Source organism: Anabrus simplex, chromosome 3 (genome assembly GCF_040414725.1).
Source record: "Anabrus simplex isolate iqAnaSimp1 chromosome 3, ASM4041472v1, whole genome shotgun sequence".
NCBI lineage: Eukaryota > Metazoa > Arthropoda > Insecta > Orthoptera > Tettigoniidae > Anabrus > Anabrus simplex.
In genome coordinates this window covers 176,294,058-176,366,146 of record NC_090267.1, presented here as the reverse complement: position 1 = coordinate 176,366,146, position 72,089 = coordinate 176,294,058, and positions in this window count along the sequence as shown.

The window sequence follows — 72,089 nt, the reverse complement described above, 5'->3', positions numbered from 1 at the left end:
GGAAGTGAAACATGGACGATAACTAGCTCAGAAAGAATGAGAATGGAAGCCTTTGAAATGTGGCGTTACAGAAGAATGCTGAAGGTGAAATGGGTAGATAGAAACACGAATGAAGAGATACTGAATCGAATTGGTGAGAGGAGATCGATTTGGCTAAATTTGACCAGAAGAAGGGATAGAATTTATAGGGCACATCTTAAGACACCCAGGTCTTGTACAGTTGGTTTTTGAGGGAAGTGTAGTGGTAAGAACGGTAGGGGTAGAACCAAGGTACGAATATGTCAATCATATTAGAACAGATATAGGTTGTAGTAGTTATGTAGAAATGAAAACGTTTGCACATGATAGGGTGGTATGGAGAGCTATATCAAACCATTCTATGGACTGATGACTCATAGAATCACCACCACCTAAAAATCTGGGCCCTACTGATAGATTTAGATTGTTAATAGAAAATACAAATTATATGATAAGGAAAATACCTATTTTCTATTTTTCTATTAAGTTGCCGGTGGCAACGCAGACTCCACAAACCTGCTTCAAAAATGGCTTAATAAATTCTTGATCATACAACCTTGTATCACATTTTTCATTGGCGAACGATACAATTTACTGGAGAGAAATCTTAACGATTTTCCCATCTGTTGCCTGTGGACTCCATGGCCATACCTCCTAAGATATTCTGATTTATATTTGCATAGAAATGTATCTCTTGAGCTGAAACAACTTGTGAACAACTTGAGAACAGACATAGCAACATTTGTGCATTGAGAGACTCATTGAAGAACGACTGTATTATTCATGCCTCACGGAGATATGGCAACTTGCAAATTCTCTTCAACTTTCATCACACACTTAATGTCTTTGGCACTCTCAATTGGAATAATGAACTCCATCCGTCATTACAATACTTCAAATTCCACACCACATAATAATCTATGTAAATAAAGTTAATTGGATCACTAATGGCCATACCATTTCTCTTTTCATTGCAAGAAGTAATTTAGCTCCGAAAGTAAATAATAGCCACAAGCTCATTAAATACTTTAGAAATTTTATTTCGTGTATAATTAAAGTTGAAGAGTTGATCAACGTTCACGAAAGCTGTCAAGATTTTTTTTTAGAAAATAGGTAGAATAGTTTCTCTCTAGAATAAAATATGTTTGTATGAGGAGGTTTGAAACATCGTATTGAGTTTTGTTTGAGTAGTATAGGGAATTTAGATCAATGATATCATATTTACACAGAGTCTGTTATAATTGATTAACTTACAAAACATATGTGAATACATCATTAGTTTTGTATATTTGTTCACCATCATAGCTATGAATGAAATGTATTACATCCAACGATGATCGAATCCTTCCGAAGTCTTTCTCTCTCTCCATTCAATACCGAATGCATGCAAATAAATACTAGAGTACAGACTTCTCATTTACAAAGATCATCTTATGCAATATTACGTGGAATCCTCAGCCCGAAGGCTAGCCGGATCCCAACAGCTTCAACAGCTTCACTGTCAGCTACTGGACAGCCGATGTGTCACTGAGGAGATGTACTGGAGAAATGAGAAGTGAGGTAGTTACCATTTATCCTTGAACCAATGCGATCTTTAGTCGAGTTGCCGGTTTTTCACTGTGCCATGGCTGAGCGTTTGGATGATACAATAACCACTCGACCGATATGGTTCGCCCAGTGATGCCATGTTCTCAGCTAGTCTGCGATAAGCTTCCGTATAGCGTATAGCGTGATTGCTTCTTATATAACAGTAACTGATCGATTTAGTACATTTCAAGGCTTCTGAATTGTGTTGAACAGGTATAGTTTCTTGAATTCATTTTCTCCGAAATTTTTAAGTTTCCTGAGTCTGATTTCCAAAGAGCGAACCAAAATATCATCACATGCTACAAAATTTGTCTGTAGGCTGAGCGGGAGCATTTTCAACATCATATGAAGATAAAGTTGGAATTCAAGAGAACAAATTGGGGCAAATATACATTTAATGGGAATCTGCTTCATTGGCAACAGCCCTACATTGAGATCACTGATGATTGGTTGACTGATTTAATATTCACCTTAGGTTACAGTGTGAGATCAATGGAGCCCATGAGTAGGATGTGACGTCCTTTCACACTTGTATTCATTAGGCTGAGTACACTAAATTTCATCTTTCTTAGTAACAGATAAGAAATAAGGAATAGAACCCTGGATAACATCTAATTGACAACTTCATCTAATCACTAACGACTAGAGACCGGATCTGTATGCACTAAAATGTTCAACATATGCATTACAAATTGAAAAGTATAAGAATAAAACAATTTTATTCACTCAATTTGCATATGCACATACACAGCAGAAAGAACCATCACAATAGATAACCACAAGTTTTTCAATGTTTTCTGGAGGCGAATTACGTCTATTGTCTGCAAAATAAGTTTATAGGCCGAGAATGACCTTTCTACATCAACTGAAGTGATGAGACAAAATGCACACACTGGCACCGAAAGCTCCGAATATTCTTCTGGCAAAGGCACCCTGATTCTGCTCAAGTAGGTGTACTGACTGATTGTTTGAATCTTCTTTAGTCCTCGGATATTTTCGTTTACACATATTTTTTTAAGAATGATTGTAGAACTGGATTGTTTAATTTATTCCACAGAATATATATATATATATATCGTCGCTGCCGGGACAAAACCTCCTATGTGAAATATTTTAACTTAGAACTTTGGCCGGTAAGGTTCTGTCATCTAAGGTGCAATATTGTGTGAATATTGCCAAGGCATTCTCGTTCTTCATTATATATGTGCTGCGGGTCAGTATGTCTCCAAAAATATTATCACATAGGAGGTTTTGTCCCGACAACGACGATATATTTTTTTCTTGCTATTTGCTTTACGTCGCACCGACACAGAGAGATGTTATGGTGACGATGGGACAGGGAAGGGCTAGGAGTGGGAAGGAAGCGGCCGTGGCCTTAGTTAAGGTACAGCCCCAGCATTTGCCTGTTGTGTAAATGGGAAACCACGGAAACCACCTTCAGGGCTGAGGACAATGGGGTTCGAACCTACTATCTCCCGAATACTGGATACTGGCCGCACTTAAGCGACTGAAGCTATCGAGCTCGGTCCACAGAATTTTGCTGCATATTAAACCCTTATAAAGATCGACTGAAAATGTGTTAAATGGAGACTTCGGTTTTACATGCGTAACAAGTAGTTGTAGTTTGTTGTTCTTCTTTCCCTCCTTTGCCGCAATATGTGCAGTCGTTCTTGCATATTGTTTATTTTGAAATTTCTTTTCACATTTCACTTCTTTCGAGTATACTTGACAAGGCAACGCTATCAGTTGAATAATCACTATTCCCTGACACCCACTGATTTAATAGATTCTTTCTGCTGCTCTTCTCTTTAGGCATTTTCAGTAAAGGATATACAGACTAAGAGTAAAGTAACCCAATAACTGAAGAACCTCCTCATAAAACTAACCCCGGACTACTAACAGCGCAGATGGTGAAAGCAATGTCCCATCCCATCTCCTTCTTGAAATAGCCAGGCAGCGCGCTTCAGTAAAATGCCATTATCTCGTTTTCTGTTACCCAGAAATTTGCTTACAAGGGATATACAACACGCAGGTGAAACAAATTTTGTTCGAGATGTTTTAATTTTACATAATTTGAAATGTATATGCTGAAATAAGCTGTTATGTTTAGAATATGCAATAAATACAATAAACCCACAAAAAATGCATTTACATAAGCGTATATGCATTTTCGAAAAGTCCGGTCCCTACTAATATATATATAATACCAGATGTATCCAATAAAAATATTTAGTTTTGTATAAGATATTCTGGTTGTCCGGCTCCTTTCTTGAATAATCGGTATAGTTCAGTAGCTCTCAGTTTCTCTTTCTGGCCGTACCAAAAATGATAACAACGCCTGGTTTCTTCCTCTAGCTCGGGAGCTGAGATTTTCATTCGTAATAATAATAATAATAATGTTATTTGCTTTACGTCCCACTAACTACTTTTTCGGTTTCCAGAGACGCCGAGGTGCCAGAATTTTGTCCCGCAGGAGTTCGTTTAAGTACCAGCAAATCTACCGACGCATTTGAGCACCTTTAAATACCACCGGCCTGAGGCAGGATCGAACCTGCCAAGTTGGGGTCAGAAGGCCAGCGTCTCAACAGTCTGAGCCATTCAGCCCGGCTTTCACATTCGTGTTAGTGTACATATTCGAATACATAAAACACATCACACAAATTACCACAGAAACGCGCAATAATGAATACATCCCTGCACATAGGGATAGCGTCAGGAAAGACATCTGGACGTAAAACCGAACTTAATCCTTACATAATCTCTAGTAGGGATTACGTGAAAAAATGTCCCCGAAGGAGAAGGTGAGATTCTAGTTCATCCTTCAGCATTTATTAAACATGGCAACTACGTGTAACTTTTAAACATTAAGATCCACAGCGCGTGCAGATAATCCCTTCGCAGCAGCATCTCCCTGCAAAGGAAAGCCGTCTGCCGATATAGCCGCCGAGTGGGTGGGGACGGTGGGAGAGATTTAAGTCGTGAGGGACACCTCACAGAGGGAAAACAATATACATGAATGTTATACTTAGGAACTCCCCATTGCTGTGCAGGAACTGCACAGTAACAAGCTAAGTCAGAAAAAACAGTTTTGAACACTGGCATTGTATTATGGATACAGCTTAAATTTTTTAAGAGTAGGCCAAGTTTCCTTAATGCAAATTTATTTTCCAAAAGTCCAAATTATGTAATAGATATTGTCCAAAATGATGGTACACTTACCTCGCTATTACAGTCTACGGCAATCTACAAAGTCAGCCACACCACAAACAGCATTTTCTTCGTAAATTATAAAGGCCGATATTATCTTCGTACGTATGTGTATTATAAGCGTAGAATAAATATAATTTTATTAGTTGAATATCAGTTTTTCAATTATTTCATGTATTGTGAACATTTTAAATTTTCAAAAGAATATATACAGTCGTAAGAAATTCAATTTTGCTTTACATCACACCGATACAAGTAGGTCTGATGGTGACAATAGGATAGGAAAAGTCTAGGATTGGGAAGAAAATGGCCGTGGACTTAGTTGAGGTACATCCCCAACATTTTCTGAGTGTTAAAATGGGAAGCCACAGAAAACCATCTTCAGGGTTTCCGACAGTGGGGTTCGAACCCGCTATCTCCAGGATGGAAGCTCATAGCTGCGTGCCCGTTACCGCACGACCAACTAGCCCAGTATATCCATAAGATGCAGAGGTACTGAAAATACACAAACTTCAGTGTTTTGGATTTTAACTGAACACTATTTCATTGTCTCTCACATGTTTTTCATACACAACTTCATATTCATTGTCTCCCCGATGGAATCTGTATCTTTTCTCTTTCTCCAAGATTTTGGACTAGTACTGATAGTTCTTCTCACTGACGTATTGGATGAGTTTTTGCTCGTCCCCTTTTGTTTCCGGCACTGTTACCTATGACTGGTAGTCTCTGCTGAGTACTAATGGATATATGTGTGGTTCATGAAGGTGTTATAAGAACGTCAGTGTCCTTCCGCTTGTACGTTAAATTTTCTCCCTTAGAAGTCAACAACCAATTTGGCTGCACAGCTTTTCCTTTTAGGGGTGCCTCGTTGAACGTGAGTACTTCTCCACCATACAATATGTCAAAGTCTATATACACCACCGCCGTCTTTAGACGTGATATACACTGGTCTGGCCATGCTCCCAGAATTATTTGTGGCAGCGGCCATTTTGGGACCAAAGCTCTCTACTTGATGTCGTCTGCGTGTTATCCAATGCAATGAGATTATAGTTATAGTTGGTTATTGTGTCGCTCTTGATTGTAAAAGTCATTCATCTAAAGGGACTAAATTATTTAGATTCACGAAACATAAGAATATGGGGCGGGGGGTGGAATGGGTGCAGAAATGCCGACGTCATATATGGCAGCCAACAGAACATTCAGAGCTGTGTGAGGTTAGAATAAGTTTTTCTAGCAAAAATGTAATAATCACCAAGTTAATTCTATTTGCATTTTGTAAAAAGCTTGTATATCAAAGTAATTTTTACTGACCATATCTTGATTATAATGTATTCCTGCTGCTTCGTTCTGAGGAATGTCAGTTCGTAGTAGAGAGAGCAGATGGAAAGAATGCCATCCGTACACTCTTCGACATTTCTAATCCTCCAAATCTTTCTCGTGTGTCAGGCAGGTCCCGAACTAAAGAGGGCTGCCTTCAGTGTTGCAAATTTATAAGGCATGGTAATTCACTGTAATAATCTTCTTTACTTCATCCGTTTACCCTCCAGGATTGGTTTCTTCCCTCGGACTCAGCGAGGGATCTTACCACTACCGTCTCAAGGGCAGTCTCCTGAAGCGTGAGACTTTGAGTCGGGGGAATACAACTGGGAGGAGGACCAGGACCTCGCCCATGTGGCCTCACCTGCTATGCTGAACAGAGGCCTTGTAGTCTATGGGAAGATTGGAAGGGATAGACAAGGAAGAGGGAAGGAAGTGGCTGTGGCCCTAAGACCATCGCAGCATTTGCCTGGAGGAAAGTGGTAAACCCCGGAAAACTACCTCGAGGATGACTACGGTGGGAATCGAACACCCCGCTCTTCTCAATTGACCTTCCAGGGCTGAGTGGACCCCATTCCAGCACTCGCACCACTTCTCAAATTTCGTGGCAGAGTCGGGAATCGAACCCAGGCTTCCGGGTTTGCAGCTAATCACACTAACCACTACACCACAGACGTTGACAATAATTGTGCAAATTCATGTAAATCAATGACCTCTCAGATTCGTTTCCATTTAGACACGGTTTTCTTGATAAGAGTAAAGTAAAATTTGCATAACTCATTCAGTTATTATTATTATTATTATTATTATTATTATGATGATTATTATTATTATTATGATTATTATTATTATTATTATTATTATTATTATTATTATTATTATTATTATTATTATTATTATTATTGTTACCGAGTTTTTGCGGTAGTTAGAGGTGAAAGAAGGTGCGGGTGTGAACGGGTCTCAAGCTACGAAATTAGAGTTCATGTAAAATTAACAAGGTTATATTTTCTTTTCAAAATAAGGAAATAACAAGCATGGCAGGTACAGAGTAGCAAGTCAACAAAATGTAGTTACACAATTTACTGGATTTGGGCTTCGCGCCCCGACTTCACAATGCTTGGGCAATCAGCCCAACCTTACTTCAAAATAAGTTTTAACAGAGGGGCAGGAAACCCCATTCATGCTCAGGAGCACTTGCTCCAAATTACACAGAAAAGCCTCCTCGAGGCATACAACACTCAATTTTCAAGAAAGAGCTACTCGCTCTAAAAACTTTAAGCCTCTGAAAGGCCACACCAAACTCCACCTTCAAGTTGTCCTCTCAGGACATAGACACAGGGGTAAAATACCCAACCTACTGAGGTCTATTAAATGAGAAAAGATTAATTACATGACCTCTAAAATAACAATTTGAGAGGAGGCGAACTTGCGCTCCTAATACTCTTTGTTTAAAACCTACTTGGCACTAGGCCGTTAATACAAGGGCTAATCCCATACTAAAGAGGTGACTTAAGAAAGAAACCACTTACATTACGTTAAAGAAGAATAGGTTGAGAAAAATAAGTTCACCTCAAAGCAATATGAGTGGGAGCTCGAGAGGGTTAAGCACTCTCTATCCCGATATGTAGTTTAAGGATAGAATAGATACCAAAGGTCTTTACATTTTAAGGAAGGTTACATTATGGAAAAACTTCGGACCCGCCCCGAGAGTTAAACTGCTGAGCTAGCAAAGAAAGAAGTTATTAATCGGCCATTACCTTGTTGTTGACCGCTGCCGAAGAAAGAGGCGCTTCCCGCCCCCTGCTATGTACTTTACACACTAAAAGATGGAACAGAAGTGGCGCAGAGACCCAAAAATCAGCAGTTTATATACTCTCGCGGAAAGTTCGAGGCGTTTTAGGAAGGAAAACACCCGCCCACAATCACTTTATTGGTTAGGGATAAGCAGCATATTCAAGTTGGGGGAAGATACATCAGATTGGTCAGAAATTAATTAAAGAAATTCGGGATTGGCTAAATACAAAACAAGGAGAAAGAGAGGGGTATACAGCCAACTTAAACAATAACAGAAAGAAATTTAACAAGAAATAAACTTTTGAAATAAAAATTTCTCCAAAAAATAGTTCTTTCACATCGCACTAGGATGCACCATTGTAGTTCTTCAGTAGTGTCCTCTAGAAGAGAAAGTTCACACTTCTTACTACAAGCAAAACAAAAATACGTCGAAAATGACACAGTTCAAAAACTCCAAAATTTCCACGTAGTGACATCTTCTGAGAAACTTAAAAATTAATACCGTCAATAAAGTTCAGACTTCCTCCAGCAGAGGAGTTTCAACTGGCGCAAATTTTAAATTAGCGGCGTGGAGGTGTACCGCCCGGTACAGACCTCCCCCCCCCCCCCAAAGTTCCTCCAGGGGTGACACATGAAATTTGTTTGAAAGCAAGGTCCAAGTTTTGATGTTGATATGGAGATTAATTGCAGAAGTATTTATAAGATTTTCTTAATTTGTTTGATTCAGTTTCAAAATTTTTGTAGTTACTGGTGAAGTAAAGTCTTTATGTTTGTAGAAGTTGAATTCAGAAGGAAAACTTTAGTTTTTAAAGTTGAGGAAAATTTTCTAAGTCCACCAAATATTGCCGTAGAATACCCAAGAAAAGGTAGTAAAGTTGAACTGGAATGTCCATATAGCTGGATATGTACTTCAAACGTTGATGATTTTAACGGCCAGACCAGCCGCCACTGCCTGCGTTCAGAGAAGGCCACCCGGGCCACTCAAGTACCCTGAGATACCGCTCGCCCGCACTATGAGGGGAGCAGAGGTGTTGAAGCACGCCGCGCCCGCGGTGAACAAATACAGGCTGCGGGCCAGTAGCAGGTCGTGCGCCGCACATCAGCCTTGGCCGGGAGGAGAGCTCCGGCTCGCCGTGCACATGTCGTCCTCGCTGGGATCGAGGGGGCCCTTCCTCTACCCCAGTCGCGGCACAGTGCCGCGCGGCTGCGGGGGCACTGAAACATTAAAGTTAGGCGGCAGAATTTCTGTTGGACCAGAATAATTGTAGGGTACATTCATTGTGGAGAGGTTGAGGGGCCAGCAGCGTGCAGCAATTCATTTCAGAAGCGAGCCACTGTGTGTAGTGGAGCAGGAGACGGGAGCGTGGTAATGGCCGTGGTAAGGATAGGATGGCAGTTTAACCGTGCGGGGAAGGTTTACAAAAAACTTACATATGAAACAAAATATTATAGAAGGGGCAGAATGCCTTAAAAGTGAAACTCAAAAAAATATAACCTTCATATTCCTTTTAAATTATATGAAGCAAGTTAACACAAAATTTACACTGGTTTCACCTGTGACAGGTGAACCCTAAATATCCTCTCGGTGGCTGGATTACTCAATAACAACGTAACCGGCGTAAGGAAATCGAGAATGACACACGGCCCATGAAATCTGGGGGCAAGCTTGCCCGCGGGAACAAAATTCTTGACCATTACCTGGTCACCTACTTTCAAATGGGTGGGTCTCCGTCCACGATCATACCTTTCCCTAACCTTTTCATGAGACACTTTAAGATTGGCTTTAGCCTTCTTCCAAAGATCTTTAATGTTATCCGGATCTATTGTCTCAGGTAGAATGTCACTCAGAGACCAGAGGTTAGAGAGCGGCGTGTTGGGAACGAACTTGAACATCAAAGAGGCTGGAGTAAATTTATGTGATTCATGAACCGCCGAATTCAAGGCAAAAGCTAACCAATGCAGGAACGTGTCCCACCTGGAATGATCTTCATGATGATAGGCAATAAGCGCGGACCTGAGATTACGGTTAACCCGTTCAGCCAGAGATGGTTGAGGGTAATAAGCAGAAGTAGTTACATGAGAGATGGACAAGTCAAAACAGAATTTACGAAAAAGATTTGATGTAAACGCCTTAGCATTATCAGACACAATATATTGGCACGGACCAAAAGAAGCAAAAATAGAATTTAAGCAAGTAATGGTGGACTGAGCGGTAGCCAGCTTAGTCGGAAATAACCAGGAAAATCTTGTAAAACCATCTACGCATACAAAGATGAACTTCTTGGCATTTCCCTTCGACTGGGGGAAGGGTCCTACATAATCAATATACAGGCGTTCCATGGGGCGCGACGCTTGATGAGAAGACAAAAGGCCTACCTTGGTGGACATGGTTGGTTTACTAAGCAAACAGGATTTACAAGCCTTTACTAGTTCACGGATGTCACCGTCCATACCCTTCCAGATGAACATTTCACGAATTTTCTCACGAGTTTTAAAGATTCCAAGATGCCCCCCTAATGGGGTCTCATGATAGTACTAGAAGATCATAGGCACAAGAACAGCTGGAACGACAACCTTCATCATCTTATCATGCCTCGAAGGGCAACATAGAACACCATTCCTCAGAACATAAGGGACAACATGTTCCCCAGAAGAAAGGGTTTCCATTATCGGAGCCAGAGTCGGATCTTCACGGTGGTATTTCTCGATATCCCTAAAGAGCATGGGAGCATCTGTTAAGATGGCATTAACATCAGATAGTATGGACTCGGGAGGTGATGAACTGTCGACCGGTTCATGGGTCTCGAGGTCGTTGGAAAACATACGGCTGAATCCATCAGCGACAACATTTTCGGTACCTCGGATATGCCTAACATCGAATTGGAAGGCAGAAATACGGATGGCCCAACGGGCTATACGACCAGTACGACGCGGCCTACCTAAGACCCATCTTAAGGCTTGAATATCTGTCTCCAGGTCGAATTTGACATGTTTCAGATAGAGACGGAACTTTTCTAAGGCGAATAAAACTGCCAAACCTTCGAGCTCATAGATGGAATACTTGGCTTCTTGAGCCGACAAGGTCCTAGATGCATAGGCGATGGGTCGCCTCCCTAGTTCAGTCTCTTGAAGAAGGACTGCAGCTACTGCTGACGACGACGCGTCGGTTTGGACGCTGAATTTCTTAGAGAAATCAGGCATAGCAAGGACAGGGGCATTACAGAGAGCTAATTTAAGATCTTCAAAAGCGGCTTGTTGAGAAGGTCCCCACTCGAATTTGATGCCTTTCCTACGAAGAAGTTTCAAGGGCGCCGCTCTATTAGCGAAGTTAGGAATAAACTTCCTGAAGAAATTCACCGTACCAATGAACCTGGCGATACCTTTGATGTCCTTGGGAGGTTTAAAATCACGGATGGCCTGTGTTCTAGAATGATCGACTGCAACACCATCAGGTGACACAATATGCCCTAGGAATGACATAGAGGGTAGCAAAGACAACCTTGGACAACTTGACAGTTAACCCAGCCTTACGAAGGCGATCGAGAACTTCTCGCAGATGATCTAGATGTTCTTCAAAGGTCTCCGAAAATACGACGACATCATCCAAGTAGTGATACAAATACTCAAATTTGATGTCGGAGAAGACCCTATCTATCAGCCTAGTGAGTACAGCTGCTCCCGTGGGGAGCCCGAAAGGCACGCGGTTGTATTCGTATAAATTCCAGTCCGTGGCAAACGCTGTAAGATGTTTAGACTCTTCCGCAAAGGGAATTTGATTGTAGGCTTGATTCAAATCCAAGATGGTGAAGAACTTGGCCTTACGGAACCATGAAAAACAAGAATGAAGGTCGGGAAGGGGCACAGATTGTAACACCACCTTCCGATTGAGAGCCCTATAATCAATGACAGGCCTGAAGCCCCCTTGGGGTTTCGGGACTAGAAAAATAGGTGACGAATACGCCGACTTAGAGGGCCTAATAATACCATCCTTCAACATCTGATCGATGATTCCTTTCAGAGCCTTCATTTTAGGTGGAGATAGCCTATAAGGTGGAAAACGGACAGGAATCGAATCCGTGACCTCAATTTTGTATTCGATAAGGTTAGTAACACCAAGAGTATCAGAGAACACCTCTGGAAACGACTGACACAACTTACGAATACTATCAGCCTGCTCCTCAGGTAGATGTCTAAGGTCTAACAACATCTCATCCTGGGTAGGCGAAATAGATGAACATGCTACAGAATTACACTTTAACAAGGGAATTTTACAATTGGAAGCAAATTTGAATGTGCACGACTTACTCTGAAGATCGAACACAAGACCAGTGTGAGAAATGAAGTCAGCTCCCAATATGATGGGGCAAGACAGGTGCTTAGCCACAAACAATTTGATTTTCCATGTAAATTAAAAAATACGAATTTTGACATTTACAGAACCTAGGATTTCCAATGGAGATGAATTAGCCGAAACATATTGAACAGGAGAAGAGACATAGTCAGGTAGTTTACAAACAGATTGCAATTTTGAATACCATTGGTCCGAAATAATTGAACAAATACTGCCTGAATCTAATAGAGCTGTTATAGGCTCGTTATTTAACTCAATCTTAAGGAAAGGAACAGGTGCGGGGGTATCCGCCGCAATCCGAAGACATTCTTTGGGGCATTCAAAAGATAGATTTGCAGATTGAACATTCCCTGAATTTACGACCTGTTTGCCAGGGGCTGAGCCTCGGGAAGATGGATTAGTCGACTCAGCCGAAGCCACTAGTCACTTTTGATTGTTGTTGGAAGTTGCACCGGAAGTTGAGCAGGAGGGGGTGCTATTTGAATTTGGGCAATTCTTGGCGATATGTGAGAAAGCCCCACATTTAAAACAGCCTTGTGATGAACCAGCTCCATTATTTGCCCTACTAGATTTGATCAATGGACACTTGTTCCGCAGATGGTCAGGCGACCCGCAAGCGTAACATTTACGAGGAGTGACTGATCGGCGAGGTGGAGGCCGAGTATTACTAAAGGAAGGTGGGGGTTCTTTCGCGACACGCAAGGAATCGGCGTATCTAACCCCTTCCGCTGAAACGGCCAATGCTTCAAGTTCCGAGAAGGTTTGCGGGCACGCCGCGAAACACAAATATGACCTATAGGATGGTGAAATTCCTTCTACAATAGCCTGTGCAATCTGGTCTTCAGGAAAATGAAGAGCAAACACCCTAGTATAGAATTTAATATCTTGGATGAAGTCTGCCAAGTTTTCATCCAAACGCTGTACACGATAATAGTACTTCTGAATAAGGGAGGACCTGGCCCTAGCCGGGATGAAGTTAGCTAGCAAGTGGGCGTGGAAATCCTCAATAGATGATTGCTCGGCAATGGCTCTTACTATTTTGTCTGAGAGAATGCCAATTGCATAAGGATAGATGATTTGCAAAATCTGACATGGGGAAAGAGAAAACACAAGGGCATGATCCTGAAATTCAACTAAAAATCTTAAAAATGAAATTACGTCACTGGTGGTATTAACGGAAAACTTAGAGATACCTCTGAGCAACATTGCCAATGGATGAGGCAAGCTGCTAAACCCGGGTGACATAGTAGGTAAAGGTTTCAGTGGCAAGGAAGTTAATTCCGAACGTATATTATTCAACGATGCACGGCGTTCAGACTCGTTGTCCAATGGGGCAGAGATAGTTTGAGCAGCAACGGTTATCCTATTGACTTCTCCCTTAGGAGGCTCTTCCTCGCTACCTACATTCATCGTGGTGGGTTGATCAATTTTGGGAGGAACTTCCCCAGTTAACAATTGAGTGACCTTGCTAGATAATTCAGAAATACTCTCAAGCAACGTACTAGCTTCCATCCTCTGAACGTCATTCAACTTCAGAGACAACAGATCGTTAACCCTATTTGAAAAATGATATAGCCTGGCTTGCACACGCTTAATTTGATTAGGAGAAGGATCATTTTCGTCAAAAAAAACTAACTACCGATGCTAGCCCAGTAGTATTCTCGGTTATCGTGGAAAGAGAGTCATCAATTTCTTTCTCTCCCAAGTTGGGGATGGAAATAGGCAGATCAAGGGACTCTCTAAGCTTGTTGGTGTCTATCGCAACCGTGCCTCCAGATTGCACATTTCTGATAGTTAACTCATAGATCAACTCCTCCTTGCGCAAATAGTTAAGATGGAGAACATCGCGAGGGCCGGGCATGATGACAGAACAATTTTGAAACAGGAAAGATCAAAATTTCCAGCAACTGAGAAAATTGTTAGTGTTTGAATCAAAGCAATGTTTAGCCGTCAAAAGGGGCTAAATTGAGACCCATTCAACCACGCTCTGCTACCACTTATTACCGAGTTTTTGCGGTAGTTAGAGGTGAAAGAAGGTGCGGGTGTGAACGGGTCTCAAGCTACGAAATTAGAGTTCATGTAAAATTAACAAGGTTATATTTTCTTTTCAAAATAAGGAAATAACAAGCATGGCAGGTACAGAGTAGCAAGTCAACAAAATATAGTTACACAATTTACTGGATTTGGGCTTCGCGCCCCGACTTCACAATGCTTGGGCAGTCAGCCCAACCTTACTTCAAAATAAGTTTTAACAGAGGGGCAGGAAACCCCATTCATGCTCAGGAGCACTTGCTCCAAATTACACAGAAAAGCCTCCTCGAGGCATACAACACTCAATTTTCAAGAAAGAGCTACTCGCTCTCAAACTTTAAGCCTCTGAAAGGCCACACCAAACTCCACCTTCAAGTTGTCCTCTCAGGACATAGACACAGGGGTAAAATACCCAACCTACTGAGGTCTATTAAGTGAGAAAAGATTAATTACATGACCTCTAAAATAACAATTTGAGAGGAGGCGAACTTGCGCTCCTAATACTCTTTGTTTAAAACCTACTTGGCACTAGGCCGTTAATACAAGGGCTAATCCCATACTAAAGAGGTGACTTAAGAAAGAAACCACTTACATTACGTTAAAGAAGAATAGGTTGAGAAAAATAAGTTCACCTCAAAGCAATATGAGTGGGAGCTCGAGAGGGTTAAGCACTCTCTATCCCGATATGTAGTTTAAGGATAGAATAGATACCAAAGGTCTTTACATTTTAAGGAAGGTTACATTATGGAAAAACTTCGGACCCGCCCCGAGAGTTAAACTGCTGAGCTAGCAAAGAAAGAAGTTATTAATCGGCCATTACCTTGTTGTTGACCGCTGCCGAAGAAAGAGGCGCTACCCGCCCCCTGCTATGTACTTTACACACTGAGAGATGGTACAGAAGTGGCGCGGAGACCCTAAAATCAGCAGTTTATATACTCTCGCGGAAAGTTCGAGGCGTTTTAGGAAGGAAAACACCCGCCCACAATCACTTTATTGGGTAGGGTACAGCAACATATTCAAGTTGGGGGAAGATACATCAGATTGGTCAGAAATTAATTAAAGAAATTCGGGATTGGCTAAATACAAAACAAGGAGAAAGAGAGGGGTATACAGCCAACTTAAACAATAACAGAAAGAAATTTAACAAGAAATAAACTTTTGAAATAAAAATTTCTCCAAAAAATAGTTCTTTCACATCGCACTAGGATGCACCATTGTAGTTCTTCAGTAGTGTCCTCTAGAAGAGAAAGTTCACACTTCTTACTACAAGCAAAACAAAAATACGTCGAAAATGACATAGTTCAAAAACTCCAAAATTTCCACGTAGTGACATCTTCTGAGAAACTTAAAAATTAATACCGTCAATAAAGTTCAGACTTCCTCCAGCAGAGGAGTTTCAACTGGCGCAAATTTTAAATTAGCGGCGTGGAGGTGTACCGCCCGGTACAATTATTATTATATAAAGTTTATATTACTCTATTATAACAATAAACTCACGTCCTCATTCCGAGGTGGTGCAGCTCCATTTTCAAGCAGACCCCTAATGGAGGTGTGCTTTATATACCATTTCAACGACAAACAAGCCCTCCTGCCATTCTTAAATTTCTGGCAGTGCCAGGAATCTAACCCGGCCGCGAGAACGAGTTTTGTGATATTTTCATGTTTTCCTGTTACTGGGAATGTAGCTAAACTGCTGGCTGTAATATTTATTGTAATACATTTTTTTAGGCCACCGAACGGGCTATCAACTGATGTAGTTTCCTATGAGCAGTTTACGGCCAGATTCCATACCGTTTAATTTTGGCTCCTGCTGCGTGTCTATACGCCATTATTTAATTTTAATTGTATTTTATTTTAAACGTCTACATTTTTTTTACCAGTTTTTACTTTGTTTATGCTCAGGTGCCCTAAATTAGGTCTAGTAGCTCAAAAAATATTAATAATAATATGTTTTATTTATTCTGGCAAAGTTAGGGATATACTCCCTTTCTTACACTTAACCAGACTTAACCTAGAACACTCAATAATAACAACTGATGACCATAATATGATGATATTAACAAAAATAAGAGTAATAGTATTAGTAAAAGTAACCACACTTTAAAAAAATCATATCACCTGTATAATGCACATCGTGCGTAGAGTACAATAAAAATATATGGATAATGAGTACTGTACTACTTAAGAGAACGTTTAGAAAATGTATACATTCCTACTGTACACCGAAATATCATCTTCAATTGAAAGGTGAAGAGAAGGATTAGTAAGAAGAAGCAGAAGACGAAGAAGAAGAAAAACTTATTGGACAGGAAAAGGGAAATAATGATGAAGGGGCAGTAGGAGGAGGTGTTTTCAGGTCATAATTTGATGATTCATGCATGTTTACCTGGTATTTCGACACAGGCATGTTTAAAAGCTGAGCTGCTGGACATGCTTCTGACGTCCACTGGTAAGAGATTGTATTGTCGGGCTGCGGTAACGGTGAACGATTTCGTGTAGCATGCTGGTTTGTGTACAGCAAGGGATAAACACATGGTGCTGCAGGATCGGGTATTTTTGTTATGGTCTGTGGAGAGGAGCTTCATGCGATCACGGAGATAGGCTGGTTGAGAACTTTTAAGAATATTGTGCAAAAAGCAAAGAGTATGAAGTGTGCGTCGTTCTTGCAGGTGAAGCCACCCGAGCCGTATGTAAGACGGTGTGACATGGTCAGCGTAAAGAAGTCGACAGATAAATCTTACATAAGCATTCTGAGCACACTCTAATTTCCTTCCCCAATCTACTCCTAGGTTGTTGTAAACTCTATCGCAATAATAAAAATGAGGTACCGCATGTGATTCAACAAGAATTTTCTTAATTTAGAAGGGAAAGTGAATTTGAATTTACTGAGACAGTGTAGCGTTCCGTATATTTTTCTACACACAAATGTACTTTGGGCAGACCTGGACAGATGTTCATAAAATACTATACCAAGATTTCTTACATTTTGGCTATACTGTATGGGAGTACCACTTACGGACAACCGTGGTAACGCTGTTCGATTAAGTTTGCGAAGTAATTTAGGGTAACCGATAATTATTGCCTGAGATTTTGATGGGTTTAAATTTAATCCGTGATTTTTGGCCCATATATCTGAGGTGATCAAGTCTTCATTCAGGTGAAGTGTTTCTGAGTGTAGGTTTTCGGGTTTGCTGTGTACGGTATTTTTGGTACTTTTGTCATATAGTCTGGTTTCAATTCCATTGCAACTGTTCACAATTTATGAAATCCGAGTTCTTATAGATGGCAAAATAGATATCTTATCATTATATCACAATTCGCAGGTTATAAGAAAGCTATTAATAACATGTAGTCCGAGACAAATAAAGCTAATTTTAACAGCTTTTGTGTTCTTAAATACACTTTTAAAATTCGAAACTCACCTATATGCAGCATGGAAATGCTGTAGGGATCGCTCACAATGAGTCTTAAAATGGCGGTTCCATAAGTAACATTCGTGTCCTGACCTATGAATACAGACCTTGACCATGTAGATGACACTAACGCCATTTAGCGCTGTTTTCTAGAATTATCTACAAGCATGCATACAGTAAATATCTTTACACTACTGACTGTTACTATATATCAGTGTTCTCGTTTGTGCAACAACAGGGCAGGTGTACTTAACTTGATTCTCTTTCTTTTATTGAGGTGTGCACACAACCAAGGTAAGTTGACTTGCGTTGATATCGCAGAGATCCCTTCATTCTATTGGCGTCGATTAAATTTCTAGTCTGAAAGCCACGAACCAATTCCGAGACGGAGGTAGTAGAGCTGAGAAAAGTTTAGAAGGTATTGCCTGAAGAGACACTTGGGGTAGTTTGTGGAGGGAGGTGATAAAGGGGAGAAACGAGCTTTACAGCCAGAATGAGCTTTAACGTAGTAAGTACAGAGTAATCACAAGTCATACTTTATTTACCTCCGTTATACGGCCTAACAATTAGTTTTAAGAAATGCTGTGAAACGGCGCATAAATGACTAGTAATTTCCACAGAAACATAGCTTCTTTATCAATTCAGTCTACAGATTCATATATTATTTCAAAACGGGACCTCGAAGGAGAAAGTTAAAAATGTCAATCACGTTGAAATTTTGAAATTCTTACAAAAAACAACAATTCTTCTTTTTCATTGTTGTTCTTCTTCCTACGCTTTATCTCTACCTGTGTGGAGTTGTGGGTGCGATTTGTGTAGTGTACTCACCCAAAAGGAGAATGAGCGCATGGTATTCATCGCATTTAATATTTACCAGTTTTAATTTAATTGTAATTGAATCGGTCATTTGGAAAAAGAGGCATATGTCCACAAAAGTTTTTTCAGGAGAGACAAAAACTGAATAAATGGTGAAAGAATGGAACTACCAAAGCTGCATTTTGGGAATATATATAACTAGAAAAAGGGCCTTTTATTCCCATAATACGCATTTCAGATTCCATTCCTAAAGGCCAAAATGATCGACGTTTTCTTGAGGTGTTCACTTTTCCAAGTGAATTGAATTTTCTTAGAAATTGAATACACATTTTTCATTCCTATCTTTTTACTTTTGTTATTAATTATATTTCATCCTTACAATTTCTCTTTTCAATCAACCTGTAGCATTTAACAATCAGAAAATTACTAAAAGATCCCACATTGCACATAAATCGTTTTGATAAACAAAATCAGTAATACCGTTCATTACATCTTATTAGATACTAGCAAATGTAGCCGTGCTTCGCTACGGTATTACATACTGTATACGGATATCGAAGTAAATTACTGTACATGCAGTAAATAAGATTTTTTGAAATTGCATGTCTCTTAGCGCTATCTGACAAACAGCATGGGCAGGTAAAGTGTGAGTGGCGGAGTTGTGATGATAACGGCAGGCTCACTTGCCTACTGCCATTCACAATCGAGTTTGGAAATTTATATTATAATGGCAGGCCCCATTGCCTACTGCGCCGTCACAATCGACTTGGGGAGTTTTCTTTGCAATGGCTGGCCCCATTTCCTACTTCCAGATGGATTGCAGTGGAGGAGATTTTATTATAATAGCAGGCAACTTTCTCACTGCCAGTCAAAATTTTGTTGTGCTGTTATCATTATAATGAGAGGCCCCTCTTCAGTTGCACCGTGTTGTTGAGTTTCCACAAAATAGCAGGCCACTATGTCTAATGCCAGTCATATTTTAGATGGGTAAATTTGTTCATAATGGCGGGTACACTTGCCTACAGCCGAACACAATTGGGTAGGGGAGTGTTGATCAAAATTGCATGCTCCCTTCCCTTCTGCAAGTCAAATCGAGAAGGGAATTATTCATTACACTGGTAGTCCCTCCTTACTAATTCGAGTTACACAGGAGTTGGAGAAGGACCCCGTGCCTACTGCCAGTCAAAGTCGATGAGGGAAGTACTGATTACAATAGCAGACACACGTTTTCTCGATCGCTACAAATCGACATGACTATCGACATCAATGAATATATATAGATCAACAAATTTAATTATGGCAATTTTATTTGCGGGAGGAGGAATTCATTTATTTGTATCATTTTGGAAATTCATAGTTACTTAATGATTTATAAGACCAGTAGTTTAATAGATTCAAGGATTGATAATTTAAGATAGGCTGAAGTGAATCCAGCGTTGGTAGTTGCATGTGTAGTGATAGTACTGTAAGTGCCAGTATCCAGTAATCGGGAGATAGTGGGTTCGAGCCCCACTGTCGACAGCCCTGAAGATGGTTTTCCGCGGTTTCCCATTTTCACACCAGGCAAATGCCGGGGCTGTACCTTAATTAAGGCCACGGCCGCTTCTTTCCAATTCCTAGGCCTTTCCTATCCCATCGTCGCCATAAGACATATCTGTGTCGGTGCGACGTAAAGCAAATAGCAAAAAAAAAGTACTGTAAGTTGAAGTACGTGAGAAGTAACAGAATTCAAAGAGATGCTCATGGGACTGATACCCCAATTCTTCCCCTGAAATATTTAGCTAGGGATTGTTTCAATTCAAGTTGGGTCGCTTTAATAATTTTGATTATGGTTTAATTATGAGTTAATTACCAAGTGACAATTTAATTATGAGTGAATTACCGTGTGATAATTTAATGTTTTTTTCGTTCTTTTCATTGATCTGCATTTAGGACAGTCACCCAGGTGGCAGATTCCGTATCAGTTGTTGATCTAGTCTTCCCTTAAATAATTTCAAAGAATTTTGAAATTTCTCAAACGTCTCCCTTGGTAAATTATTTCAATTCTAACTCCTCTTCCTATAAACGAATATTTGTCCCAATTTATCCTCTTGAATTCTAACTTCATCTTCATATTGCGATCTTTCCTTTCAAAAAAATCACTCAAACTTATTTGTCTACTAATGGCATTCCACACCATCTCTCCACTGACAGCTCCGAACACACTGCTTAGTCGTCGAGCAGCTTTTCTCCTTTCTCCGAAGCCTTCCCAGCCAAAACCTTGGTAACGCTACTCTTTTTCCAGAAACCACCCAGAACAAATAAAGCTGCTTTTCTTTGGATTTTTACAGTTCTCAAATCAAGTAAACCTGGTGAAGATCCCATACGCTGGAACCACACTCTAATTGCGCTCCTACTAGAGACATATATGCCCTATTCTTTACATGCATAATGAAAATTGAAATGAAATGCCGGGAGTGTCCGAGGACATGTTCGGCTCACCAGATGCAGGTCTTTCTATTTGACTCCCGTAGGCGACCTGAGCGTCATGATGAGGATGAAATGCTGAAGACAACACGTACACCCAGCCCCAGAGAAATTAACCAATGATGGTTAAAATTCCCGACCCTGCCGGGAATCGAACCCGGGACCTCTGTGGCCGAAGCACAACACGCTAACCATTTAGCCATGACGCCGGACATAATGAAAATTAAATTAATAAACATACTATAAAAACAAACAAAGAAGATAATCAATCCAGAGAACCCAACCAGAAAGATAACAATGGCTCAAATAGCAGCCCAGTTTTTTATGTGGGAGTCCTTAAGGACAGTGGGTTGTCTGGTCCAATGAGACACTCCACAGAAGAAGGCCTTGAAGAGACGGCCGTGCGAAGGTTTCTATGTAGCCATGGTGGCCGCCGCCGTTCAAACACCGCGATTGAAAAATTTGATAAGATGAAGGCGGAAATCCGCAAACTGAAGGAAGATATTGACGCCAAGATGTCTTCAAGATGGACATTGTAATAGCCGTAAGATCTTCACGGGCTGTTGTGGCAATGCTTCCCGTTTCCGTTTTCTCGCGAAGACGGATCAATATAGCAGGAGAACTATTGTGAGAATTTTCGGCATCCCTGAAAGTGCGAACAAGAACTGCGATGAACTAGGGCTCAACGTGTGCAAACCAGCAGGCGCTGATGTGAAACAATGACATTGATGTATCATAGAGTAGGACCTCGATCTCCAGGGAAAACACGACCCATTCTAGTGAAATTTGTGTCTTATCGCTCATGAAAGGACGTCTTCGCGAGAAAACGGAAACGGAAAGCATCACCACAACAACAGCCCGTGAACAATGTCCATCTTGAAGACAGCAATCCAGCGATTTGGACTTACAAACACTTGGACTGATTCTGGAGACATCGGAATCAAGAAGCGTAACGGGATGAAATTAAGTGTGGCATATGCTATGGCATATGCTAAGTTTTTGTTCCGGTACTCTTTTTTCTGTTCCGGTACTCTTTTTTCATGTTCCGGTACTTTTTTCTGTTCCGGTACTCTTTTTATGATGTTATGATTGAATGATGAATTAATTACCGTGTGGTGATTTCATTATGATTTAATGATGAATTAATTACCGTGTGATGATTTAATTGTGATTTAATTATGAGTTAATTACTGTGTGTTGATTTAATATGATTTAATTACCAGGGGATGACTTAAGTTCGATCTCATTACCGCGTGTGCCAGAATTACTGCATGTGTGTGAGGAGGATCTTGTAAGGAAGTCAGTGGACAGCTTAAACCATTAATAATAATAAAAATAATAATGATAAAGATAATAATTATTATACGAATATTAGTATTATAAACCGGTGTCTTGTGAGTTTGGAGGAAAGTGTGGCGTTCGAAGTCACAGGTTCGGCCGCGTACGAATATGTGTGGAGGTAAGGTTTTTTTAATTTTGAAGTCAGCACGATTTGAAGTTTGAACTCACGGTGTGAGGCGTTGTAATCACACACATAGGGAATTATGAATGAGCAATTGACCTCAGTATTATAGAAAGTGTACTGCGGTACTATGTGTCATTGAAGGGACGGCTTGTTACGTCCGTAAGAGGCGAGGCTATTGACCACCCACAGCAAGGGTGAGAGTCGGCCTTGAACCACATGTTTTTTATGTGTGTCCGTCTCGAGTGAAAGAACTTTGGGCCGAGAGAAGCAGTGCCTGACAGAATATTGCTAGTGCGAACCATGTGCTTGGAATTATGTAACACGTCTGATTAGTGCATTTTGCTAATAAGCGACGCAGTAACTGGTACTTAATATTTTGTTCTATTATTATCATTTATATGAGTTTAAATTAGCTAGGGTTTTCAGCGCCACCTGCGGCATTGGGGTCATCAGATCAGTCCTGGGCGGGCGCACCGTTATTCAAGAGTGGTGGGATGAAGGATGTGTATCTCACCTGATTCTTATATATAAAATGTGTGACTATTTTATAATGCTCTGTGTAATATGTAGTGATTATAATTAGCGTCGGCGAATTGTATTCAAGTGAGGGTTCGGTTCAAACCCGGGTGTTTGATCATTTTCTGTATAATTTATCTTCAGGTATTCCGTTGGGAAATAACTTGTGTGTTATAGAATAGGCGTCACTCAGGCTTGTCGCATGAGTGTAGACTTTACTTGCCCAGTAATATGGGATAGCATCAGTGTTTATGATAAATGTTTCCGTTCACGTTACGTCATGGCATACTGCATCGCGATAGATAGTACTCGAACCTATCACACAAGACCAGAGTTTTATTAAACAATTCACAACGGAATGTAGAATCAATTATGCATCTCATATGTAAAATATGTTTCATTTCAATAATCATCAGGATTCAATAAATCGACTGAATTATTTTAAACTTTATACGGATGTGTTCTCATTCTAGTTAGGTAAGTCCCGTCTTCTCCTGCCCTGTATGCCGCTAAGTTCATTTAAGATATGCGCCTATTTGTTTTAACCCGTTTACGACCCTGTAGGTTTTTCCGCCGGACCCCTTTTAGGGTAGGGGGAGGGTGCAATATATCCAGTAGTTTACAAGTTATAAGAACCCAGACAAACAGACAAGAAAACAGACAAACAGACACCAAACCTAAAAAATAGGCAGATGGTCATTATTACCCCTGAAACGGATAACTGTACGGAAATTTCGCCAAATAGTCAATGTACAGACACACGGTCGTTACGATTTTATTTATGTAGATGACAGATAAGCAAAGGAATGTTTGTAATACCTTAATTAAGGCCACGGACACTTCCTTCTCACTCCTAGCCCTTTCCTGCCCCATTGTCGCCATAAGACCTATCTGTGTCGGTGCGACGTAAAGCAACTTGCAAAATAAAAAATAAAAAAAAGGAAAAGAATCATGAAATTTCGCTCGCGTGTAGCCGTTGGTCATGTCAATGTACGTGTCTAATTTGATCACTCTATCTTTCCGATACGTATGTGAAACAGTAAAATATACGTGTATAAAGCAACACATTTACGTACAGTGCAGAAATACAGCCAAATCTAACATACTGTATAAGAGAGAGAGAGATGACAAAATGTCATAGGACCAAAGTTGTAGATCACTCCAAATTGAACGAAGATTGTGCCATCTGTTTTTTGATAAGGCACCGTTTGGCCACGAAATACCTCGAAATGAAGGTCTCCACCGTCATTAAAATTGCTCCCATATTTAGATATTCTTCGGGGATAAAAAGTGAAAATTTTACAGATTTTGTAAGTTTTCCGACGGTTACGGGCTAAAACAAATAATTTTTTTCCAAATTTCAAATGTCTAGCTCATCTGGCAGATTGGGCCGCAATCTTGATTTTGGGGCAGGGGTTGAAAATTAGGAATTTCAGGAAACTAAGGCTAAATAAGTCCGTTGGGACTTGTGCTGAGTAACCATCCATTAATGTTTTTTCCCTTATTAATCGTCCTATCGAAATGATGTACATGAGAAACACGTTTTAGAAATTGATTTCCATTCAGGATGGTATATTTCCATTAATTTTTGGTGTGCATATTTTGTGGGAGTGCAAAATAATTGTTTCGGTTTCAGATAAACCCCCAGTAAATGTGGGTATTCAGAAATAAGATTCACCCTAAAACATACCCAAGGACAGATGTATTCTAAATATCAAGTTTGGTAGAAATATATCCAGTAGTTTTCAAGTTATAAGAACTCAGACAAGGAAACAGATAGACACCAAAGTTAAAAAAAATATGCAGATCGTCATTATTACACCTGAAACGGATAACAGGAGGGAATTTTCACCAAAATAGTCAATGTACAGACACACGGTTGTTACGATTTTATTTATATAGATTTTATTTTTCATTAAATTTGATATTGATAACTAACCTTGTAACTATTATCATGAACAAATTACAGTCACTGAATGTACATTAAGAATTAAAAACGAGAACTTTTAATAGCTTCTCTGTAAGAGGATCAGAATGATTGTTCTGCAGTACTTCCTAACAGTTGTTCACAATGCCATGGTAGAAACTAATTTGTTCATAACCAATACGCTGTATCAATTTCTTTATGTTGTTATATTAATGGAAAGTTTTCTGTTAGAGGCTTGAAAGTCGAGTAGTGTCGGTAAAGCGGGATGAATTCCAGTCGGCTTAGCAAAGTAAATATTTCTGAAATTTCAGGGAGTCTGGAGATCCACTTAGACACTGTTAGAACTCCGGCTGCTGCACAATCATATTGAAATCCATTGTAGACAGATATCAGGAAATATATTTTGTCCTTTCTAGCTATGTTCCTTCCAAAAGAAGTAATTGATTACACTGTTTTCTTCGCGTGGATAAAGGCGTCTTCATTTCAACTACATGTTATGAGAAAGCATGCATTTGGAAAATATGTGGATATGTGCCCTTTTCCAAATGACCGATTCAATTAATCTCAAACGATAATTCGTCTCCCAAGTAGACACAAACCCTGTGGATACCCGCTACAAAAACTGTATCTACAAGTTCAATTGTTTCTGAGAAAAGAGTGCATGCAAGGAAAACGATACCATGTGGGGTTGGCTCAAATTTACTACCGGATACCCTCTTGACGCCAACCCTCCATGCAGGAAGATATTCTTCTATAGCAGTTGACAGTATGCTGTAATACACATAAATGCCAAGGTATGCATTAACGCAGCACAATATCTCTATCACCGAACTAGAGGAATTAATTACCCGGCGGGGAATCGAAAGCAGGTCTCTCGGAACCGAAGGATATTGTCCTGACCATTCATCGAAGGAACTGAATTTTTACGAAGCAAATCTCAAGTACAGTATTAATCTCATAGGCTTGAAACATATGAGGCCATTGATTTATAATAAAATATATACCGTTAAATTCAAGATGTGTTTTTTGTCCATTTAATGTATTTCATTTACTGAAATATTAACTCTGCTCTATATGCAGTAGACGAGGTTGAAGTCACACGAGTTAGACAATGACAACCTGTTTAACAATTAGTTATTTGCAGATAGCACATCGCTTTTGTAACTTCTGATACACGCACAACGGTTGAGGAGAAGCCTTCAAGGTATGTTATTTTAACATCAAAAAATAATTTAGTGACCTCGCACGACATTATAATAACTGCTGGGTTACACTTCGGAAGCCTTGATGACACCAATCTGAGAGAGAGGTAACCCGATACTAGTGTCACACGGTAACCTTCTCACTACTGTACAAATATCGACACCCGTCCTGCTCTTTTTATTTCAACATAATAATAATACTAATAATAATTGTACCGGGAGGTACACCTCCACTCCGCTAATTTAAAATGTGCGCCAGTTGAAACTCCTCTGCTGGAGGAAGTCTGAACTTTATCTACGCTATTAATTCTTTACCTTCTCAGAAGATGTCACCACGTGGAAAATTTTGAGTTTTTGAACTGTGTCATTTTTGATGTGTTTTTGTTTCGCTTGAAGTAAGAAGTGTGAACTTTCTCTTCTAGAGGACACTACTGAAGATCAACAATAGTGCACCCTAGTGCGGAGTCAAAGAACTATTTTGTTGGAGAAATTTTTATTTCAAATGTTTGTTTCTTGCTAAATTTCTTTCTGTTATTGTTTAAGTTGGCTGTATACCCCTCTTTTCCCCCTTGTTTTAGATTTATCCAATCCCGAATTTCTTTTAGTAATTTCCGACCAATCCGATGTATCTTCCCCCATCTTGGATATGTTTCTGTACCCTAGCCAATAAAGTAATTGTGGGCGGGTGTTTTCATTCCCCTAACGCCTAGAAACTTCCGCGAGAGGATTTAAACTGCTGATTTTAGGGTCTCCGGGCCACTTCTGTTCCATCTTTCAGTGTATAAAGTACATAGCAGGAGGCGTGAAGCGCCTCTTTCCTCGGCAGCGGTCATCAATAAGGTAATGGCCGATTAATAAATTCTTTCTTTGCTAGCTCAGCAGTTTAACTCTCGGGGCGGGTGCGAAGCGTTCCACCATGTAACCTTTTCCTAAAATGTAACAATCTTTCTTCTATTCTCTTTTAAGCTACCTTCTGGGATAGAGAGTGCTAACCCTCTCGAGCTCCCACTCTTATTGTTTTGAGGTGAACTTATTTTCTCAACCTATTCTTCGTTAATGTAAAACAAATTGCTCTTTTCTAAAGTCACCTCGGTAGTATGGGATTAGCCCTTGCATTAGTGGCCTAGAGCCAGATTAGGTTTTTTTAAAAACAAGTGTATTAGGAGTGCAAGATCGCCTCCTCTCAAATTGTTATTTTAGAGGTCATGTAATTGCCCCTTTTCATTTAATAGACCTCAGTAGGTTGGGTATGGTACCCCTGTGTCTATGTCCAGTGAGGACAACTGGAAGGTGGAGTTTGGTGTGGCCTGGGAGAGGCTTAAATTTTGAGAGCGAGTGGCTCTTTTGAAAATTAAGTGTTGTATGCCTCGTGGAGGCTTTTCTGTGTAATTTGGAGCAAGGGCTCCTAGGTATGAATGGGGTTTTCTGCCCCTCTGTTAAAACTCGTGTTTGGGGTAAAACTGAGCTGATTGCCCAAGCTGTGTAAAATCAGGGCGCGAAGCCCAATTCCTGTAAATATTGTAACTACCCTTTTTGACTTGCTACTTTGTACCTGCCATGCTTGTTATTTCTTGTTTTTGAAAATAAAATATAACCTTGTTAAATTTTAAATTAATTTTGCTTTCGTAGCTGGAGACCTATTCACACCCGCACCTTCTTTCACCTCTACCTACCACGGAAAAACTCCGTAACAAGTGGTAGCAGAGCGTGGTTGAATGGGTCTCAATTTAGCCCCTTTTGACGGCTAAACATTGTTTGTTCCGAACTCTAACTATTTTCCCAGTTGCTGGAATTTTTTGAGTTTTTCAAAATTGTTCTGTCACCATGCCCGGCCCTCGCGATGTTCTCCATCTTAACTATTTGCGCAAGGAGGAGTTGATCTATGAATTGACTATTAGAAATGTACAATCTGGAGGCACGGTTGCAGTAGACACAAACAAGCTTAGAGAGTCCCTAGATTTGCCCATTTCCATCCCCAATTTGGGAGAGAAAGAAATTGACGACTCTCTTTCCACGATCACGGAAAATATTACTGGGCTAGCTTCTGTAGTTAGTTTTTTTGATGAAAATGATCCTTCTCCTAATCAAATTAAGCGTGTGCAAGCTAGGCTATATCATTTTTCGAATAGGGTTAACGATCTGTTGTCTCTAAAGTTGAATGACGTTCAGAAGAAGGAAGCTAGTACGCTGCTTGAAAATATGTCTGAATTATCTAGCAAGGTCACTCAATTGTTAACAGGGGAGGTTCCTCCCAAAAGCGATCTACCCACCACAGTGAATGCTGGTAGTGAGGAAGCGCCTCCCAAGGGAGAAGTTAATAGGATAACCGTTGCTGCTCAAACTATCCCTGCCCCATTGGACAACGAATCTGAACGTCGTGCATCATTGAGTAACATCCGTTCTGAATTAACTTCCTTGCCATTGAAACCTTTACCTACTATGTCACCCGGGTTTAGCAGCTTGCCTCATCCATTGGCAATGTTGCTCAGAGGTATCTCTAAGTTTTCCGTTAATACCACCAGTGATGTAATTTCTTTTTTAAGATTTCTAGTTGAATTTCAGGATCATGCCCTTGTGTTTTCTCTTTCTCCATGTCAAATTTTGCAAATTATCTATCCATATGCTATCGGTATTCTCTCAGATAAAATCGTAAGAGCCATTGCCGAGCAATCATCTATTGAGGATTTCCATGCCCATTTGCTAGCTAACTTCATCCCGGCTAGGGCCAGGTCCTCCCTTATTCAGAAGTACTATTACCGTGTACAACGCTTGGATGAAAACTTGGCTGATTCCATACACGACATTAAGTTTTATACTAGGGTGTTTGCTCTTCATTTCCCTGAGGATCAGATTGTACAAGCTATTGTGGAAGGGATTTCACCACCCTACAGGTCATATTTGTGTTTCGCGGCGTGCCCGCAAACTTTCTCTGAACTTGAAGCATTGGCCGTCTCAGCGGAAGGAGTTAGATACGCCGATTCTTTGCGTGTTGCGAAAGAACCCCCGCCTTCCTTTAGTAATACTCGGCCTCCACCTCGCCGACCAGTCAATCCCCGTAAATGTTATGCTTGCGGGTCGCCTGACCATCTGCGCAACAAGTGTCCACTGATCAAGTCAAGTGGGACAAGGAATGGAGCCGGGTCATCACAAGGCTGTTTTAAATGTGGGGCTTTCTCACATATCGCCAAGAATTGTCCCAATTCGAATAGCACCCCCTCCTGCTCAACTTCTGGTGCAAATTCCACCTATGCCAATAATAAAAAGTGACTAGTGGCTTCGGCTGAGTCGACTAATCCATCTTCCCGAGACTCAGCCCCTGGTAAACAGGTTGTAAATTCAGGGAACGAGCAATTTTCAAATTCATCTTTTGAAGGTCCCAAAGAGTGTCTTAGGATTGCGGCGGATTCCCCCGCACCGGTCCCCTTTCTCAAAATTGAGCTAAATAACGAGCCTATAACAGCTCTCTTAGATTCAGGTAGTGTTTGTTCTATTATTTCGGCTGATTGGTATTCAAAATTGAAATCTGTTTGTAAGCTTCGTAACTATTGTTTTTCGGCGATCCAATACGTTTCGGCTAATTCCTCTCCATTAGAAATTCTCGGTTCCTTATATGTCAAAATTCGTATTTTTCAATTCACATGGATAGTTAAATTGTTTGTGGCCAAGCATTTGTCTTGCCCCATTATATTGGGAGCGGATTTTATTTCTCACACTGGTCTTGTGCTCGATCTTCAGAGTAGGTCTTGCACTTTCAAATTTGCCTCTAATTGTAATATCCCTCTATTAAAGTGCAATTCTGCATCATGTTCTTCTATATCACCTACCCAGGATGAGATGTTGTTAGACCTTAGAAATCTACCTGAGGAGCAGGCTGATAGTATTCGCAAATTGTGTCAGTCGTTTCCCGAGGTGTTCTCTGATACTCTGGGTGTTACTGATCTTATTGAATACAAAATTGAGGTCACGGATTCGATTCCTGTCCGTTTTCCACCTTATAGGCTATCTCCACCTAAAATGAAGGCTCTAAAAGAAATCATCGATCAGATGTTGAAGGACGGTATTATTAGGCCCTCTAAGTCAGCGTATTCTTCGCCTATTTTTTTAGTCCCGAAACCCCAAGGGGGCTTCAGGCCTGTCATTGATTACAGGGCTCTCAATCGGAAGGTGGTGTTACAATCTGTGCCCCTTCCCGACCTTCATTCTTGTTTTTCATGGTTTCGTAAGGCCAAGTTCTTTACTATCTTGGACTTGAATCAGGCCTATAATCAAATTCCCCTGGCCGAAGAGTCTAAACATCTTACAGCGTTTGCCACGGACTGGAATTTATACGAATACAACCGCGTGCCTTTCGGGCTCCCCACGGGAGCAGCTGTACTCACTAGGCTACTAGATAGGGTCTTCTCCGACATCAAATTTGAGTACTTATATCACTACTTGGACGATGTCGTCGTATTTTCAGAGACTTTTGAAGAACATCTAGATCTTCTGCGAGAAGTTCTCGATCGCCTTCGTAAGGCTGGGTTAACTGTTAAGTTGTCCAAGGTTGCCTTTGCTAAGCCCTCTATGTCTTTCCTAGGGCATATTGTGTCACCGGATGGTGTAGCAGTCGATCATTCTAGAACACAGGCCATCCGTGATTTTAAACCTCCCAAGGACATTAAAGGTATCGCCAGGTTCATTGGTATGGTGAATTTCTTCAGGAAGTTTATTCCTAACTTCGCTAATAGAGCGGCGCCCTTAAACCTTCTTCGTAGGAAAGGCATCAAATTCGAGTGGGGACCTTCTCAACAAGCCGCTTTTGAAGACCTTAAATTAGCTCTTTGTAATGCCCCTGTACTTGCTATGCCTGATTTCTCGAAGAAATTCATTGTCCAAACCGACGCATCGTCGTCAGCGGTAGCTGCAGTCTTTCTTCAAGAGACTGAACTAGGGAGGCGCCCCATCGCCTATGCGTCTAGGACATTGTCGACTCAAGAAGCCAAGTATTCCATCTATGAGTTCCACGGTTTGGCAGTCTTATTCGCCTTAGAGAAGTTCCGTCTCTATCTGGAACATGTCAAATTCGACCTGGAGACAGATAATCAAGCCTTAAGCTGGGTCTTAGGTAGGCCGCGTCGTACTGGTCGTATAGCCCGCTGGGCCATCCGTATTTCTGCCTTCCAGTTTGATGTTAGACATATCAGAGGTACCGAAAATGTTGTTGCTGATGGACTCAGCCGTATGTGTTCTAACGACGTCGAGACCCACGAACCGGTCGACAATTCATCACCTTCCGAGTCCATACTATCTAAGGTTAATGCCATCCTAACAGATGCTCCCATGCTCTTTAGGGATATCGAGAAATACCAACGTGAAGATCCGACGCTGGCTCCGATAATGGAAACCCTTTCTTCTGGGGAACATGTTGTCCCTTATGTTCTGAGGAATGGTGTTCTATGTTGCCCTCCGAGGCATGATAAGATGATGAAAGTTGTCGTTCTAGCTGTTCTTGTACCTATGATCTTCAAGTATTATCATGAGACCCCATTAGGAGGGCATCTTGGAATCTTTAAAACTCGTGAAAAGATTCGTGAAATGTTCATCTGGAAAGGTATGGACGGTGAAATCCGTGAACTAGTAAAGGCTTGTAAATCCTGTTTGCTTAGTAAACCGACCATGTCCACCAAGGTAGGCCTCTTGTCTTCTCAGCAAGCGTCGCGCCCCATGGAACGCCTGTATATTGATTATGTAGGACCATTCCCCCAGTCAAAGGGTAATGCCAACAAGTTCATCCTTGTGTGTGTAGATGGTTTTACAAGATTTTCTTGGTTATTTCCGACTAAGCTGGCTACCGCTCAGTCTACCATTACTTGCCTAAATTCTATTTTTGCTTCTTTTGGTCCGTGCCAATATATTGTATCTGATAATGCGAAGGCTTTTACATCTAACTTATTTCGTAAATTCTGTTTTGACTTATCCATCTCTCATGTAACTACTTCTGCTTATTACCCTCAACCATCTCTGGCTGAACGGGTTAATCGTAATCTCAGGTCCGCACTTATTGCCTATCATCATGAAGATCATTCCAGGTGGGACACGTCCCTGCATTGGTTAGCTTTTGCTTTGAATTCGGCGGTTCATGAATCTCATAAGTTCACTCCAGCTTCCTTGATGTTCAAGTTTGTTCCCAACACGCCGCTCTCTAACCTTTGGTCTCTGAGTGACATTCTACCCGAGACAATAGATCCGGATAATATTAAAGATCTTTGGAAGAAGGCTAAAGCCAATCTTAAGGTATCTCATGAAAAGGTTAGAGAAAAGTATGATCGTGGACGGAGACCCACCACTTTGAAGGTAGGTGACCAGGTGATGGTCAAGAATTTTGTTCCCGCGGGCAAGCTTGCCCCCAGATTTCATGGGCCATGCATCATTCTCGATTTTCTTACGCCGGTTACATTGTTAGTAAGCAATCCAGCCACCGAGAGGATATTTAGGGTTCACCTGTCCCAGGTGAAACCGGTGTAAATTTTGTGTCAACTTGCTTCATATAATTTGATAGGAATATGAAGGTTATATTTTTTTTTTTTTGAGTTCCACTCTTAAGGCATTCTGCTCCTTCTATTTTATTTTATATGTAAGCATTTCTGTGAAACCTCCCCCGATTTGTTAAACTGCCATCCTGTCCTTGCCACGGCCATTACCACGCTCCCGTCTCCTGCTCCACTACACACAGTGGCTGGCTTAGATGAAATGCCATGGATATCTGCACGCCGCTGGCCCCTCAATCTCTCTACATGCCTGTGCCCTCAAAAGAAACATGATGGTCCAACACAATTCTGCCGCCTAGCTTAAATGTTTCAGTGCCCCCGCAGCCGCGCGGCGCTGTGCCGCGGCTGGGTTCGAGGACGGGCCCCCTCGGCCCCAGCGAGGACGACATGTGCACGGCGAGCCGGAGCTCTCCTCCCGGCCTAGGCTGATGTGCGGCGCACGTCCTGCTACTTGCCCGCAGCCTGTATTCCTTCACCGCGGGCGCGGCGTGTTTCAACACCACTGCTCCCCTCATAGTGCGGGCGAGCGGTATCTCAGGGTACTTGAGGGGTCCGAGCGGCCTCCTTTGGACGCAAGCTGCAACGGCCGGTCTGGCCATCCAACTTCATCAACCTCAACTACATGGACAGTTACGATAAGCAATGACTACACTCGGGAATTCAACAGCAATATTTGGTGGACATTGCAAAATTTTTCATCACTTTTAAGTATTAAAAGTCTATCTTCGGAATTCTACTTCTACAAACTTAAAAACTTTACTTCATCTGCAACAACAAAATTTTGAAACTAAATCAAACCAAATTAAGAAAATCTTATAAATTTTTTTTGGCAATTAATCTCCATATCTACATCAAAACTTGGACCTTGTTTTCAAACAATTTCATGTGTCACCCCGGGAGGAACTTTTGGGGGGGGAGGTCTGTACCGGGAGGTACACCTCCACTCCGCTAATTTAAAATGTGCGCCAGTTGAAACTCCTCTGCTGGAGGAAGTCTGAACTTTATCTACGCTATTAATTCTTTACCTTCTCAGAAGATGTCACCACGTGGAAAATTTTGAGTTTTTGAACTGTGTCATTTTTGATGTGTTTTTGTTTCGCTTGAAGTAAGAAGTGTGAACTTTCTCTTCTAGAGGACACTACTGAAGATCAACAATAGTGCACCCTAGTGCGGAGTCAAAGAACTATTTTGTTGGAGAAATTTTTATTTCAAATGTTTGTTTCTTGCTAAATTTCTTTCTGTTATTGTTTAAGTTGGCTGTATACCCCTCTTTTCCCCCTTGTTTTAGATTTATCCAATCCCGAATTTCTTTTAGTAATTTCCGACCAATCCGATGTATCTTCCCCCATCTTGGATATGTTTCTGTACCCTAGCCAATAAAGTAATTGTGGGCGGGTGTTTTCATTCCCCTAACGCCTAGAAACTTCCGCGAGAGGATTTAAACTGCTGATTTTAGGGTCTCCGGGCCACTTCTGTTCCATCTTTCAGTGTATAAAGTACATAGCAGGAGGCGTGAAGCGCCTCTTTCCTCGGCAGCGGTCATCAATAAGGTAATGGCCGATTAATAAATTCTTTCTTTGCTAGCTCAGCAGTTTAACTCTCGGGGCGGGTGCGAAGCGTTCCACCATGTAACCTTTTCCTAAAATGTAACAATCTTTCTTCTATTCTCTTTTAAGCTACCTTCTGGGATAGAGAGTGCTAACCCTCTCGAGCTCCCACTCTTATTGTTTTGAGGTGAACTTATTTTCTCAACCTATTCTTCGTTAATGTAAAACAAATTGCTCTTTTCTAAAGTCACCTCGGTAGTATGGGATTAGCCCTTGCATTAGTGGCCTAGAGCCAGATTAGGTTTTTTTAAAAACAAGTGTATTAGGAGTGCAAGATCGCCTCCTCTCAAATTGTTATTTTAGAGGTCATGTAATTGCCCCTTTTCATTTAATAGACCTCAGTAGGTTGGGTATGGTACCCCTGTGTCTATGTCCAGTGAGGACAACTGGAAGGTGGAGTTTGGTGTGGCCTGGGAGAGGCTTAAATTTTGAGAGCGAGTGGCTCTTTTGAAAATTAAGTGTTGTATGCCTCGTGGAGGCTTTTCTGTGTAATTTGGAGCAAGGGCTCCTAGGTATGAATGGGGTTTTCTGCCCCTCTGTTAAAACTCGTGTTTGGGGTAAAACTGAGCTGATTGCCCAAGCTGTGTAAAATCAGGGCGCGAAGCCCAATTCCTGTAAATATTGTAACTACCCTTTTTGACTTGCTACTTTGTACCTGCCATGCTTGTTATTTCTTGTTTTTGAAAAGAAAATATAACCTTGTTAAATTTTAAATTAATTTTGCTTTCGTAGCTGGAGACCTATTCACACCCGCACCTTCTTTCACCTCTACCTACCACGGAAAAACTCCGTAACAATAATAATAATAATAATATTGATTTACGTCCCGGTAACTACCTTGACGGTTTTCTATGACACGGAGGTGCCGAAATTTTGTCAGTAAATCTACCGACACGAGGCTGACGTCTTTCAGTACTTCCAAATACCATCGGATTGCTCTAGGATCAAATCTGCCAAGTTGGGGGCAGAAGGCGAGTGCTTCAACCGCCTGAGCCACTCAGCCCGGCTCTACATAATAACAGCTACAGAAGATTAGTTGAAACTTCGAAATTCTTACAGTGCCAAGGAGGTTTTTATATACTGAAATAATTCTACTATAATATAGGAGTTGACGTCGGCCGTGAAAACCTATTATAGTATTCAGAGCAACATTGTTTGTAATTATTCTTTCTCCACCTCATCTTTGGTCTTAACGGTTGAAAGTGGTCAAATTTGAGGGGTGTTGGTACTATCACAGTATTTCTTATGCAGTCGGTCGCTGTGATGAATTGGATTAATGGGTTTGTAGGCCTGGCAGTCTGAGCTATAATATGACGTTCTGGCTCTGTAAAGAAAGATAAACCGCTCCTAAAATGCAAGCTGTTGACTGTTGATTTCGTGTTCATACCTACAGGAAGGGCATCCGGCTAATATATAAAATAACTTAGTGACTGAAAAAATGTCCAAGGTAGGTTTGGAATTATTTTTTATTAAAATATGTTAAACTTTCCCACGGGGAACCAGCAGATCAAAACATAATAATATTCGTAATTCATGAGGAAATTAATTTTTAAAATGATAGAATCGCACTATTTCTTAGCAATACTCCTTTTGGAGTTTGCCATATTTGATAAGTGAATTAAGTTTTTAAAGGGCTATGTCAAATTATGCACATTTTCAGGAATATTCAAAATACTGTTAAAAACTTAGCTATATAAAATAAACAACATTAGGTGTATCCACACTTCAAATGCCAGCTATAAACAGATATCGTAAAAACTGTGTCAAGCTGAAGTAAATAACAGGTTCTTTATTTCATTTCAAAGCATCATAACTAACACCATTTTAAAAATATTACCAGTGACTTAAACCATAAATACAGAGCATAACTGAAAGTAATTGAATTTTATTTCACTTCATTCCAGCCGATGACTCACCAAACTACCGCTGTTCATCCCGAAAGCCTCGAGATTGCGAGGTGATGCGTGGTCAGCGTTAACGAATTTCTTGGCCGTTATTTTTTGCTTTTACACCGGAATAACTACCTCAGCGTCACCAATTGTAATCACGCAGGCTTATTTATTCGAGATCAATGAAAAAATCCCGACCTTGCCGCAAATCGAACCCAGGACCTCCGAGATAACTGCGAGGCAGAATAATAATAATAATAATAATAATAATAATAATAATAATAATAATAATAATAATAATAATAATAATAATAATAATAATACAAAACCTCCACTCTAGGGGAAACAACCACTCAGTTAATCTTCTGTAGCCATAATATTCTCGGGAATCAATAATACTACAATAGCGAACCTAGTTGGGCCATATGTTAATTAAATATGTAGGCCCTATACAAAATGTATACAGATCTCAATCAAACGAAAGTTTCGACAATTTACTACACTCCCAACTAGAAGCATGACAAACACCCATTTAAGACCAGTCGATAATCTATGAAAATAAGGTACAAGTTAATAAAAAATGAAAACATCCGAAAAGATGAGATACGATCCTTTAAAACATATTGAAATATTCTTTCATGAGATATATATACCAATACGTGATACTTTTAAAAATGCATATTTAATATTCAATGTTCACCTCTTCGTGCCTATGTAGCCCGTTTGCAACACGATGGCCTACTTACAATGGATGGTTCAATATGCCTCAATATGCAGAATTCCCAGTCTCTTCAATTAGATTATTGTGGTACTATTGTTCAGTTCTCCTCGTCTCACTGAGTAATTGAATGTCTGGGGCAGCATATCAAATGATGAAATGTAATTCAATCGGGCTAGAATGAGCAATAATAGCTATTATCATATTCATGGTCAGTCGATGATTATAGCTTTGTCGCTCACATTACATTTCAGTATCACTCTACCTTTAGTACAGCCGGAGAGCTTATTAGTATCCACGATCGTTGGTTTAGAAATAGAATACATACATATGATCCATTGTTTTTTTTGCTAGGAGCTTCACGTCGTACCGACACAGATAGGTCTTATGGCGACGATAGGATAGGAAAGGCCTAGGAGTTGGAAGGAAGCGGCCGTGACCTTAATTAAGGTACAGCCCCAGCATTTGCCTGTTGTGAAAATGGGAAACCACGGAAAACCATCTTCAGGGCTGCTGATAGTGGGATTCGAACCTACTATCTCCCGTATGCAAGCTCACAGCCGAGCGCCTCTACGCGCACGACCAACTTGCCCGGTAATGATCCATTGTATTTACCAGGTAGAAGTGTCTACTTTCACAGTGTATCGGTTAGGATTATCAACTGCCATCCTTGTATGCTCGAGTTCGATTCCCGGTACTGCCATAAATTTAAGATTAGGAGAAGGGCTGGTAAGCGGTTATAAAAGTACATGCAACTCACCTCCATTTGAGATGTGCCTAAGAAAAGTTGCACCACAACGGGTCGAGCATACGAATTTAAATTACAGTGAAACTTGCTCAAAGCGGAACAGCAAGGGACCAATTATTTTCCGAATTAGACAAGTTTCCGCATTACACAAAACACTTATCACCACTACCGTTACACAAAATATGATACAGCATAGAGTACTTTTAAATATTATTTAGAGCTTACCCGTACCTGCCTACGCATGACGCTCGGCTATTAATATTGATGTACCTTAAATTACTGCAGTACACTGATCTGTTAATTATTATTATTACCGCTCTTTTTTTTACATCGTTATGCCCCACTCAGGAGCACTGTTGAACTTGCTTAGCTGATGTGTTGGCCTTCTTTTCTTCCCAAAATCTCTTCATCCTCTCGCTGATCTTCTTCCTTCGTTCTTCTGTCCAAGTTATAGTAGCTCAGGTGTTGGGTTTGTTTTCAAAGTGGTGATTGTCGATTTTGGTTCTGAATTTACATCTGTCCTGTACAATGTCTTCTGCGATGTTGATTACCTGGAGATCTGTTTCAGTTTTACGAAGCCAACTGTTCTTGGCTTTTAATGAAAGGGCCAGGTTGAGAATTAATTTAGTTAGCCTGTAAGTGTTCATTCTGATAATGTGTCCATAAAATTTCGATAGTCCTTTCCGAAAAGTGTGACAATTTTTTTTAGAATGACAATATATCTCCTGGAATGATTTTTTTCTCCATATTACATCTATACAAACTGTTCCAAACATTTTTCGTAAAATTTTCCTTTCTTGTTTCTCAATATCTTTGGTTAAAGATCCGCCACCAATGATTAAGGTTTCTGAGACATATAACGCTTCAGGTTTGATCACTGTATTATAGTGTCTAAGTTTTGCATTCCGAGATATTGATTTTTTATTATACCTTTATTATTGCATACAGGATGATACACAGTATGTCACTATGGCACTATCACAGCATATATTACACTATTTCATAACACTGGACATACGCTCCTTAAACTTATTTCCATCATAAAACTGTATACAGTACTTCACAACACTACTGTAAACTTTCTTCAACAGATCAAACATCTTCTTCCTAATCGTGTCCTTCTGAATGCAGTCCTGAGCTGAGTACATCAGTTCAAGAAGAGTGAAAGAGTCAGATATAATGGTACATTGTTTTACCTCATAAAAGCACTGTGAGCCTTTTCATGGGTTCGAATCTTGTTTTGCTCTTCATTTTCTTGCTGGTCTCCTTCTTCTTCCGTCCCTTCCTCTTTCTCGGAATTTCTCACTGCTAGAAGGGCTGTAGGTGATTCGAAACTGTGGTGTGTCGTAAGTTGTTCATCACTTCCAATGACTTTCTCTGTCTCTCAGGGAACGTTTCTTGCTTGACACAAGTTGGATATTGCCGATGTGTTGTTAAGCAGTTCGTTGATTCCACCATCTATACCAGGGCCTCTCAGGGTGCATGCGCGTGGTGCATGCACTGTGCACGGTGCAAAGACGACTTCGCTTGGTTGACCAGAGTGCAGACCCCCCACTCCTCTCTCCCTACACCTGTCTCCCCGTTCGGCCTGTCTCCGCGTTCCTCACCTTCACTGCTGTTTCTCCCCCACTGCGAAATGTTTACGTGTGGTGAGCGGAGACGCTCAGTTGTATGGGACAAGGTTACCAGTGTTATTAAAAAAATTAAAAAAAGTGAATTAGAAATACACATATATGTTTGAGAGGAATGTAAACATAATTTTAAAAAATGCAGAACCCGTAACCACAATGAAAATGCTACAGTACTGGAACAAACCTCATTTGTGGATATAGAATGCTCTTCTTCAAGATGTTTCAACTTCCTTAATTCTTTCTCTCTGACGTTTCCTATGATTTCACAATAATTTTCCGAATGTAGCCTGTTGTAGTGTCTTTCAGCAGACGATTTTCTTACGCACGTAATTATCGTCCCTATCGTCCCACAGATTAAGCATTTGGCGTTATCGTCACGACAGACAAAAAAAAAAAAACCCGAAAGTTCCCAGTTCGATTGAAATGGACTTTCGGAAGTCTTTGCTTTCTTCGAAACAGGTTGCTCCCTTATTATGTTGTTGTCGTGCGCTTATCTATTTCACTGATAAACACGTCGTCTACCACCAAACGCTTCGTCGCTCTCAGCACACTACACCATCCGAGTCAAGCCGAGTTGAGGCGAAGCGTACCGATGCACAGTGCACAGAGCCTATGCACCTCGCTCTGCACGCGTGAGAGTTTGGGCGTTTCAGAGGCCCTGATCTATACTATCATTTTCTCCAAACACGTGCGTCAGTCTGTCCAAACAATGACATTGATCATACGAGCACCAGAAATGCACAAATATTGTATTTAGGACTTCATCAGTTCCTAACATTTTCGGCACTGCACAAGTAGATTTTAAAGAATTCTTTCATTCTTCGTTTCCGTTTCCGCGTTGAAGAGATTCCGCTTTGTACAAAAGTAAGAACATCATAACGCCGTAATCATCGCCGGGACCGAGAAAATATTCGTAGTTGGCAAGTTTCCGCCTTATTCAAGTTTTGCTTTGAGCAAGTTTTACTATACCGGAGAGAAACGTGAATAGTTACTTTTAACTGTGGACATTTTGTCATTTTCACTCAATCGGTGTTTCGCAGTGGTTGAAATGTCCGGCTCATCAGCTGAATGGTCAGAGTAATGGCCTTCGGTCCAGAGATCTCCTGGTACGATGTCCCTTAATCGTTAATTCCCTTGGCTCTGTCTCCAACATCCCCGCAATTCGTACACTACCCTTCACGGCAATAATATGCAGTTCCCCCACGCACGGAAGATACCACCGATCCTTGTCTAGGGGTCTACTTTTCAAGGGCTGCACCAAGGTAGCAATACCCACACAACATTTAAAAATAAATGATTGAAATTTATTCTCAATTGAATAATCTCCAGTTTTTACAACGGTATTCCACATAAATAAGTAAGATAGAAATTCGATGTGTTTATGAAATTAGAAAATCGTATGTGCAGCCATGATCTCAGATTCCAAACTCGCTGTCGACTCGAGAAATGTTATGTGTTGTTCGTGCTCCTTTACTTTGTAGAAGAATGGACAAAAAAGGCTTCTTCGATAAACTGACTGCAGGTCTTTGAAGTATTGACGTATTGCATTATGTTCAAGTTGGCATGGGTGGACCACGCCACCAACTCAGACATGCCAGGAAATCGTACGGTCTTAACCCTCACAATACGCTTTTAAGCAGCCTATTTTGGTGTCATCCTCCGATCTGACAAATACGGCCTCACACAGCTGATCAGATAAGGCAAGATCGACGAGAAATGGTAACGTAGGCGGAGTGAGCGCGGAACGTCCAAGGGTGGTTTGACATCCACAATGCGGCAACCCTGATACGTTCTTTTTCTCCTTCTGGTGCTGTCTCCACACAGAATGTTGGCGACAATCATGGAGTACTTTTTCCCCGTATCGGAGTTCCAGTGTAGTTTTTTGGTGATGTTCACATTTTATTTTATTCTTTTCTTCTTTTCATACCACTTTCCCCACACCTGTGGGGCCGCGGGGGCGAACTGCGTCGCATATGTGTATTTGACCCTATTTTACGGCCTCATGCGCTTCCTGACGCCAACCCTATATGTAGGGATGTAATCACTATTGCGTGTTTCTGTGATGGTTACTAGTGTGGCATGTTGTCTGAAAATGATGATGAGAGTGTTGGTACGGACACATACACCCAGTCCCCAAGCCAAATGAATTAATCAGAAGTGATTAAAATCCGCGACCCGACCAAGAATCGAACCCGGGATCCTCTGGCCATTCAGTCAACGAGTCGGACTATCTTTATTATTTTATTATTAAGACCAATGTGTTTCGCCTTGTGCAATTAAATCGTTATGACGTTGTCAAATGCGTGTTCATGATCAATTAAACAAGCAATGTCAGTTCACTCTTTGTCAAGACAGTTTTGAACTAACACTTTGATGGACATCCTTAAGCTGATTTTCACTGTTAGTTTCTTTTTTTCTTGCCTTGATTGAGAGAGTAAAATTCTTAAAAACACTTTCCGAGCGTCATTCATTAGACTTATCAGCCTGTAATGACTAGAAAAATTAAAAAATGGCGTATGGCTTTTAGTGCCGGGAGTGTCCAAGGACATGTTCGGTTCGCTAGGTGCAGGTTTTTTATTTGACCCCCGTAGGTGATCTGTGCGTCGTGATGAAGACGCCAGTGCCAGCGAAATTAACCATTATTAGTTAAAATTCCCGACCCTGCCGGGAATCGAACCCGTGACCAAAGGCCAGCACGCTAACCATTTAGCCATGGAGCCGGATAATGACTAGAATTTGATTTTCTTTGTAAGGCTGATAAAAGCAGATTTCAGCCAATCTGCAGGGATGTTTCCACTGTTGCAGATGGGGTTGGATAGCTTCAATAGGGAAACATTATTAATGTCGATCATATATCGATCAATTCTACCTTGTTTTTGTTGTTGCTTTTTTGTTCCTACTGCTTTGCCAGATTTCGCTTGGCCTACGGTTTTCTACAGCTCATTCTTGAGATTTTTTGTCATCCAGTTCCTTTTCGACATCATCAGATTCAGAGCGATCACCTCTGAAGAAATCTGCGATGTAGTTCTTCTATACTTCACCTACTCTTCCGTACTCACAAAAAGTTTTCCCTTCTCTTTCTGTCTACTGGTTACCCCGATACGCGAAACGAAAACTGGGAAAATACTCCCTAATGGTCACCTATATTTTGAGAGGAGACGGCTTTAGAAGAAGAGGAAAGGGAAGTTTGAAGGGTATGCAGTAATTGCTATCGATCTATCTTCATGTAACGCAGCGTTGTCAAAACTGGCCACTGGTGGCTTTCGCTCTCATTTAGCCACACACCTGTGCCCATAGCGTTGCGCTCGAAAGACATTCCTCTTCCCACCAGTTGTAAGACGGTGGTATGTGGAGGTTAGCACTGTGTGAATAGAGGAATAAACGCACAAAATTTGCTTTTTACAGTTTAGTGATTTAAGGGACTTCGGAGATCTTGGTCAACAGCTCGATAGTGTTAGTGTTTGTATGTGTGTGTGTGGTAATTATTGTTCCAAGAGGGAGTACAATTGGGCAACCGTCTTCTATTGACATTAACCAGAAGAAGAAAAGTAGATTGAAGGCCTCTCTGAAAATGAAAGTTTCGCCAGGCCTCGCAAATCCAATATCGTCGTGGTTGGAAGAGAAAAGGAGTAGACCAAGGGAGGTCAGATAGGAAAGTTAGGAATCTGGCAAAAGTAAGTGGACTCTAGACTCAGGTAGTGGCTCAGTCGTCGCCAAACCACGCTGTTACGTTGAGAACCACTAGGGTCACCCTTCACACACCTCTTACGATAGGCAGGGGATATGGAGGATATGTTCTACCACCACCAACAGGTGTTTAGGGTACGGGATAATCCATGTGAAATCGTATACCTAAAGAAAAAATCATATATTCTAATTATATAAAACGATTTCTTAGAAAAATAATTTGGTCGGATATATCCATTTCTGCACAATACGAAATTCCTATGTTCAGTAGTAGTATGAATGTAGTATATTTTTCCGGTAGTCAACAATTTACAGAAATATTATGTACAAACTATTAATGATAAAGCCTTCATTTATTTACAATTTTAAAGATAATACCACATTATAATTCAATGATAGCCGTTTGATTTATTTATTTATTTATTTATTTATTTATTTATTTATTTATTTATTTATTTATTACCCTGTCCGGAAACACAAATTAAAAATATTTTGAACGTCACTATTGTTTCCTCTTTAAAGCAAGATCTTGGGGTGTTCGTGTAATTGTATGGAAGTGAATTTATGTGTTCTATTTTCAAACCCGCATCTGAATTTTAAATAATCCTACACGGACTGAAGTATGCCCACTTTAGTTGAACCCGTGATGCGTTGCTACAAGATTTTTAAGTAGCCACGTGTTAGTGGTGGTAACTCAATCTCAAAAGAACAATTCTTCATTGACTCTTTTATTCGTATATCATTTACTACCCCATAAATTTGACAGCCTACATTTACTCAAATGCCTAAACTAAAAGCACTGATGTATTAAGGTACTTTTATACGATGGAATAAATAAAATTAGCATTTCAAAGATTATCTCAATAATGTTGTGATCAACACACATAATTTACATACAAGTTTCATTTAAAAGCTATAAATGAAAGAAAAATAAAACATTGTTCAATTTTCCATCTTCAATGATACTGAAATATGGGCTTCGGAACCCACGAAAAGTAATATTAGAGATAAATTTAATGATTTTTCTCTGACTATTATTACCGTTGAAATGTTTATATTTTACTTCTTCTTTATCTGTTTATCCTCCAGGGTCGGTTTTTCCCTGGGGCTCAGCGAGGGATCCCACCTCTACCGCGTTATGGGCAGTGTCCTGGAGTTTCAGACACGGTCGGGGATACAGCTGGGGAGGAGGACCAGTGTCTCTCCCAAGCGGCCTCACCTGCTATGCTGAACAAGGGCCTTGCGGGGGATGGGATGATTGGAAGGGATAGACAAGGAAGAGGGAAGAAAGCGGCCGTGGCCTTAAGTTAGGTACCATCCCGGCGTGAGCCTGGAGGAGAAGTGAGAAACCACGGGAAACCACTTCCAGGATGGCTGAGGTGGGAATCGAACCCACCTCTACTCAGTTGACCTCCCGAGGCTGAGTGGACCCCGTTCCAGCCCTCGTACCACTTTTCAAATTTCGTGGCAGAGCTGGGAATCGAACCGGGCCTCCAAGGATGGCAGTTAATCACAGTAACCACTACACCACAGAGGCGGACTTATTTTTTACATAATATACATTTTTATACTTGTCTGGATCCATTTGAAAATTTCCGCAAATTTTAAATAACTCAGGTTCATATTTTGTAGTTCTTTATCCAACTTGACGTGGAATGTTTCGTGTGTGTGTATATCCCTAATAATTTGAATGACTAAATGCAGTGTCTGGGTATTTATGTGTGAATTTGGAATTGGTTGAAGAAACGGTCTTCGCGTATGGTATCAGCGTGGCATCTCCCGAAACTGAAGCGAGACACTACGAACTCTCACGTGTAGGAAAACCGAATATGGTTTTCAACCCACGTCGCTTCTTATTTCCTTTACTTCGGGCTTTGAACATTTTTTTCCTGACCCTTAAACAAGCTTTAAATTCATGACATTCGAACCAGAACTAACCTTGGAGAAAGCTATTATTCGTATTCGTAGACCGTAGCGCCGAATGGTAACATCTGTTATAGAAATCCAAGATCAAATTCAGTTTTATTATATGAATGAGTAATATAATAAAATCTGTACATGTACAGTATACGCCATCAATCTGCACATTGGTTGGATCCTCAAATAACTTAATGGAATGTTATGCAGTTATTAGGAAACTGTAAAAGCCGATGGTGGTTCTATAAAGGACGTACTAGACAAGATGATAAGTTGAACTTGAAAAATATGATTGAATATGTGGCTTTCATAAAGGATTCGTTTCAGTACCTTTTCAATCCTATATTAATTAATTTTTTTATTATTCTCTTCTGAAAAATCCTTTCTTGGTCAAGAAGAAATTCACAGAAATATTTGGAACACGCGACTGCTGCCACCACGTCGTGTATATTTAATATAATTTAGTACCATTACCACAAATCTTACAGTTATCGGGTCTGTCTCATGGAAGGGACACCATATTTCGGTACCAAATACCAAGGTCGACCTTAAAACAGTACATTGCAGCGATAATTTATTCTATGAACTAATATCATTCTAATGAAACATAGCTATTATTGAGATAGCTTTGCCACACTGTGATCTTTCTTTCTTTCTTTCTTTCTTTCTTTCTTTCTTTCTTTCTTTCTTTCTTTCTTTCTTTCTTTCTTTCTTTATGGGTGAATATACTACCTAAACTTTAGAATAATAATAATAGTAATAATAATAATAATAATAATAATAATAATAATAATAATAATAATAATAATAATAATCATAACTGAAAATGAAAACCTACAACCTGCTTTCCATTCATTGACCGGGTCAGGGATGTAATGAATGAATCATATATAGGCTACTAGCAAGATACCCGTGCTTCGCTACGGTATTATACTGAAATTTATAATTGAATGCTTATCGTTTTATATATAACCCGCCGATATTCGCGATCTGACTCGTTTTCTGAGAGATTACGGCAACGTTCCTCCCATTTTTCAATCTATTTTCCAGCAATCGATTTCGTACCTCCCGGGCTAGGTCCAGGTATTCCACCCTGTCAGTTGGGTCCCTAAATCTTTGCCATCTTTTCCTATAAGCATTTTTAATGTCGATCAAATCCTTGAGGAGATCCGGCGTGGTGTCGTCTTGGGTGCCTTGGCGGTACTGAACCCGCGGCCGGGCTGCAATCGTAGTCATTACCCGTCCAAGACCCGTTTCCAGCACAGTCCGCACATTTTGACGACGGTCTAGAACATAATAATAATAATCGCAAGATGCAAGACCTCTACTTGGCGGTAAATTACATCTGCTGCCATTGTCATTGATGACAGTATGACCAGCACCATTGTCGCCCGTAGGCAAGTGCGCAGAACTTCTGGCAATACGAATGACATACTTCCGTGCATTATTGACATTATAGAGGTGAACAATTGCACGGTCAATCTTATACTTATCGTTTATTTCAAATGTGTTTAAATTTTTATTTATATGCCAAAAGAATCTACTGTAATCTAAGACGGTTCTCCAAAGGAAAAGATGGCTCTTGAAAACGAACCCAGGAAAGATTAAAAATTATCGGTTTATGATCAGAATAAGTAGATCGAAAATCCACAGCCTGTTTCCAGTCATTCAACCGGATCAGGAATGGAATGAATAAGCCCCCAGCTAGCGGTGAGGATAGGAATTGTGCCGGCTGCCGAAGCCTGTCGTACTCCTCTGGGGCAATGATTAATGAATGACAAATGAAATGAAATGATATTGGAGAGTGTTGCTGGAATGAATGATGACGTGGAAAACCGGAGTACCCGGAGAAAAACCTGTCCCGCCTCCGCTTTGTCCAGCACAAATCTCACATGGAGTGACCAGGATTTGAACCACGAAACCCAGCGGTGAGAGGCCAGCGCGCTGCCGCCTGAGCCACGGAGGCTCCTTATAAGTACATTAGGAACAGTAAAATCAATTGGTCTCACCTCCGTTTTCACCCCACCGCGGTTAAGTTGATTTACCCTCCCGCCTTTCAGTTTTGAAATATAAGAATTCCCATAAAAATAATTCACTTTTTTCACTCACTTTCACACTCCGGCAAAATTATTTCCGATTATCTTCAGTTTTTGAGATATGTGTCCTCATGAAACGAATTCGACTCCTTTCCCCGACCACCCCCAAAACGCGTCGTATTATTTTTAAAGAAGATCAAAATACCAATTTTCACGTCTGTAACAACTTTAGTTTTCATTAGATGCAAGTATCCTCATACAATTAATTCAATTAATTGTTTAATTTTTCATCCCTCCTTCCCTTCATTGGATTTTCGAGAATACCTGTTTCTTTACTTTAACAGGAGATTACAAGTACCAGTGTTTACATCTGTAACATTTTACGTTTCTGAGATATACTGTAGATATAGTCTTTCTAAAAATTCACCCCAATTTGTCACTCCTGTTTAAACCCGATTAATTAGATTTTCCAAAAACAAAAAATAAATATTTCTGTATTTTTAAAGGAGATTCCATATACTAACTGTCTGGTCTGTAATATCTTAAGTGAGATATAAGTATCCTCATTAAAGACATTCAACCACTTATTCACACTTTTTACCCCTTCCTATTGGGATTTATAGAACACAAAAAGTATGTGTTCTTTTATTTTTAAAGGAGATTGTAAATATCAATTTTTACATCTGCAAACTTCTGTAGTTTTGAGATATAGATACACTCATTTTTAAAATACACCCCCCTCTTTCACTCCCTCCCCCCACTATTAGGATTTTCAAAAAACAAATAATACATATTTATTTATAAAGGAGATCCCAAATACCGATTTTCAGGTCTGTAACATCTTCAGTTTCTGAGATATAAGGATCCTTATTAAATGTATTCAACCATTTTTCACCCCTTACCACCCCTCCTATTGGTATTTTCCGAAAACAAAAAAAATACGTGTTTCTTTATTTTGAAAAGAGATTCTAAATACCAATTTCTACGTCTGTAAACGTTTACAGTTTCAAGATGTAGATACACTCATTTTAAAAATCCACACCTCCCCTTTTCAACCCCATTGTTTGGATTTTCCAAAAACAAAAAAATACGTGTTCCTTTATTTTTAAAGGAGGTTCAAAAATTAAATTTTCTTGACTGTAACCTCTTCAGTTTTTGAGATATAAGTCTCCTCATGAAAGGTGTTCAACGCATTCCCCCCCTTTTCACCCCCGTTCATGGGATTTTCCGAATACAAAAATTACGTATTTCTTTATTTTGAAAGGAGATTCTAAGTACCAATTTTTACATCTGTAAACTTTTAATGTTTTGAGATATAGATACACTCGTTTTAAAAATTCACCCCCCTTTTTAACCCCCCCACTACTTGGATTTTCTAAAAACAAAAAATACATGTTTCTTTATTTATAAAGGAGATCCTAAATGCCGATTTTCAGGTCTGTAACATCTTCAGTTTCTGAGATATAAGGATCCTTATTAAAGGCATTCAACCATTTTTCACCCATTTTCACCCCTCCTATTGGGATTTACCGAAAACAAAAAAATACTTGTTTCTTTATTTTGAAAATAAATTCTAAGTACGAATTTTTACATCTCTAAACTTTGAAAGTTTTGAGATATAGATACACTCATTTTAAAATTTCACCCCCCCCCCTTTCAACCCACCACTATTTGTATTTTCCAAAAACATAAAGTACATGTTTTTTTATTTTTAAAGGATATCCCAAATACCTTTCTTCAGGTCAGTAATATCTTCAGTTTCTGAGATATAAGTATCCTCATTAAAGGCATTCAACCCATTTTTCACTCATTTTCACCCCTCATATTGGGATTTTCCGAAAACAAAAAATACATGTTTCTTCATGTTGAAAGGAAATTCTAAATACCAATTTCTACGTCTGTAAACTTTTACAGTTTCGAGATATAGATACACTCATTTTAAAAATTAACCCCCCCTTCACCCCCATTATTTGTATTTTCCACAAACATAAAATACGTGCTTATTATTTTTAAAGGAGGTTCCAAATTTAAATTTTCATGACTATAACATCTTCAGTTTTTGAGATATAATTTTTCTCATAAAAGGTGTTCAACCCCTTTTCACCCCCTTTCATGGGATTTTCCGAAAACAAAAAATACGTGTTTCTGTATTTTGAAAGGAGATTCTAAGTACCAATTTTTACATCTGTAAACTTTTAAAGATTTGAGGTATAGATCACTCATTTTAAAAATTCATCCCCCTTTCAACACTCCATTATTTGGATTTTCCAAAAAGCAAAAAGTACATGCTTCTTTATTTATAAAGGAGATCCCAAATACCGATTTTCAGGTCTGTAACATCTTCAGTTTCTGAGATATAAGGATCCTTATTGAAGGCATTCAACAATTTTTCACCCATTTTCATCCCTCCTATTTTGATTTACAGAAAACAAAAAAATACTTGTTTCTTTATTTCGAAAGTAGATTCTAAGTACCAATTTTTACATCTGTAGACTTTGAAAGTTTTGAGATATAGATACACTCATTTTAAAAATTCACCCCCCCCCTTTCAACCCTCCACTATTTGTATTTTCCAAAAACAAAAAGTACATGTTTCTTTATTTTTAAGGGAGATCCCAAATACCTTTTTTTCAGGTCTGTAATATCTTCCATTTTTCACTCCTTTTCACCCTTCCTATTGCGATTTTCCGAAAACCAAAAAATTCGTGTGTCTTTATTTTGTAAGGAGATTCTGAATACCAATTTCTACGTCTGAAAACTTTTATTGTTTCGAGATATAGATTCACTCATTTTAAAAATACATTCCCCCTTTTCACCCCCATTATTTGGATTTTCCAAAAACAAAATACATGTTTCATTATTTATAAAGGAGGTTCCAAATTTAAAATTTTATGACTATAACATCTTCAATTTTTGAAATATAAGTCTCCTCATAAAAGGTGTTCAACCCCTTTCCCCCCTTTTCACCCCCTTCATGGGATTTTCCGAGAAAATACGTGTTTCTTTATTTTTAATGGAGATACCAAATACCAATTTTTATTACTCTAAACCTTTAAGTTTTTGAGATATAGAAATTCTCATTTTAAAAATTAACCCCCTTTTCACCCCCTTAGCGACGGAATATCCAAAAATCCTCCCTTAGCGAGCAACTACATGTTAATATGAATGTATCCCCAAAATTTCATTTCTCTATGTCCAGTAGTTTCGGCTCGGCGTTGATGAATCAGTCAGTCAGTCAGTCAGTCAGTCAGTCAGTCAGTCAGTCAGTCAGTCAGTCAGTCAGTCAGTCAGTCAGTCACTCAGTCAGTCAGTCAGTCAGTCAGTCAGTCAGTCAGTCAGTCAGTCAGTCAGGACAAGTCCTTTTATATTTATAGTTTAGCACGATGGGGTCGCAACTCCCAAAGTGATTTATTAATGACTGATTGATGCTTTGAAATGAAAATGGGGAATGTTGCTGAAGTGAAAGATGACAGGGAAAACCGGAGTACCCGGTGATAAACCTGTCCCGCCTCCGCTTTGTCCAGCACAAATCTCACACGGAGTGGCCCGGATTTGAACCACGGTAGCCAGCAGTGAGAGGCCAACACGCTGCCGTCTGATCCACGGAGGGTCCAATAATAATAACTAAATAAATAAATAATTATCCTCACTTAACGTTATTCTTACAAATGCCCACTGTCATTGTGAAAAGACGGTTTCCCCCAAGCACAAATTTTTGTATCTGTATTCGTTTGGAATTTGTTTAGGTAAGACTTGCTACTGGTCCAATTCAATAAACTGAAGTCTCCGACGATATGGCGCGTTGTAATAGAGTGGGATAGTGAGAAAATATACTAAGCTCTCTGTTGATCAGTGGCAGATTAACAGCATCCAGTTCCCTAGAGTGGAGGTTCAAATTCGGCAGACGTAGTAGGACTTTTGAAACGTGTAAAAAGAGTCCATTCAGCATATTCCATTCTCCACTTTGACATGCAAAATATTTTTCGTGGAATGTTCTTTCTTCATAAAAAAACAAGTAAATCTCTGCAGTGACTTACCCAGTGAGAGATACAGTTTCTGTATAATTTGGTAAGATTAAATGCTACGTCAAAATGGGTATGCAGACAGATTAAATGGAGTCAAATTCTTATGCCACCACATGGTAGACGAGACCATACAATTTTTAGTAACGCCATGATGCGAATGTTGATAAGCTGGATGAAAATATGTTCTTCCTTACGTCATACTGGTTCATTGCCACATACACTGACTGACAGAGCAAATGCAACACCAAGAAGGAGTGGTCAGAACTTTATGCCAATTGCAGGGTAGACTGACGTCACTGAGGTATGCTCATGATGTGAAATGCGCCGCTGTGCGTAGCGAACGATAAATGGGACACGGCGTTGGCGAATGGCCCACTTCGTACCGTGATTTCTCAGTCGACAGTCATTGTAGAACGTGTTGTCGTGTGCCACAGGACACGTGTATAGCTAAGAATGCCAGGCCGCCGTCAACGGAGGCATTTCCAGCAGACAGACGACTTTACGAGGGGTGTGGTGATCGGGCTGAGAAGGGCAGGTTGGTCGCTTCGTCAAATCGCAGCCGATACCCATAGGGATGTGTCCACGGTGCAGCGCCTGTGGCGAAGATGGTTGGCACAGGGACATGGGGCACGTGCGAGGGGTCCAGGCGCAGCCCGAGTGACGTCAGCACGCGAGGATCGGCGCATCCGCCGCCAAGCGGTGGCAGCCCCGCACGCCACGTCAACCGCCATTCTTCAGCATGTGCAAGACACCCTGGCTGTTCCAATATCGACCAGAACAATTTCCCGTCGATTGGTTGAAGGAGGCCTGCACTCCCGGCGTCCGCTCAGAAGACTACCATTGACTCCACAGCATAGACGTGCACGCCTGTCATGGTGCCGGGCTAGAGCGACTTGGATGAGGGAATGGCGGAACGTCGTGTTCTCCGATGAGTCACGCCTCTGTTCTGTCAGTGATAGTCACCGCAGACGAGTGTGGCGTCGGCGTGGAGAAAGGTCAAATCCGGCAGTAACTGTGGAGCGCCCTACCGCTAGACAACGCGGCATCATGGTTTGGGGCGCTATTGCGTATGATTCCACGTCACATCTAGTGCGTATTCAAGGCACGTTAAATGCCCACCGCTACGTGCAGCATGTGCTGCGGCCGGTGGCACTCCCGTACCTTCAGGGGCTGCCCAATGCTCTGTTTCAGCAGGATAATGCCCGCCCACACACTGCTCGCATCTCCCAACAGGCTCTACGAGGTGTACAGATGCTTCCGTGGCCAGCGTACTCTCCGGATCTCTCACCAATCGAACACGTGTGGGATCTCATTGGACGCCGTTTGCAAACTCTGCCCCAGCCTCGTACGGACGACCAACTGTGGCAAATGGTTGACAGAGAATGGAGAACCATCCCTTAGGACACCATCCGCACTCTTATTGACTCTGTACCTCGACGTGTTTCTGCGTGCATCGCCGCTCGCGGTGGTCCTACATCCTACTGAGTCGATGCCGTGCGCATTGTGTAACCTGCATATCGGTTTGAAATAAACATCAATTATTCGTCCGTGCCGTCTCTGTTTTTTCCCCATCTTTCATCCCTTTCGAACCACTCCTTCTTGCTCTGTCAGTCAGTGTAAATTTTTTTGAGAGTAACTCTTAGGCATCTATTGTTATGTGTCTTAAGTTGGCTGAGATAAACTGATATTATACAGCGCGATTTAGCCGCCCATTCCAATGTAATTTTATGCAACCCACAATATTAATTCCGTCCCGAAAACATCTGCCCTGTCGGTATGGTTTAGACAACGGAATATCCTGGTATTTACCGCCTCGTCATGATAGGACTCCGTTATGTTATACTCGTATTAAACATTGGACGACATGCGTGTGCATTCTAGATCATATGAACCTGACACGCCGGCGAAACACTAAGTTGATATTGTGATCGCGGTAAAGCTAATACTTGCTATAAGCTGCCCAGCATGCCGTACGGAACCGAAGTGTAGTAGGTAAACGCGTGGCGGAGCGGGCTTGCATGTCAGGGAGAGGTTCGAGTCCGGGGCGAAGAATACAAAATTTGAATTATTTATTTAATGCCTACCGCACGCAATATAAGTTCAATACCCTCTTTCATGCAAATTGTGTGTGGACGAATGCGTTTGTGGCCCTAAGAAGGGCCGATTAGTTAACATGCTGGACACATAAAGATCGGATATAATTGGAACACAACTACCCTGACAAGGTTTTTTCGCAGCAAATGCTCGATGTGATGACCGTTTCGGTTTATGCACATTCGGGCCCGGTGTCCAGTAGATCGTCTTGCGCGGTGAAGAAATCCAGGTTTAATTGCTCGGCAGGCGTCCGTGATGAGTTGCCGTTGCTGGACGGGGTTTTCTGCACTTGAGTGTAAGCGACGTTCTTCAAATGTCCCCACAAGAAGAAGTCTCACGGCATTAAATCCGGTGATCTGGCGGGCCAAGGAACATGGCCTCCTCGTCCTATCCACTTCCCTGGCAGTTCCCCGTTCAGATGGTTACGAACGCGCAAAGTCGAATGTGGTGGAGCTCCATCCTGTTGCAACCAAATCGTCAAACGATTGTGCAAGGACACTTCCTCCAGCAGCAGTGGGAGTACCTGACGTAGAAAGTGCAGGTAGCATGGGCCCATCCAATGGCCCTCAAATAAATAAGGTCTAGTCAGGCGATCCCACAAGATTCCACAACAAACTTTCACTCCCCATCGAACTTGATGGGCCACCTGTCGCACCCAGTGAGGATTCCAATAGTGCATGTTGTGGCGATTGCGTTCCCATTATTGTGGAAGCGCGATTCGTCCGATAACAAGGTATGCGAAACGAATATTGCATCATTGTCCAGCCTGCCCAATAGCCACCAATAGAACTCCATTTCGAGCTTCGAAATCCCGCCCATGGAGCTCTTGGTGTAGCTGAAGGTGGTATGGGTGAAATTTATGTACATTCAGTATTCGCCAGACGGACGGCCGGCTGGTATTCACCTGTCGTGTAATCACCCTTGTACTGATATGTGGATTATTATGAGCTGCCTCCAGAAAGGTTTATTCTATTTTCACCCGATGTAACGGGTTTATCGCGGACTGGAGGCTGGTTGGAAATCATGCCTGTTGTCCTTAGGCGTCTTTCAACACGGCGGAATATCGTAGCAGCCGAGTGTCGCACGTCGGGATACCGTTCCTGGTACAGGCGTAGTGCCTCGCACGCGTTTTGGCTTGTTTCCCCATAAATGAGGAGCATGTCAACGTATTCCTCTGTGGAAAACATGCCGAATGACAGCAGATATTACAGTACGTTCAGTCCCTAACTAGCGGAGAATCATAGACCACAAGATCAATAACAGAATCATTCTACTGTTTGAATGTTGCAGACGTGGGCCTGTGTTTACGTATTCAAACATCATACCGATGCAAAAATATTTGAACGATGCACGATTCGAACCGCCGCTGGCAAATTCCGTCGATTCTACGCGAACGCCTAACCACATCCGGTACGCTACACTACTCGAAACACGCTGGTAGGACGACGAGAGCAGAGTGCATACGCCATCCGGTTCGGTGTTTAAGACATTAATTACTACACTGTTACCGAGTTTTATGCATTGATTCCCCTCTTCGTTACACTCGATCGCGAGGAACGACACATTAACATAGTTACACGGTAAAAGGACATTGCTACATGATTTCAAGGCGTCATGTTTGGCGAACGGTTGATATAACATTTCGCTAGAGTTCAGAATCGTGTGCTAAGTGTACTATAACTGAACATTTGTACCATACAGTACGCCTGCAGTGTATTAGCGCTCCTATAACCAAGTGTACGTTAGTTGGACTGCCGCAGACGAAATTGGAGGGGGTTGCTGAATCACACTGTATTCCCATTATCATACGTCTTGAAGATGAGCATATTGGAAAATTGCGTATTTATTCATTTAATTTGACATCAACATTTATCAATGAGCATAATTTACCTACCGTTACACGCACTGTCAGAAATCCGAGTTTTCAACTTGATCTGCCTTCATATTCCTGCTCTCTTGTTATTTACCGTAGTTGTCTTTCACACGCCCATTGTGAAAGTCATGGAGTACCGTTTTCCACTTTAATATAAAGCAGTATTTGTAATAAACCAACACCTTGCACAAGTCAGATACAAAAAGGTATTCATTGAGTGACAGTCTGAAGTCCGCCTCTGTGGTGTAGTGGTTAGTGTGATTAGCCACCACCCCCAGAGGTCCGGGTTCTATTCCCGGCTCTGCCACGAAATTTGAAAAGTGGTACGAGGGCTGTAACGGGGTCCACTCAGCCTCGGGAGGTCAACTGAGTAGAGGGGGTTCGATTCCCACCTCAGCCATCCTGGAAGTGGTTTCCCGTGGTTTCCAACTTCTCCTCCAGGCAAATGCCGGGATGGTACCTAACTTAAGCCCTTGTCTATCCCTTCCACATTCCCATCCCCACACAAGGCCCCTGTTCAGCATAGCGGGTGAGGCCGCTTGGGCGAGGTACTGGTCATCCTCCCCAGTTGTATACCAACCCAGAGTCTGAAGCTCCAGAACACTGCCGTTGAGACGGTAGTGGTTGGATCCCTCGCTAAGTCCGAGGGAAAAACGGACCCTGGAGGGCAAACAGATTACGAACAAACGAACGAACGACAGTCCGAAAAGAAATCACACTCAGCTGCAGAACATATTAATTATTAAGTGAACATATCAACATTATGTCTTTCATAGTGCATCTATAGAGCTCGTATACTTCAATATTCCTATGATATTCTGTATACTGCTCATAAGCAGAGTACATACGCTATCCGGTTCGGTGTTTAAGACATTAATTACTGCACTGCTGCCTAGTTTTATGCATTGATTCCCCTCTTCGCTACACCCGGTCACGAGGAACGACACATTAACATAGTTATATGGCAAAAGGACATTGCTACATGGTTTCAAGGCGTCATGTTTTGCGAACGGTTGATATAACATTTCGCTAGGATTCAGAATCGTGTGCAAAATGTACTCACTCAACATTAGTGCCATACAGTACGCCTGCAGGGTAATAGCTTGCTTAAAGGTTTCAATTCTTACTTTTCTTCTAACTTTCATCCATCAAACTGGATTGTTTCCTTTTTCGTTTTAACTTCCTTTTGTCACCATATTTCTTACCAGTCATCTTACCTCCCTCATAGACCTTATTATTTATTCAAGGTACATAACTTTTTTGCCAGGAAGTTTTATAGTCTCATTCCTTCGGAGGTTTACGCGCCATTTCATGCTGCTGTGCTCTAGTCTGCTTGTTCAAAACGGTGTCCGCCGTGACGTAAATTGCATAGGCAACTTATTACACAACCAAGCCCAGCGGGCTGCATACGTGTCTCACAGGAGCACTGGGATCTCTCGAGTATTACCATTCTTGTCACGATGACTCACACTAACTAGACGTTCTCGAGGTTTCTCTTCATACAGCTAGATGTAAAAGTGAATACTGGGCTAGGGCGAGACGCAACCCCTAAATAAATACAGAAACTTACATTTTAACTTTCTTAGTGCCAGTCTCTGACCCTCTGTTTGTGCTAAGGTTCCGGTGGAGTACAGTCTAATATGCATAGCTGGAGAGAAGGAAGAACAATATTCTGAACGTTTAAGATGAAAATGAAAATGAAAACCTACAACCTGTTTTCCAGTTATTGAACGGGTCAGGGATGTAATGAATGAAACATATAGGCTATTACAATGGGGTCGCCACTCCCAAGGTGATTTATTAATGAGTGAAAAATGTTATGAAATGATAATTAAGAGTGTTGCTGGAATGAAAGATGACAGGGAAAACCGGAGTACCCGGAGAAAATCCTGTCCCGCCTCCGCTTTGGCCAGCACAAATCTCACATGGAGTGACCGGGATTTGAACCACGGTAACCAGCGGTGAGAGGGCGACGCGCTGCCGTCTGAGCCACAGATGCTCTCTCTCAATGTTTAAGATACGTCCTTAAAATTGTAAGCAAGGCAAAAGCAAAGCAACGTCCCCTCCGTACAGGCCATGACGGCCCTTGGAGAAGTGGAAGGTAAAGGCTTCTACCATTGTTAACCTCGGCATGTGATGGGGTAGAGTGGTTAGCTCTACGCCAGGCCGCCATTGCCCCCAGGAATTAACCTGGTACTCATTTTTGGTGTAGGCTGAGTGAACCTCAGGGCCATGCGCACCTCCGGAAGTGGAAATATCGTTTCTTAAATTTTAAATTTTAAATTAATAAAAAAAGGAAAGAATTAACATGACCAGTTGCACATATTAAGTAAGTAATTTACTAGGCACTGTAAAAATGTCGTTACTCGAAATTTAAATTCTATATTATCGTACTTCGTGTTGGTCATCACAGAAATTTTCAGTTATATTTTATTCGTTCTCAAAGTACCAAAATGTCAAATATTGCGCATACAGCGAGACGGGCAGGCCGCAGATTTAGTTCACTCTCGTCACGGTCTGCTTCGCTTTCTGCGATATCACCACGAAGAACGACATTAATAAAACTTCCTTCATCATCCGACTACAAAAAGGTCACGATCGTCATGAGGAGGATTCAGATATTCGGCTAAAACATCGTTTCAAACAATACATATGGGTTAGCAGCTAGTCTTCTTACAAATATGTAGAAAGTACATGGCTGCAAGGAAGGAAAACATTACAGAAAGTCCAGCACAGATACCGGGTGAGCAGAATAAAGCAGAACCGCTCCATCCTGTGTGCGGGAATTTCTGATTGGGTGAGTCGACCGGTGACGAACTACAGTGCCGGATGTACTCAAGGCCGCGCTACCGCATCAGGTTTCAGTCTTTGTTGAACGTTTGCAAACGTGGCACGTGTTTCGTTGGTGACATAAGTATAGTGTGTGAATTCTGTTAAATAGCTTAGGTGGCTCAAGTCGCGTATCAGTATTCTGTTCCCCAAAGAGTATTCACTTACGATTCATATGTCCGTACAGGAAGTGCGAAGGCCGTAAGATGATTATTTCAAGAGAGGATTCCTGATGTTCAAGTTCCAAGTCGGCCTTCGATTCATAGATTAGTAAATAGATTACATAAGACGGGAAGTCTTATTGATAACAAACGTAATAAACCACGTACAGTGCTCATACAAGATACTGTACGTAACACTGGTAACGCTCTGGAGAGGTCTCCTACAAAATCATTTGGACGACTTGCTCAGGAAATGGAAATTTCCTGTGGTTCTGTTCGAACGGGTACAAAGTTACTGAAGTTAAAGCCGTATAAAATTATTGTAGTGCAAGAACTTCGACCGGGTGACCCTGTATTACGAATGCAATTTTGTGAATGGATTTTGAATGTGGTACATGACGGAGAAATTGACCCTAATGTAATGTTCTTTTCGGACATATCATGGTTTCACCGAAGTGGATATATTAATACACAAGATGGTTATTATGGGAGTACTGAAAAGCCTAATCAGCTTCACCAAATACCCCTGTGTTGTTTTATGTTTTTTGTTTGTTTGTTTGTTTGTTTGTTTGTTTGTTTGTTTGTTTGCTTGTTTGTTTGTTAGAAATAGCTTACGCCACAATGTACTCGTGGCGTATTTACTGCGGACTTCCTGTCACGCACTCACCTCCCGTGCGCAGGCTGCGCTGCCCGGCTGCGGGACTGGTTCCGCTTTATGTTGCTCAACCTGTAGTATTAAAATAAGGAGGGCCGGCCCGAGGTATGGCGGCAACGTGCCTGTCTCTGAACCGGAGACATCGTATTCATTTCCTGGCCAGGTCAGGGACCAGTGTGAGGTCCACTCAGACCTAGGTGAGAACATTGGAGGAACTGTCTGAGGCGAGATAGCTGCCCCTGTCAGTAAAGCCAAGAATAACGGCTGAGGAATCGATACGCTCACCATGCGTTATCTCGTAATTTGCTGGCCTTTGGAGATGAGCAGTCGTAGTCTTATAAGGGAAGGATCATCGGGTCTGTAGTGCCATGATGGAATGGTAGTGGGGGTGGGTGGCAAATAGAGCATCTGGTGACATATTTAGAAACTACGTACTTTTTCAATGAAGTAATGGTACGTGCTGTCATCTTTCCCACACAAATGAACTAGCTGTTAATTAAAATGAGAGTGCTTCATGGGTGATGTACAGTGTATATACAATAGCTCCTCGTGTTTCTAGCGAGCTCAGATAGGAGTAGCATATTGCTTCTCGACATTCTGACGGTTAACGTTGACTATATTCGATTGAGAAGAAGACCATTCTAGTTAAACCATTTTAAACAAGTATACATCTTTGTGATTTTCTTGCAGATCATGTTAAAATATTGTGTATCGTGCTGTAAAGGCGTTCACTCAGTCTTGTGAGAACAATTAAGGAGGTCTAGTGGGAGCTGATTAAATTATGGCTGAGGATTTCGTTACGTTGACCACGTGAAACCCCACACTCTGTAGGTCATCACCTGCCTGGACAGCAGTCGTCTGTAAAAGCAAGGCTGTAATGGACTGTATGAGTAAAGAGTTTATTGTACTGTGACTATTTGTGAAATTTCGAATCTGTTTCATACATGGTCCATTATTACTTTTATCCCTTTTTTTCTTAAAAAAGGAAATATTACTATACAGTAATCACTTTTTCTCTTTCATGAGTTTCACTAAAGCAATTAATCACTATGCTTTGCACCGCAGTATAATAATTCGTGTTGGTAAACGGGAAAAGCCCTAGATTTTTGCTCATATTCACAGTAGAGTAGCCACGAGTCAAATTCAGCATTGCCTTCTTTGGAACGTACTAAATGTATTTCAGGATCCTGAAAAATGGATTTGTTTTAATTCAAACTTCTGAGGTCTCCACTACGTTAACAGAACCTTCTTGAAAGAGCCTCTTCACTTCCCTGTATGACTTACTCAACATTTGTAAATTTATCATCGTCATCATCATCATCATCATCATCATCTGTTTACCCTCCAGGTACGGCTTTTCCCTCGGACTCAGCGAGGGATCCCACCTCTACCGCCTCAAGAGCAGTGTCCTGGAGCTTCAGACTCTTGGTCGGTGTATACAACTGGGGAGAATGACCAGTACCTCGCCCAGGCGGCCTCGCCTGCTATGGTGAACAGGGGCCTTGTGGAGGGATGGGAAGATTGGAAGGGGTAGACAAGGAAGAGGGAAGGAAGTGGCCGTGGCCTTAAGTCAGGTACCATCCCGGCATTTGCCTGGAGGAGAAGTGGGAAACCACGGAAAACCACTTCGAGGATGGCTGAGGTGGGAATCGAACCCACCTCTACTCAGTTGACCTCCCGAGGCTGAGTGGACCCCGTTCCAGCCCTCGTACCACTTTTCAAATTTTCGTGGCAGAGCCGGAAATCGAACCCGGACCTCCGGGTGTGGCAGCTAATCACGCTAACCACTACACCACCGAGGCGGACTGTAAATTTATACTGACAAAAATAGATCCAAAGTCTTTGAATTATGTTGTAAAATATATTGTGCAGATCATTTACAGGTTTCTTATAATTATTTTGTTTCTTATAGCATTGTATACAAAGGTATTCAACTCTGATTTTGAGGACTTCCATTTTCCCTCGCACATTTTTCTTTATCCATCCTTGTTATTCTTCCTGTCAACATCCTTCGTTTCTAAAGACGTACTCGACATTCTAGGTGATTCACATCGCGAAAGTCCGACTCGTTGGCTGAATGGTCAGCGTACTGGCCTTCGGTTCAGAGGGTCCCGGGTTCGATTCCCGGTCGGGTCGGGGATTTTTACCTTAATTGGTTAATTCCAATGGCCCGAGGGCTGAGTGTTTGTGCTGTCCCCAACATCCCTGCAACCCACACAACACAATCCTCCACCACAATAACACGCAGTTACCTACAAATGGCAGATGCCACCCACCCTCACCGGAGGGTCTGTCTTACAAGAGCTGCACTCGGCTATAAATAGCCACACGAAATTATTACATCGCAAAAATATGGAGTGTATGGCTTTAGAGTCTATGAAATGATACCGATTCAGGGTTTATATTATTATTTCCATAACAATGAGACCTACATTCTTTGCTAGTACCAGTATTTTCTAAAAAAATGTGGTTAATCAGTATAAGAAAACCCGTACCTTAAACACTAACAATCATGAAATATACTGTTATGCAAATTTCTTCCACAGTTAAGTCATTATCTGTTAATGGAGTATAAACCAGGCTTGATATGATCTGGAAGTGAAATATGATATTAAGAAGCCTACAGTGTACTCAATTTGCTTGCAACGAAAATTTACCATTACATTCGTGTAATCCAAAAATTACATAAATTCGCCACTAGGCCTATGTGTATAAAGTCGTCTTTCTGTACGTACTTCCATAACACTGACCTGACAGTTGACTTTCATACCGGATTGGACAAATAATAGCCTATGTCGGGTTGAGTTTAATTTTTGTCTTTTATGTCGCTTTGTCTGTTAGTTTGTCCATCTGTTTCAGCATCACAGAAATATGTAAGGGTGGATTTTCTAGAAACATGATATTCAAATTGAGTATAAGGTTGAACAAGTTCTTAGAAATTCTTTTTAAAATTCTACCAGGGGGGGCTTCAGACGTGAGCCTCACTCATAAAATTTGATGTATTTCTACTACGATTGGTTCTAAAGGAAAATGACTGTCAAAAGTATATTTAGAATTTACAATATCTTCTATTTATATCCTTTATCTATAAAGTCAAATATCAGTAGCAGTCGTGTGAAATTTCTAAGTCCAATAGTCGATAATGAACTCTATGGAGAGCTGTTGAGATTACCATGGCAACGTATAAAGGCTTTGTACCTCTGTCCGTAGTCTATCTTTTGAATATGAACTTGACACTTGGTTTTTATACTTGAAGGAAGAGAACAAATTTAGAGCAGCAAAAATGAAAAGAAAAAAAAAGTGAAAATGCAACCGCCTCATAATCTCAGAGACAATTTGTGTGATCGACAAAAATGTAATTGTGCACGCATAGTAACAGGTTCTCAGAGTTCTACATCTAAAAGGGATGTTCACTTGAAACATAGACAGACCTGCAACAAAGGGCGGGACAGCCAAGAAATGACAGTACTGTATGGTTTGGTGTTTGTAGTAACAGCTCAGAAAGGGATAAATCTGAGACATGTGTACGCTCAGAAAATACAAATTTGAAGACACTTTTGTCTTAACGTTTACCTCCAACGGAATACAACGTGGCAAGGTTCAATTCTTGTACAAAGAAGGATATTTGACCGGGAAAAGTGTCACGGAGTGTGCTAGTTCTCCAAGTCAAAGCACGTCAGCACGCTGTCAATGCTCGATAGACAGTCAGTGCTGTTTCTGCTGGGGATCTTAAGGTTCACCTGCCTTACAGCCAGGATCTATCCCCTTACGACTGTCATGTCCTTGGTCTTCTGTTTTTGATGGTGTGGTTCAACAAGCAAGCAGCGTTCAGTTTCACATTTTGATCGAGAAATTATTCAGCGTTGTGAGAGAGGATTGAATGGTGGAGGCGATTATCTGTAGGCTCTTCCAAACTAAACATCAGTATGATGACTATTTTTTCGTTTCGATATAGTGTATTTTGTCCAGTCCACGTAATGTAAGTTTCTTGGCAATAAACTGTGTTTCATAATAAACAACACGTATACATTTTCTGCTAGATAGTATAGCTTTGAGCTCTCCAAAAATTTACCGAACTTAATATCTAACACACCTTGTCTCAATTGTATGATATAGTTGTGTAACATTACATTATATGGACTATATAATAGAAACACCAGAAATTTGGCGTGAAGAGATGTCCATCAATACGTACTGAAGAATTTTTCCTACTGTATTACATTATCTACGAAATGTCAATGTATAAGCTGTAGGAACAAATGAAGTTACGGTGTTGGTTGCGAAAAGTGAATTATTGTTGGTGGCATACGCTTCATTCACAGATGCTTCGGAAATCTGAAAGGCTTGAACATGCCTATATAGATTTCTTATGTATAAATGTATGTGGTGTATATATTTTGGTATATGTACGTATGTAACAATGCATGTACTTATATATCAAAGAATATTATTACTGTATTTCTTACTATATGGTGATCGGGACATGAATCCTAGATATGAGTATCAGTGTATTACTCTGTCACACTGTTTATTCCTGTAGTGAATTTTCACTGTGGAGAGCGTTGAATCGTCTACCATCTAGTGCAGTTAAACGGAATGTCAAAATTGACATACACGCAGTCCAAATTGTGGCAGATCAAATTGCTTGCACACATCCACTGAGGCCTGGCGTCATTATAGGAAGATACTGAGATCGTATAGGAAGATACTGAGATCGTACCGGAAGATACCGAGATCGTATAGGAAGATACTGAGATCATATAGGAAGGTACTGAGATCGTATAGGAAGATACTTAGATCGTATAGGAAGATACTGAGATCATATAGAAATATACTGAGATCGTATTGGGAGATACTGAGATCGTATAGTCAGATATTGAGATCGTAGTGGAAGACACTGGGATCGTATAGAAGGATATTGAGATAGTATAGAAAGGTACGGAGATAGTATAGAAAGATACTGAGATCGTATAGGAAGATACTGAGATAGTATAGAAAGATACTGAGATTGTATAGGAAGATAGGAGATCTTATAGGGAGATACTGAGATCTTATAGGAAGATACTGAGATCTTATAGGAAGATACTGAGATCTTATAGGAAGATACTAAGATCTTATAAGACACTAATATCTTATAGAAAGATACTGAGATCTTATAGAAAGATACTGAGATCGTATAGGAAGATACTGAGATAGTATAGAAAGATACTGAGATCGTACAGGAAGATACTGAGATAGTATAGATCTTACAGGGAGATACGGAGATCTTATAGGGAGATACTGAGATCGTATAGGAAGATACTGAGACCTTATAGGGAGGTACTGAGATCGTATAGGAAGGTACTGAGATCTTATAGGGAGATACTGAGATCGTATAGGAAGATACTGAGATCTTATAGGGAGATACTGAGATCGTATAGAAGATACTGAGATCTTACAGGGAGATACTGAGATCTTATAGGGAGATATTGAGATCTTATAGGAAGATACTGAGATTCTATAGGAAGATACTAAGATGTTATAGGAAGATACTGAGATCGTATAGAAATATACTGAGATCGTATTGGGAGATACTGAAATCGTATAGGCAGATATTGAGATCGTATTGGAAGACACTGGGATCGTATAGAAGGATATTGAGATTGTATAGGAAGATACGGAGATCGTATAGGAAGATACTGAGATGTTATAGGAAGATACAGAGATCTTACAGGGAGATACTGAGATCGTATAGAAGATACTGAGATCTTATAGGAAGATACTAAGATGTTATAGGAAGATACTGAGATCGTATAGAAATATACTGAGATCGTATTGGGAGATACTGAGATCGTATAGGCAGATATTGAGATCTTATAGGGAGATACTGAGATCGTATAGAAGATACTGAGATCTTACAGGGAGATACTGAGATCTTATAGGGAGATACCGAGATCTTATAGGAAGATACTGAGATCTTATAAGAAGATACTAAGATCTTATAGGAAGATACTGAGATCGTATAGAAATATACTGAGCTCGTATTGGAAGACACTGGGATCGTATAGAAGGATATTGAGATTGTATAGGAAGATACGGAGATCTTATAGGGAGATACTGAGATCTTATAGGAAGATACTGAGATCTAATAGGGAGATACTGTGCCCGTCATAGTCAGTCGCGAACACGAGACACCCCAGGGGTGCTCAGTTCGGTGGCTGTAGGCTTATAAAATAAATGAATGTGGCAGGATTATCATAGGGTTCATCAAACAAGCACGTTCCAAGTATAGAACAAATGTGACACTTTTATTCAATTAAATGCAGTATTGGCCATCCTGAAATCTATGATTATGATTATGATCGTTACGTTATGGGCTTTAATATGGCTCTTGATGTAACAAACCTATGCACAAACAAATGGGATGGTACACGACAGTTATTTCCCTAACATTCTAACAGAGTATTTACATTGTGAAAAAAATTTTTTTGTCTTTAAAGTTATTAAGTTATTTGTTTAAAGTTGAATTAAAAATTTTCATTCAGAAAAATGAGGTCTGGGCCAAGCCTTCATCGACAATCTGGAAAAAATGCAGTAATATTGTAAGAACGATTATAATAAAGAAATATCCAAGATTCAAAAAGTTAACACTTATGGCAAAATAATAAAATTTACAGTCGTTATCTTAACGATAAAATGAAAAGTTGAATTTGCCTTGGTTTTCTCTAAGTTTATCCGAGACGTCGGATATACCTGTTCACGTCGTCTCACATCTCCTTTCGTGAGAATTTATACTGAACGTTAAGTATTTGACCAATAATTAAACAAAATTAAACGCCTTCTGGGCTTGCAAACGTAAGTAAATGGGGATAATACCATCCATGTGGAAATCCTGTCCACTATCAATCGATAATATCAGTGTCACATGTTTCAGAATAGAACACATAAAAAATAATCCTAAATACTAACAACTTACTACTTCTACAGCTAACTACGGAAATTGTCAAGAAGACTGAGTACTAAGAAGAAAATATCTACACTATGTACATGTCGACGAGTGTCGATCAACCGTTTTACTCTCCTGTTAACGAATTTATTGAGTTACAGCAAGATTGAGTTATCACATGAGAGCAAAAATTTGCATCAACGAATGAGCTGGTATAGTCACGAATCAGACATTATTTAGATATTTCGTCGAAGACCTGTTCTTTAGACCTAAGGCCTTCTCGAACATTCATCTGTACCTTGAGATAGAAATTACTGGATTACTTGAGAAAATTTGGGATATTCCCACGAATTAAAAGGTACATCGATAAACATGGACTTTCATTTTCTTCATCTGAAGACACTAACATTAGGCTACACTGCATTTATCGCGAATAATCCATAAACATGTGAAAAGCTCAGTTTCACGAAGATTCATGCCAATTATTCCATATACTCTACACGTACAGTGTACCACAATGACGACCCTAACTTGTCGCATCTTAATCTCAAATATGTGTGGCCGTGAAATATCAGGACCTACCATCGTCCTACAAATACATAATATCCACTTAAAAGTGTCTCGATGATTAATTACCCCAACTAATTATCACATGCTCCCAATGCACATGTTCACATCAAATTCGTACGTAGAATTCGGACTCAATATCCCGATGACACGTTGTCTCAGACACGAGGTACAAGTAGAAGTTCCATTACAAGGAAAATATAGAAAATACGGACGAAATATCCTACCATTAAATCTATCAGACATAAATTAATTCATATTCATGACGAAATTTACTCAATAAGCAAAGATGGTGTCGATAACACATGGATAACTCTATCAGAACCCTCACTGTCAAATTCATGGCCACATGGTCATTAAGTAATCACCTGTGTCAGTTTTACGACGTATTCGAGCAAATAAACAACCATAAAGGGTGTCAAAATAGCTTACTAAGAAGAATAGAACAAAACTACATAGAACAGATATAAATGAGACGTAATCGACTTAACTTATAGAGAAATCTTCATGTCTGGAAGTCTGGGTTCTCAATCAGCCATGCCAGGAAGAAAGAATCTGCATCCCGACGCCGCCAACGATGGTCAAAGGTTTAGAACTTCATGGTGAAGCACTGGTAATCCATGATGTGAGATTCCGTCCTCTTCTGGAAATATTCACGTCCACGTCTTCCGCGTCACTCGTAAGAAAGCTGAAACTTACACAAAATGTTTTAGAGTAGGCTCCAAGCACGCACGTAACAGTATTTTGGAAATGACACGTACTTCAGGGATTAATGTCTGCACATTCGACGTCTGATCACAGCACTGTCCTAAATTGTATCCAATTTTTAGACGTGTAGAGCACAGGAGTGAAGCCAGTATTCACGACGTTCCACGCTGAGCGACTGAAGGTGATAGTCCAAGACACGCCAGAGGGTGTGTGAGAATGAGTATTCGTATCACATGACTTAAATATCATGTCTGGTGCACATGCACGGAAGTAAAGTCAATTTAGGAACTAAATTCTTTTACAGTACGAATCTACAACTTCATCACCATCTTAGCCACAAGGTCGTGCAAATTATTTCAAAATTTCAGTTTTTAATTTATATCCTCTAAATGTGCTATTCTTTTATCCAGTTTATTTTACTATAGTCCTTGAGCCTTCCGTAATTATGCACGTCGCCACCAAAGATATTACAAATATTTCATTCATATCGTTCCTTGCAATTACAGGTGACACGCGCTGGCCTCCTTCTTTCACTCGCCAACCTTCATTTTTTTATTTTTATTCCGTTAGCCAGCCGGTCGCTCTCTGCACAAAAAAACTCGTTCTCGCCCTCATCCAAGGTCGCGCGCACCCCATCTCGCCGACAAGCAAACACAAGCCGCCCCAACACCTGTTCACTCATCGGTGGCCTCACGGTCACAATACTGAGATCTTATAGGAAGATACTGAGATCTTATAGGAAGATACAAAGATCTTAGAAGAAGACACTAATATCTTCTAGAAAGATACTGAGATCTTATAGAAAGATACTGAGATCGTATAGGAAGATACTGAGATCGTATAGGAAGATACTGAGATAGTACAGAAAGATACTGAGATCGTATAGGAAGATACTGAGATAGTATAGAAAGATACTGAGATTGTATAGGAAGATACGGAGATCTTATAGGGAGATACTGAGATCGTATAGGAAGATACAGAGATCTTACAGGGAGATACGGAGATCTTATAGGGAGATACTGAGATCGTATAGGAAGATACTGATATCATATAGGGAGACACTGAGATCGTATAGGAAGATACTGAGATCTTATAGGGAGATACTGAGATCGTATAGAAGATACTGAGATCTTACAGGGAGATACTGAGATCTTATAGGGAGATACCGAGATCTTATAGGAAGATACTGAGATCTTATAAGAAGATACTAAGATCTTATAGGAAGATACTGAGATCGTATAGAAATATACTGAGCTCGTATTGGAAGACACTGGGATCGTATAGAAGGATATTGAGAGCGTATAGGAAGATACTGATATAGTATAGAAAGATACTCAGATCTTATAGGGAAATACTGAGATCGTATAGGAAAATACAGAGATCTTATAGGGAGATACTGAGATCGTATAGAAGATACTGAGATCATACAGGGAGATACTGAGATATTATAGGGAGAAACTGAGATCGTATAGAAGATACTGAGATCTTACAGGGAGATACTGAGATCTTATAGGGAGATACTGAGATCGTATAGGAAGATACTGAGATCTTACAGGGAGATACTGAGATCTTATAGGGAGATACTAAGATGTTATAGGAAGATACTGAGATCGTATAGAAATATACTGAGATCGTATTGGGAGATACTGAGATCGTATAGGCAGATATTGAGATCGTATTGGAAGACACTGGGATCGTATAGAAGGATATTGAGATTGTATAGGAAGATACTGAGATCCTATAGCAAGATACTAGGATGTTATAGGAAGATACTGAGATCGTATAGAAATATACTGAGATCGTATTGGGAGATACTGAGATCGTATAGGCAGATATTGAGATCGTATTGGAAGACACTGGGATCGTATAGAAGGATATTGAGATTGTATAGGAAGATACGGAGATCTTATAGGGAGATACTGAGATCTTTAGGAAGATACAGAGATCTTACAGGGAGATACTGAGATCGTATAGAAGATACTGAGATCATATAAGAGGATACTAAGATGTTATAGGAAGATACTGAGGTTGTATAGAAATATACTGAGATCGTATTGGGAGATACTGAGATCGTATAGGCAGATATTGAGATCGTATTGGAAGACACTGGGATCGTATAGAAGGATATTGAGATTGTATAGGAAGATACGGAGATTTTATAGGGAGATACTGAGATCTTATAGGAAGATACTGAGATCTTATAGGAAGATACTAAGATCTTAGAAGAAGACACTAATATCTTCTAGAAAGATACTGAGATCTTATAGAAAGATACTGAGATCGTATAGGAAGATACTGAGATCGTATAGGAAGATACTGAGATAGTACAGAAAGATACTGAGATCGTATAGGAAGATACTGAGATAGTATAGAAAGATACTGAGATTGTATAGGAAGATACGGAGATCTTATAGGGAGATACTGAGATCGTATAGGAAGATACAGAGATCTTACAGGGTGATACGAAGATCTTATAGGGAGATACTGAGATCGTATAGGAAAATACAGAGATCTTATAGGGAGATACTGAGATCGTATAGAAGATACTGAGATCTTACAGGGAGATACTGAGATCTTATAGGGAGATACTGAGATCGTATAGAAATATACTGAGATCTTACTGGGAGATACTTAGATCGTATAGGAAGATACTGAGATCGTATAGAAATTACTGAGATCGTATTGGGAGATACTGAGATCGTATAGGAAGATACTGAGATCTCACAGGGAGATACTGAGATCTTATATGGAGATACTGAGATCGTATAGGAAGATACTGAGATAGTATAGAAAGATACTGAGATTGTATAGGAAGATACTGAGATCGTATAGAAGTTGCTGAGATCTTACAGGGAGGTCCTGAGATCTTATAGGGAGATACTGAGATCTTATAGGGAGATACTGAGATCGTATAGAAGATACTGAGATCTTACAGGGAGATACTGAGATCTTATAGGGAGATACCGAGATCTTATAGGAAGATACTGAGATCTTATAGGGAGATACTGAGATCGTATAGGAAGATACAGAGATCTTACAGGGAGATACGGAGATCTTATAGGGAGATACTGAGATCGTATAGGAAGATACTGAGATCTTATAGGGAGACACTGAGATCGTATAGGAAGATACTGAGATCTTATAGGGAGATACTGAGATCGTATAGAAGATACTGAGATCTTACAGGGAGATACTGAGATCTTATGGGGAGATACCGAGATCTTATAGGAAGATACTGAGATCTTATAGGAAGATACTAAGATCTTATAGGAAGATACTGAGATCGTATAGAAATATACTGAGCTCGTATTGGAAGACACTGGGATCGTATAGAAGGATATTGAGAGCGTATAGGAAGATACTGATATAGTATAGAAAGATACTGAGATCTTATAGGGAGATACTGAGATCGTATAGGAAAATACTGAGATCTTATAGGGAGATACTGAGATCGTATAGAAGATACTGAGATCTTACAGGGAGATACTGAGATATTATAGGGAGAAACTGAGATCGTATAGAAGATACTGAGATCTTACAGGGAGATACTGAGATCTTACAGGGAGATACTGAGATCGTATAGAAGATACTGAGATCTTACAGGGAGATACTGAGATCTTATAGGGAGATACTGAGATCGTATAGAAATATACTGAGATCTTACTGGGAGATACTTAGATCGTACAGGAAGATACTGAGATCGTATAGAAATTACTGAGATCGTATTGGGAGATACTGAGATCGTATAGGAAGATACTGAGATCTCACAGGGAGATACTGAGATCTTATATGGAGATACTGAGATCCATAGGAAGATACTGAGATAGTATAGAAAGATACTGAGATTGTATAGGAAGATACTGAGATCGTATAGAAGTTGCTGAGATCTTACAGGGAGGTACTGAGATCTTATAGGGAGATACTGAGATCTTATAGGGAGAAACTGCGATCGTATAGAAGATACTGAGATCTTACAGGGAGATACTGAGATCTTACAGGGAGATACTGTGATCGTATAGAAGATACTGAGATCTTACAGGGAGATACTGAGATCTTATAGGGAGATACTGAGATCGTATAGAAATATACTGAGATCTTACTGGGAGATACTTAGATCGTATAGGAAGATACTGAGATCGTATAGAAATTACTGAGATCGTATTGGGAGATACTGAGATCGCATAGGAAGATACTGAGATCTCACAGGGAGGTACTGAGACCTTATATGGAAATACTGAGATCGTATAGGAAGATACTGAGATAGTATAGAAAGATACTGAGATTGTATAGGAAGATACTGAGATCGTATAGAAGTTGCTGAGATCTTACAGGGAGATACTGAGATCTTATAGGGAGATACTGAGATCTTATAGGGAGATACTGAGATCTTATAGGGAGATACTGAGATCTTACAGGGAGATACTGAGATCGTATAGAAGATACTGAGATCTTACAGGGAGATACTGAGATCTTATAGGGAGATACTGAGATCGTATAGGAAGATACTGAGATCTTATAGGGAGATACTGAGATCTTATAGGAAGATACTGAGATCTCACAGGGAGATACTGAGATCTTATATGGAGATACTGAGATCGTATAGGAAGATACTGAGATAGTATAGAAAGATACTGAGATTGTATAGGAAGATACTGAGATCGTATAGAAGATGCTGAGATATTACAGGGAGATACTGAGATCTTATAGGGAGATACTGAGATCGTATAGAAGATACTGAGATCTTACAGGGAGATACTGAGATCGTATAGAAGATACTGAGATCTTACAGGGAGATACTGAGATCTTATAGGGAGATACTGAGATCATATAGGGAGATACTGAGATCTCATAGGAAGATACTGAGATCTATAGGGAGATACTGAGATCGTATAGGAAGATACTGAGATCTTATAAGGAGAAACTGAGATCGTATAGAAGATACTGAGATCTTACAGGGAGATACTGAGATCTTACAGGGAGATACTGAGATCTTATAGGGAGATACCGAGATCTTATAGGAAGATACTAAGATCTTATAGGAAGATACTGAGATCGTATAGAAATATACTGAGATCGTATTGGGAGATACTTAGATCGTATAGGAAGATACTGAGATTGTATAGAAATATACTGAGATCATATTGAGAGATACTTAGATCGTATAGGAAGATACTGAGATCGTATAGAAATTACTGAGATCGTATTGGGAGATACTGAGATCGTATAGGTAGATATTGAGATCGTATAGAAATATACTGAGATCATATTGAGAGATACTTAGATCGTATAGGAAGATACTGAGATCGTATAGAAATATACTGAGATCATATTGAGAGATACTGAGATCGTATAGGTAGATATTGAGATCGTATTAGAAGACAC